General features: G+C 53.9%; 1 protein-coding gene and 1 long non-coding RNA gene across 7 annotated transcripts; both read left to right on the top strand.

Moving 5' to 3' along the window:
• The first annotated feature begins 6,279 nt into the window (after positions 1 to 6,279).
• PCDH1 (protocadherin 1) lies at positions 6,280 to 32,695 on the top strand. Of its 4 annotated transcripts, XM_043465170.1 has the most exons (6): positions 14,848 to 14,867; positions 14,969 to 15,831; positions 18,809 to 21,004; positions 26,343 to 26,562; positions 27,504 to 27,542; positions 28,669 to 28,800. In XM_043465170.1, exons 2-5 carry the CDS (start codon positions 14,995 to 14,997, stop codon positions 27,527 to 27,529), a joined length of 3,279 nt encoding a protein of 1,092 aa, XP_043321105.1. In that variant the 5' UTR covers positions 14,848 to 14,867; positions 14,969 to 14,994; the 3' UTR covers positions 27,530 to 27,542; positions 28,669 to 28,800. The 4 variants fall into 4 exon arrangements, with proteins under 4 accessions (XP_043321103.1, XP_043321102.1, XP_043321106.1 ...); XM_043465168.1 differs by lacking the exons at positions 14,848 to 14,867; positions 27,504 to 27,542 and adding an exon at positions 6,280 to 6,494 and having other exon boundaries at positions 28,669 to 32,695; XM_043465167.1 differs by lacking the exon at positions 27,504 to 27,542 and having other exon boundaries at positions 14,845 to 14,867; positions 28,669 to 32,695.
• Positions 32,696 to 35,989: 3,294 nt separating this feature from the next.
• LOC122439780 lies at positions 35,990 to 51,011 on the top strand. 3 transcript variants are annotated; one of them, XR_006268994.1, is made up of 3 exons: positions 35,990 to 36,136; positions 44,226 to 44,281; positions 49,264 to 51,011. It is a non-coding gene; the product is annotated as an uncharacterized LOC122439780 (long non-coding RNA). The 3 variants fall into 3 exon arrangements; XR_006268993.1 differs by lacking the exon at positions 35,990 to 36,136 and adding an exon at positions 43,430 to 43,762; XR_006268992.1 differs by lacking the exon at positions 35,990 to 36,136 and adding an exon at positions 43,430 to 43,696.
• The last annotated feature ends 18,831 nt before the right edge of the window (positions 51,012 to 69,842 follow it).

Raw genomic sequence — 69,842 nt, forward strand, 5'->3', positions numbered from 1 at the left:
TGTGGGAGAGTAAACTGGGAGTGAACTTAAATTGAAAAGAGGAAAGAAGGCGAATGAAGGGGTACTTAAGGGGAGATAAGCAAGAAAACCAACCTCCTCACTCCTGAATAACTTGATTTCTTTTGCACAGTGCCTGGAAAATATCAGGCATTAGATATACATTTACTAAACTGAAGAACAAAGTTAGGAAGGATGGGGGAGGCAGGGTCACACAGGATGGGGTATGTGCATACTTATAACCACTAATATTTATCAAGTTTTACCATGAGCCAGGCACTCTGCTAAGCATTTGACATGCATTATGGATTTAAATACACAAAGCTCTCTATGAGGCAACTGTTAAAGTATCTCCATTTTATAGATGAAGAAACTGAGGCTCAGACAGTTTAACTCATCCAAGATCACACAGATAGTAAGTGGCAGAGTTAGGACTTGAATCCTGACTTGTCTGACTTCAAAACCAGTATTTCTCACCACCACATTATATGTATGCCTCTTTGAGTCAAAGGTAGGTCCACCACGCCCCACCCCATTGTATAAGTTCAGAGAGCACACACAGGGACATGTTCCCAGACCTGGTCTATCCGAGAGGAGAGGGCTGGCAAAGGAGGATAGGGAAAGCAGCTGGGGCTAGGCCAGGTTCCCTATCTGGGGAGGGACCATATTAAAGCCTCATCTTCAACAACACACAGAAAAACAATTTGAAACTTAATCATCTCCCAGAATTATGATCCCTCCCCGCAGCAGGGAGCACATTAGCAGAGCTGGGAAATGATAATTCAGCAGCCCCCAACCCAGCAGGGAGGGAAAGAGAGGAGGAGGGTGGAGAGAGTTAGGAAAACAGAAACAGAGGCAAGGCAGAGATGGGGGGAAGGGAGGCAGGGCCTGACCTCTCCCAGTTTTTTCTTTAACTCTATCAGAGACCGCATTCCAGGGGAGTGGCCTGGTGGCACTTGACCCTTCAATTCTCCTCAGATAGGGCAGGAGTCAAGTTGCTCCTTGGGTCAGTTCTCAGCACCCATGCATGCCCATGTCCAGAGCAGCACCCATGCTCACCCAGGCTAGGTGTGGTTTGCAGTGTTAGCCTAGGTGGAGGAGAACTCCCAAGCTCCCAGCCAGCTCAGTCTGGCTCTGAGCCCCTTCTGGTGTGATGGCACCTAGGCAAATCGTTGGTCCGTCAGGACCCGAGGTGCTGGACAGCTCCCAGGCCCAGAAATATTTCTCCAGAGAGAGCCAGAGGGTTGGGGCGAGGCTTCTACCCCAAACCGCGGCAATTCCCACCCTTAGGAGAAGCGTGGAGGCTGCCGGGAGCAGTGGGGGAGAGGGCTTGGGGTCATGAAGGGGTCCCTATGGAGATGTGGTGGGGACCTGGAGACTGGAGCCCTGGGGGCAACTTCTCCAGACACATTCCTTCCTTCTGAGTCGAGACCCCCCACTGCCTCCACCACCCCCCGCCAGGGACAATGGTGCCTTCAGCCCCCAGAGATGAATGGGGCCTTTCAGAGCCGCACGCCACGGGGTCAGCAGCGGCCACCGGGTCCCAGGGCTGCCCAGCCTTCAGAGCACAGAGTCACTGGTCTGGAGCGATTGCGTAGCTCTTGGGGGAGGGAAGGTATCCTATGATCCTGGTCTTAGACTAAGACTGGTGCCTCCTGGGAAAGAGAATCATCCCAGATCAGAAAGCTCTTGGTAAAGAAGGGTTTTAGGGGTGTGGGGAAAGAGGAACTCCCCTTCTCTGTGCCAGGTGAGGAGACAGTTGTGTGCCTCCTTGGGAGGCAACAGAGAAAGCTGTGTAGGGACAGAACCTACAAAGATTCTCTCTCCCCTCTCCAAATCAAGGTCCCCCCTCCCTTTGGATGGGGCAGCCTCCTCCTCTCAGTGCCCAGGTCCCTTCTTCTAGGGCTGTCCCTGAGGTCTGGTCCCTCCTTCCTGCTCCTGTCTCCCCTCCCCATCTCACACTGCACAGACTATCTGGTTTCTATGGAAACAGGCCCAGGAAGGCTCTGCCAGGAGGCCAAGGCCACTACTGCTCTTGGTGGGGAGAGGGCTATAGGAATTGAACATAAGGAGCAGAAGGTGAGTTCTAGCTCTCAGAGGGGGACAAAGACCTGTTGGGAGTGAGATTTTCACTTCTGGAGGGGCACGAAGAAGAGAAGCCAGAAATATAATTTTGTGATGTGACTCAGGCAGAGTTGAAGAGCGCCTTCTTGTTGCTCCAGCTCTTAGCGCTCTAGAAATCTAGACAAGCCTCGTCAGAGGTGAAATTAGTGGGTGAAGAAGTGAAACAGGTAGTAGCAAGAGTTTTGCCCCGCCTTTTCCACCTGAGGCTCTACTGTTCTACCCCTCCTGGGGACATGCCCACTTGAGAGAAGGAAGTCCCCAGGAAACTAGAATGCTATTGGGGGGAAATCAGAGTGAGTGTGGGTATTCAGGGCTGTTCAGGAATTTCCCGTAGGCAGCTGGAGCTGGAGGTGGCCAGAGCCTAGGAGTGTCAGCTGCTTTTGTGGCATCTCTCCTCGTATCTCCGTTGAAGAGTTGGGGGTGGTCTGGAGGCTGCAGCTTTCTCCCCTCTATCCAACCTGTCCGGATGCTGGGGCATGAAAAGAAGAGAGTGGAGGTGGGCAAGCAGGGGTTGGGAGGAGAGAAAGTAAAAGAAGCCTGAGGAAGGAGGGAGGGCCAGAAGAGGGCTGGGTGGAGTAGTGCAGACGTGAGGGCAGGGAAGGAGCTTCTTAGAGGTTTGACTCAGCTCCTGGGAAGTGAACCCCAGTCCTCACATCTTCTCAATACCTCTTGGGCAGGGACCATTGGAAATCTCAGAGTCCTGAGAGAATTTGTTGGGGGAGATTCCCTTGGGAAGGGGCCTCCGAGGTTATCAGAAGGTTTGGCAAAGCTTCCCTGGGGAAGAAAAAGGGTCCCTTGGGAGCCTAGAGTTTCCTGGACTTGAGCCATTGGCTCTCCCTCGGCCGGAGCCCCCAGAACAGTCGTTTTGGTGTTTGCTTATTTTGGTTATTTTTTGATCAGATATTTTGGCGCTGTGCAAACTGCCTCCTGTTGCCATGGCAGCCGTGACAGGGGCTGAGGCACCGTGAGAAAAATACCAAAATTAATGAGTGAGCAAAAGTGCAGCCGAGAGAAAAACAAGGTTAAAAAAAGAGTTAAAACAGTAATGAAAACAGGCTTCCCAGCTTCACAGCAAAGCAGCTGCTGAAGCCTCCCAGAGCAGCAGCCCCCGCCTAGCTTTGGGCTCCTGGCATCTCCCAGACCTCAAGGCAGAACTCACTCGCCTTCCCCCACCCAGCCAGCCACAGACGCAACAGCCACTCGGGAGCCGTCCCAAGTACAACAGTAGATCAGCTCCAACAGAAGATCAGCTCCCATCTCAGGTAGCATCCTGCCTTCCAGAACAGCTTCCCAGGGAACAGCTTCTCATCTCCTAGGCAACGGAGTCTGGGCTCCATCCCCCACACAAGAGTGGTCCAGCTATATTACCAGGAAATGGCCTCCCAGCTACATTTGAGCTTCAGAGCTATGGCTGCAGGCATAACAGCATCCCAGCTAGAGTCCTGCACACAGTAATAGACCAGCCACAAGCCTGGGCAACAGCATCTTAGCTATAGCCAATCCCCAGTATGCTGTCATCACAGCTATAGTTTCAGGACCAATAGCATCCCAGCTACAGTCCTATACACAACAGTAGCTCTGCTCTTATCCCAGGTAACAACCTTCCTCTCAGGTACAGGCTCCTAGCAACAGCCTCTCATCTCCTAGGACCTAAGCAATGGATCCAGCTACCGTTCTACCTACGTCATATCAACAGAGAACAGATTCTCAGCTATAGCCAGTCTCAGGTATGCCAGCCTCACATCTTCAGCTTCAAGGCTTACAGCATTTCAGTTACAGCCCTCCTTTCCACATGAACACACACAACAGCCTCTCTGATAATCTGATTGTTCTGGCGATAGCCTAGGCACACCAGCGTCATAGCATCACAACAGTGTCCCAGCTGCTATCAGTGGCAACAATTTTTTTGTGTTACTATACCAGGATCTACACCATCCTAACTTTCTTAGTCACAGTCCATCCCAGGCACATACATATCACAGCAAGAGCCTTAGGCCCCAAGCATCCCAACCACTCCCACACCAAGCATCACCCAGGGTCCAATCCCCAGCCATAGTCTCAGTTGGAATCTCAGGCACCATCAGTTTAGAACTTGACCCCATATCCTACTTGTCAGTCAAGTCCTCCTCCCAGTTTGGTACGGGGCCAGGAACCTGGTTTCTCTCCTCAGATGTAACCTCCCAGTCTCTGCCCTTTGCCTGCCTTCCTTCTTTGGGAAAACAGCCTCCTCCTCATTTCTACACTGTCCCATGCTCAGATCCCCCAGAGTGCCCAGCCTGGCAGCGGGTTAGGAAGGCATAGAGAGCAGGGAGAAGAGTAGACACACCCTGGCCTTGCGCCGGCCCAGTTCTGCTCCCACCACTTGGTGCAGGATTTGGGCTTGATGGTGGTAGAGTAGGGAGGACGGAGGAGAACATCTGGGAGATTAGCATTTCCTGCCCAGCTCTGCGGCTGCCTATCTTGCTCAGCCCTGAGCAAGGGAGGAGAACAGAGGAGCCTTTGAATGGCTCCCAGCAAGCAGACCGGGGAGGGTTTGCTGCAGCGGGCAGCAGGCACATGCTGGGGGCAGGGAGGCTGGGGCAGCTCCTCTGTGGAAGATTTCTTGTCTCTGGGTCACTGATTCCTCCCATGGAGCTGTGCTCAGTGATGGGGAGAGTGTGAGTTTTGCAAGGGACAGAAAGAAATCACCTAAAGGGCAGATTTGCCTACCACTAGCTCACCCCATCTCCCACCCAGAGCCCCCGACCTGGGATTCTAGGGCTGAGGGCCAGAGGTGCAGACTAGAGCAGCGCCCAGGCCAGAAAGGGAGTCCAATGGAGAGGGGGCTGCTCTCGGAGAGAGCTTGGCCAGCCCTTAGCTGGCCTGAGAACCCACCCTTACCCTGAGGAGGGCTCCACCGAGAATCCAGGTGTCAGAAGGGGAGGTGCCAGAGGAAAGAGACAAGGGGTAGAAAGTGATAGGGATGGGAAAATGCGGTGAATAGGGAGGAGGAGTCAGAGGCCAAGGCAAATAGAGACACAGATATTGGTCATCCCGTATTAGACCTTTCCACACCCAATGCCAGGCCTTGCCAGGAACACAGTCTTTCTCACTCTTCTGACCTTCAACCCTCTGCGTTGGCTTATCCATGGCGAGAGGCTGGAGGTCGTATTGGACTGGGGTACTTAAGAGCCTCGAGTACCAAACCCTGGGCGAAGGAAAAGGAATTCCCAGGCCGCTCAGCCACCTCTAGATGGCGCCAGAGAGCCAAAACTGAGTGGGAGAAACTGAGTTATCGAGTGTGTGAGACACTGCGTGTGACACCGTGTGTGAGTCGGTGTGAGTGTAACAGAGAGTGTGGCACTGCGAGGGCGTGTGACACAGGCCGTGACACCGCGCGGCTTCGCGGGGTAGGGGCCCGTGTGACTCAGTGTGAATATGTTTGTCACCGGTAAACGTGTTGGGGCCACAGCTCCACGACGCCCAGAGGACAGGTGATTGGGGGACCCTCTAGCAGCCCGAGCTTAGGCGCGTCACCTCATCCTCACACTTGTATATTTCCCCAGTCCTCATTCTAGCGGAGCCTCCGGGTCCCATTACCCTCCCCCTTCCACGGTCCCCTCCGTAGCCCCACCCCCAAGACTTGCTGCGGCCACCGACGCTGACCGCTCTGCGGCTTCGGCCAGAGGGGGAGGGGTGGACTTCCCCAGAGCGCAGTGGGAAGGGAGGGCCACTCGGGGTGCTCTGGGGGTCTGGGCAGGAAGAAGGTGGATCTGGAGGAGCAGATGCCCAGAGAAGGCATCGGGAGACATTTCCCGTGCCTCACTTCCCAGGGGGGCAGAGTAAAGGACAGGTGTTTGAATGAGGTTGGGAAAGGAATTCGGGAGGGGTTCCAGATGGGGGCACGGGTGGAATAAGTGTAAACTGAAGAGCCTGGGGGGGGGGCACAATCTGCGTATAAGGGCCTCGGGGAGCGAGGGGATAGCAAAAGGGGTCCCGGCTTTGCGGAGCGGTGCTGGGGTCCCCTCCCAGCAGAACCAGAGCGGTCCCGAGCTCCACCTCCCGGCCACGGAGCGGGGGGAGGGGGACAGGGAGGCGGGCGGGAGGCGGGCAGGCGGGCCAGGAGGGAGGGGGAGGGAGGGGGCGGGCCCGGCTGTGCGCTCCGCTCGCTGCTGGCTCCGCCGCCGCCGCCGCCGCCGCCGCCGCCGCCTCACACACTCCGGGAGCGGGAGCGCGGCGCGGACGCGAAGCCGCCGGGGCTGCTGCGCGCAAAGCCAGCCGGAGCCGAGCCTGAACCGCAGCGCCAGCCCGAGCCGTGCCGAGTCGCAGCCCGGGCCGGGGCCGGTGGCGGCTCATGGACTGCAGGGCCCGCGGCCGGCGCTGCCCAGAGTCGGGTAAGGATCGGTGGCGGTGGAGGCGGCGGTGGCTCCCGCCCGTGAGCGGCCATGGCCGGCGGGAGCCGAGGGAGGGGCGCTCGGCCGAGCGAGGCCACGGGGGCCCAGTCGGTGCTCCGCGTGCCGGGGTTGAAGTGGGGGCGTTTGGGAGCTCGTAGTGGGGGTTGCGGCCGGGGCACCCTGGCCTCTAAGGTCCGCCGCAAGAAGCCGAGCGAGGAGAGGGAGTGCTGGACTGGACCCCAGCCTAGGCGCCCTGCACCCCGGTGCGCTTGGAGCTGCGGGGATAAGGGGGCTCCGGGAGCGCGAGAGATGGAGATGGTTTGGGGCAAGTGCGCAGCCCCCAGTTGCGGGGGGCACTCCCCGAGGATGTAGCAAGCAAGGACCCTCATCCACAAGCACACACACACTTGTTGGGCAACCAGCTCGGATCACTTAGGCGCGTCCAGCTCCCCGCGGGCACCCGGAGGGCCAAACCACGGACATATGTACACACATACATACATATGTGCACACAGGCATATCTCCCGCACACCAGCGCCCGCTGGGGCACCGTCACTAGCTGAGAATCCGCTTCAGCGCCTGCACGCTCAGCAGTACGGACACACAACCCGTGGTCCTACAAAGCAACAGAACATAGCCGGGTGTGACATTCGGCGACTTGGACACACAAACGCAATCTCGTGCCCTAAAACAGGAGTGTCACGGCCACAGTTCGCCAGATGAACACTCAAAATCCAGCCTCACACACATATTTCTTTAAGGAACACACCCTAACATAAATTATGTTACACTCCTTGGCCAGAACATAGGTACACAACACGTCTTGCTTGCACCCCTCGATTGCACCCATAAACGCAGAACCTAGTGTTTCCGCACACGCCTTGAAGGCACACACCCTAACACAGCAAGTGGCACCCACAACAGCGCTTCACAGTCACAAACACAGAGTCTATTGCTTCCCGCATCTTAATACTGGATTTCACACACACCTTCCACCAACAATATCACATTACACCTTGCGGGGTATATACACAAACACACGCGCTCTGTCCCTCTCCCTCAGAGGCCAGATACGTCCTGGGAAGCCGCCGTGCCGCCGGGAGGGCCCCTAGCGCCCCTTCCCCTTATCACGATACAGGCAGTGTAAATATCGGCCCGGCGGGAACCCTAGGGGCGGGCTGGCCGGACCTGCTTCCCCGCCGGCGCCTCCCCCACCCCCACTCCCCGGCCGACCGGCCGGGTATTCCCGGAACAAGCTGGACCTGGCAGGCCGCGCCACCCCGCCTCCCCGAAGCTCCGGGGCACTAGGCCCTTTCACAAAGGGTGCCAACCTTGGGCAGTGTTTGCGACCCTCTTCGGACCATTCAGTTGCGTTCTCCGAACCACCTGGATCCCCAGCACACCTGGGTCCCACACACCTGTGTCCCTCACACCTGGGCGTCCCCTCCGCCAGGTCCCGGCTGCAGGCCAGAGTCGGGTGCGCGGGCGAGGCCCTGGGACCAGGAGGGCACGCGCGGCACGCGCAGGAGCAGAATTGGCAGGCGACAAGGACTCGCACTCCTCCCCCCCCACCTACCCTCGGGAGCCCAGACTTCTGGCCTCTGTTTCTCAGCAGTGGCCGGCGACCATTCCTTCTAGCAGGAAATATTCGGGGCGGCTCTGAGGTCTTTCATGATTCAGAGTAGGGTAGAGCCCCCTTTTCTGCCGTCCGCGAGAGGCTCGGTTTTACGAGAATTTCTCCTCCGGGCCGGGCTCGCCGCTTTGTGATTCCGGCGCCGGCTCCCTCCCTGCCCCCTCCCGGCGCCCGCGGCACGGCTCTCGGCGACGCCGGCTTGTAGGGGTCCCTAGGCTGAGACCGGGAGTGCAGAGGAGGAGGGATTCCCCGCGGCGGCCCCTGGGGCAGGGGGCGCCGGGGGCCCGCTGGTGAGGCGCATTCTCCCGGCGCCGCACTCGCGCCTCGCCTCGAGCTCGGGGAGGCCCGGCGCCGCGGGGGTGAGGGTGGGGGTGGGGTGGGGCTGGGCGAGCCGGAGGATGCTGGAGGAACTGCCGCCGTCCCACCCCCGACACTCTCTCCAGTGTCCTCTGGGAGAAGATGCCCCGAGCGCAGGGTGTGTGCCGCGAGCGCCCGCGGACCGCTGCGGTGTAGGTTGGGGTCTGCCCGTCCCGGCCTGTCCGGCTGAGTCCTGGACGTCGTGCCGGAAGATGCCGAGGGCCTTCTATTACCTGCTTTGAGCCAACCCTTGGTAGCTGCCTGGAAAGAGGGCGCCCAGAAGGTGTTTGTGACTGTCAGAGGTCTAGGTGTGTGGGGGCTAGGGGTGGGGCAAGTGTTACTTTCTTGACGTGGGGGTCTCGGAGGATTGAGATCTGTAATTATAACTAGACCCATGGAGTGGATCGAGGAGAGAGGGATGAGAAGGGCCTCCAGAGACTGCCGGGGCAGGGTGGCAGGGGAGCAGGTCTGGTTTCAGTTGTGGCTGCATTTAGTTTCTCCCCTTCCCTCCCACCCAATCCCCACCCCCAAAAGGGATTTCAGCTGGAAAGGGGCGTCTTGCTGGCAGAGGGTCTGCTGCTGTGGCTACTTGGTCAGGGGACCTGGGCTAGGTAGAGATGGTGAGCTAACTGCTGCAGAGTGTGGGTGGAAGGGTCAGGAGAGGGTCTGGGAGGATGGAGGGAGGAGCTGAGCAGGAGTCAGGGCTGGGGAGAGGAGATGGGGAAGGAGGAGATCCTCATATGGGGTGAGGGCTGCCCCTACCATGAGAGAGGATAGTTGGTGCTGCAGAGATTCTTTCAACCATGTATTGAGCTCCTACTGTCTGCCAAGGCCCATGGTGGGTGATGAGGATGCAATACGGTAGTAAGATACACAACTATCCTTGCCTTCATAGGTCTTCCCAGCTGGCAAGGGATTTGTTCACTGATTTATGAAACCAGTGAGCACCGACTGTGTGCCTGATGCTGGACATGAAATGCTCCATTTAGAGAGAAAGATATCTCTCCTTTACAATAGACCTTAATGTATCAGCTCCCATTTAATCCTCCCAAATAATTTCAAGAGGCAGGATTATTTCCATTCCACAATATAGAAATATCTTCAGAGAGGTAAAGTCACTTGGCCAAGGTCACACAGCTAGCAAGTGGCGGAACAAGGGCTTGAACTCGGACAATCTGACTCAAGAATGCAGGTGCCTGGAATCCCCACAGAGGCTAATAGAAGGTTGTGAAAGAGAAGGGAGAGGAGCCGAGGGCTGCGCACTTATTCACTGTGGGAAGCCTCTGAACAGCTCCACCCCACACAGCCCAGCTTGCTTACCCCCCTCTCCCAGATGTTTGCTGTGTCCCTCGGTGATTTGTGCCCTCCGTGGTGGTGGCTGTTTGATACAGTGCAGGGGTGGGGGTCACAGCTGATCTGGCCTCTGGGGCTGTGACATCTGCCCCTGTGTGTTTCCTCTCTGGCCACAGCATTCAGGAGGAAATGGCCCCTGGTCCCCGGGGTGGGCTGGCAGTGAAGGTTCCAGGTGACCCTCACAGCCGTCCTCTTCCAGCCCAGATGTTGACACAGATGGCATTTTCCTTGGCCTTCCTGGGACTCTGTGCGCTCCCACCTCACTGCTCGTGGAGCCTGAGAAGAATGAGTCACTGACCCTCCTGAGGCTCTGACTGCTCAGGGTCCTGGGTGCCCAGTGTCGCTAGGTGGAGGTGGGACACCCCTGCTGGGAAGGCAGCCAGTGCCTGGGCAAGGGCAGATAAGGCACTAATGGCTTCAGAGGCTGCCGTCTGGGACTAATGACTCCCTGTAACCAACCACCAGGACAAAGTTCAGGGATGGGGGGAGCAGGAGTAGGAGGGGCTGCCTCACTGCCACTCCTGGCTGTTCTGTTCTCTCTCCCTGCATCCAGGGAGGCCTGGCTCCTTCCATCCTTGAACCCTAGACCCTCTCTTTCTCTTTCACTCCTTGCCCTGCAGGTTTGGCAGCCCAAGGATTGTGTGTGTGTGTGTACATAGCAACCAGTGATTTCTGTTGATTTCTCTTCCCCCATCCAGCCTTTTCTCAACTCATGTGGGGAAGCATTCTTATTTCTCAAATCCCAACTCTTCAGCTTACTAGAGGCTCCCCTGGTGGCTCAGTTGGTAAAGAGTCTGCCTGCAATGCTGATGACCCAGGTTCAATCCCTGGGTTGGGAAGATCCCCTGGAGGAGGAAAGGGCAACCCACTCTAGTACTCTTGGCTGGAAAATTCCATAGATGGAGGCTACAGTCCATGGGGTCGCAAAGAGTCAGACATGACTGAGTGACTTCACCTTAACTTTTCAGCTTACTATTTCTATGACCTAAGGCAGTTATTCTTTCTGAGCCTTAGTTTTATCATCTGTACTATGGGAAGCCATGTAATAATAAACAGGACCCATTTCAGAGTGTTGGGAGGATTAAATGGGAAATGGATGTAAATGTAGTAGAATCTCTGGGAGTGTTAGAGATAATGGTGGTAAAGGTGATGATGACGGAAATTATACTTCATTCTTAATTCCAAAGACCTAGAGTACCTCAAGGTTGTTCCCACAAGGTTCCAGACCCTTGCTGCCTCCACCTTGCTGCCTGGGGTGTTTCTCCCTCTTCCGGAATCAGAATTCCTAAGGGTGGGGCCAGATAGTACTCATTTTAAAGGGACTCTTCAGGTACTTAAAGAGCCTAACCTTCAGCTCTTGATCCTACTCTGGGCAACCCTCTCCCAACCCCTGGAAACTCCCCCTGCCCCCAACCGTCCTTGCCTTGGATATTCCTTTTTAGTGTTCCTCCCAATCAGAAGTTAGATGCCACAATCCTTCCCTGACTCCTAAGGACTACAGGGGGGCTTCCCTGGTGGCTCACTGGTACAGAATCTGCCTGCCAATGCAGGAGATGAAAGAGACTTGGGTTTGATCCCTGGGTGGGGAAGATTCCCCGGAGAAGGAAATAGCAACTGGCTGCAGTATTCTTGCTTGAAAAATTCCATGGACAGAGGAGCCTGGTGGGCTATAGTCCATGGGGTCACAAAGAGTCGGACACAACTGAGCGACTGAGTAAGGGTGACAGCGTGAGTGAGAGAATGTGTATGAGTATTAGGAGGCAGGCGGGAGGTGGGGAGAATGTGTCACAGACTTGCTATGTTTGTGCTGCCTGGGAGGCCTGAGGGGTCAGAGCCCCTGGTTGTGACCTGAGATGGGGAAGGAAGCCCCCGAGATTGGTGCTTAATCTGTAACTCTTAAGAGCAGCTACAAATCAAAGTCACCCTGATGCTGCCAGACCATGGACCTCTGAAGTTGTAGCCAAAATTTGTGAACATTTGTTTTTCTTGGAAAAATCTGCCATGTAGTTTCATAAAATTCACTAAGGGGGATGTGACCCCAAAAGGTTACAAATTGTTGATCTGGAGAGAGTGAGTGGAGGCAGGCGGTCACTGCTTTATTTCTCCTCTTTGTCAGGTTTAAGCCCCGCCCAGCCAAGACTTATGCACGGAGTTGGTGCTCACAGTGATCCCATATTGTGTGTGTGCTGTGCAAGGGAGGGCAGAATAAGGTGCCCAGAAGGGAGTGAGGTTCTTTGGAGATAGGCGGATTTGGGTTGGGGCTTGATGGTAAGATGAGCCCAGTGCCAGGTCCATGCGGAGAGGGGAAATGGCTGAAGGATGGATCCAAATAGAGCATCAGACAAATTCCTCTCTCCTTTAAAGAGATTAAGATTGCAGCTGGGAACAAACACACACTACCCATCTGATAACAGCCTCACATGTGTTGAGCCTATTAGTGGGAGAAATGACCAGGGAGGGGCTGTGCTTGTGTAAGGAGTCTGCATTCAATGACCATTTGCTGAGATCTAACCTACACAAGAAGGGTTAGATCAGAGCCCAGGGAGTTCTCAGTGAAGTAGAGAAACTGGGTGAGGACAAGCAGTGAACACACACAAAATTCCAGGATAGGTTAGCTAAAATAATCACAGTCATTCATGAGCTGTACTGAGTCCCTACTGTACTGTGCAGGGGCTTCCCTGGTGGCTCAGTGGTAAAGAGTCCACCTGCCAACGCAGGAGACCCAGGCTTAATCCCTGGGTCGGGAAGATCCCCTGAAGAAGGAAATGGCAACCCACTCCGATATTCTTGCTTGGGAAATGCCAAGGACAGGGGAGCCCCGAGGGCTACAGTCCATGGGGATGCAAAAGAGTTGGACTAAACAACAGCAGCAGCAACTGTGTGCAGGGTCCAGGGCGAGGCCCTCAGGATGGATATACGAGTGAACAAAGCAGCAGCTCTCTTAGTTTCTGCTCACAGAAAGACAAACAATTCACAAGTTATTCCCCAAACGGCTACCTAACTACAACTGTAAGTGCTTTGAGGGAGCATTTGTTGAGTGCCCATGTACTAGGCATTCAGCCCACATGATCACAAACTCCCTAGGAAAGAGGTAGTGTTATTCCCATTTTACTGACAAGGAAACTGAGTCTCTAAATCAACTGCTCCAGCTCACAGGGTCAGGAAGTGGGCAGCTGGGGTTTGCCTCAGACTGCCTGATGTCACAGTCCCTGCTCTTCTCCATCCTACTGCCCTACACCTGTCAAATGGGTACAACCCAACAAAAGTGACAAAGAGTCATGAGTTAGAACTGTCAGCTCCACAACGACAGATTGCATCTGTCTTATTCACTGCTGTGTTCCACTGCCCAGGATAAAGCCTGGAACATTTTAAGTACCCAATAAATGTTCCCTGAAAGCATGAATGAGCACTGTAGTGAGCCCAGCTCTGGGAAGGGGCGCAGGTGGGGGCTGGGGGATGAGTGCAGGGAGCCCTGTCCCTTCCTCAGGATGCTTGGGGAGGTGGAGAACACAGGACTAGGTGCACAATATGGGGACTGAATAACACGGGCGGGCGGTGTCCCCTGCTGCACGGTGATTCATTGCCGAGGGATTGGTACGCACAATAAGTGGCTGTGAGTTGGAGGAAGGAGAGGTCACTGTGGGCTGAAGAGGCCTGGGAAGGCTTCCTGGGCGACCAGCTGCCTTCAGTGGGGTGGGTGTGGCCTGTGACAGGGCCTGGGTAGGATTTCCAGGTGCAGGGCACCTATTTCCAGGGCAGTCAAGGACCTGGGGACAGGAGATCCAGCCTGAGCCTCTGTTGAAGATGCCGGGCCAAAGACTTTGGATTTGCATAGTGGGGCTGGTTGTGGTGTGGTGGTGCTGCAGAAGAGGAGGTAGTCAAGACTGGTACTGAGCTGGAGTCTGCTGACACACAGCTCAAAGCTGAGGAGACCAGCAGAAGCAGCAAGCTGCTGTCGTGACTGCGGTGCAGCTTGTGGTTGGCTGGGGCATACGGGCCTCTCACGGGAAGGATTTGGGGGTGGGCAGGGAGAGGCAGGTGTGAGATGGGGCTGGACCGGTTAAGGCCGGGACGGCCAGGTATGAGGTAGGGGCCAGATGCACACTAGGAGACTGAACAGACATGTGGGAAGTGGTCTGGGCAAGGCTGCTCGTGTCATCAGCAGCCCTATCCCAGTTAGACCTGCTGGACTCCTAGTTTCTAAGGACAGGCCGGGGCAGCTCCCAATGCCAGTTCCAGGGCTAGTCAGCTCTGACCACTGCCCTGACCCCAGTATTGACGTCTGCTATCTTCCACGTACCTGCCCATGTTTCTCCTCCCCAACCCTCTGTGGAGAGCGAGGGTGGAGGAACTGTGTGTGTACACACAGGTGTCCATGCTCAGGGGCATGTGTGTTTGCAAGGAGGTCAGGGAGGGAGAACTCCTATTCCTCAACCTTGTTTTCAAGCCTTGGTTGGTGCCCTGTTCAAGCTGGCCCTTTGTAGGGGTGGGCACCCTGGTTAGCAGGGTGATTAGTGTCAGAAGAAGGGGGTTTGAGATGTCCTATCTCACATGCGCACACCGACTTGGCATCTCAGAAGGGATAGGAACGTGACGTCATCCCTTCTGCCTGCAGCCAACTTGAGCGGCCCTCAGCGTGGGCGGTGCTGATGATCAGGGTCTGGGGAATGTGAGGGTTCCTGCGTCTCTCTCCTACTGTGTTCATGGCAGGGGGTGGGGGGCTCCAGGTCTCGCCCTTGCACTTGCTGTCTCTCCCTATCTCAGTATCAGGGTAATTAGCATGGGTGACTAAGGCAGGATGCTGGTGAGAAGGAGGTGTTGGGCAGAGCAGAGAGCAGGGAGGGAGGGAGTGTCAGGTGGGTCCGGGCGTTCCAGGGGCGGGAACTGCTCTAGACCTGTTCCGGCGCCTACCGGCTCCTCCAGCTGGAGCAGACACTGCTGCTACACTGGGCTGTGGGTGAGACTCCGGGTTCTGGGTCCTGGAATCGGTACTGTGTACCGGGGCAGAGCTCTCTCCTGGAGATCAGTGTGTAGGTGGGAGAGAGGGGGAGTTGGGGGCAGCTCTGGGCAGCCCTCAGGGCCTGGGCTCTCCTCCCAGCTGACCACTTTGTTCTGTCTCTCCCCTTTACAGCTCTTCTGATTCTGGAGCCTGCCCCAATGGGGCCCCTGAGGCACAGCCCAGGCCCCGGGGAGCGACGTCTGCTGCTGCCCACCCTGCTGCTAGCACTGCTGCTGCTGCTGGCTCCGTCCCCAGGCCATGCCACTCGGGTGGTGTACAAGGTGGCTGAGGAACAGCCGCCCAATACCCTCATCGGGAGCCTCGCTGCCGACTACGGTTTTCCCGACGTGGGCCACCTGTACAAACTAGAGGTAGGCGCCCCGTACTTGCGGGTGGATGGCAAGACGGGTGACATCTTTACCACCGAGACCTCTATCGACCGTGAGGGGCTCCGTGAATGCCAGAACCAGCTCCCTGGTGAGCCCTGCATCCTGGAGTTTGAGGTGTCTATCACGGACCTTGTGCAGAATGGCAGCCCTCGGCTGCTGGAGGGCCAGATAGAGGTTCAGGACATCAATGACAACACGCCCAACTTCGCCTCGCCAGTCATCACACTGCCCATCCCCGAGAACACCAACATTGGCTCACTCTTCTCCATCCCGGTGGCTTCGGACCGAGATGCTGGCCCCAACGGCGTGGCGTCATATGAGCTGCAGGTGGGGCCCGAGGCCCAGGAGCTATTTGGGCTGCAGGTGGCAGAGGACCAGGAGGGGAAGCAGCCGCAGCTCATCGTGATGGGCAACCTGGATCGGGAACGCCTGGACTCTTACGACCTCACCATCAAGGTGCAGGATGGTGGCAACCCCCCACGCGCCAGCAGCGCCCTGCTTCGGGTCACTGTGCTCGACACCAATGACAACGCTCCCAAGTTCGAGCGGCCATCCTACGAGGCTGAGCTGTCTGAGAACAGCCCCATAGGCCACTCAGTCATCCAGGTGAGAGGCCCCTCCATCTTAACTGTCAGGGTGACCCACTCTACCCTGGGTCTGCTCTACCCTACGTCTTCCCTGCTTTACCCCGTGGGTGACTTCCATATAGAAACGGAAGCCCACCCCAACCTCTTGAGAATTCCCTTCACTTAAGGGCAAAACAGTCAAAATACTGCAGTGAGATCTCTTTTCCCAGCCCCTGCTTGGTGAGACTTTCCTACCACACCCCAGCAGGGGAGTGACTTTCCTCTGTCAAGCTATTTACGTGACAGTGACACAGCATAAGAACAGTGATCCCCCATCCCTGAGGCAGAGTCAAGCTGGAGAAACCTCCGCAAAGTGAAACCCCCATCCAAGTCAAATGACATTCTCCTCCCCAGCAAAGCGAGCTGAACACATGAATCGCCTTTTGTCCAAGTAGATTCTCTCCAGAGATGAGCATATCTTCCCAACCAGGGGCCCGTTAGCCAGATGAGAGTTTCCCGACTTTGCCCATCCCTGACAGTCAAATGAAATCATTTTAGCCAGGTGAGTCCTCAGAATTCTAGAAAACTTAAAAAAAAAAAAAAAAAATTCTAGAAAACTGTGCTCAGATGTCTATACATCCGTCTCCTCCCCTAAGCACCGGGCACCCGTGGGTATGGGGTGCTGGGCACAGTGGGGGGGTTGGTGGCCTCTGTTGCAGTTCTCAGCACCCCTTTCTGTGGGAACTGCCCCAGGGGCTGGCCAGCTTGGTGGGGCCAGGGCCCGGGAGGGAGCCGAGAAAGCGTCCCTGCAGACAGGTGGGTGTATCTCGTGCTGTCATCTCAGCCCTGGCCTCCTGCCAGCCCCAGAGCCTTTCTCCTTCCCCATGGGCTGAAGTTGTCTGTCTTTGATGTGAGGGAGCTGAGGAGGGCTCAGACTGCCCTGCACACCGTTAGCTGTCCTGGGAAACCATTCCTTCTACATCCCCAAACTGAAGCAGGACACAGGGGGAGTTTGGACCTTTATTTAGTGGCTGGTGGACTGGAACCTGTAGAAGACAGACTGAGAGAGAGAAGGGAGACAAACAGCCGGGGATGGTGACTAATAATAGCCTAAGTGCTGGGCACTGTTCTGAATGCATTCTGTGTATTATATAATTTAATCCCCACAGTACAAAGTAAGCATTATCCCATTTTACAGATGGGAAACTGAGCCCACAGAGATTAGGACATTTTCCTCATATCACCCATCTGATGTGTTCAGATCCCACCTCGGCCACATCCAATAGTTTGACTTCAGAGCCCATGGGTTTAAGAGTCGAGAAGTGGGATGAAGCAGGAGAATGGGGCAGAGACGAGGCTACAGGTAGATAGAGCAGAAAAGAGAGGATAGGAGAGAACCAGCAGTGGGAAAGAGGCAGAAGAACTGAGAAAGATGGGAGGGAGAGACAGAAGTCGAGTCAGAGAGAGAGGTAAGCTGGCAAGGAAAGCGGATAAGGAGGTGGGTGACCAAGCTAGAGACAGGGAGACAGACAGTGGGAATCATAATGAAAAGTCAGTGACAGACTAAGGGGATGGAGGGGCGAAGAGAAACTGTTAAGAGGAGTGAGCAGAGATCAAGTAGCTGGGAATCCTGACCCGCATGTCTTTACTGTCAGAAAAAAATCCTGATGGGAAGGAAAGACACTAGCAGTGGCCCATAGAGTGTCAGCACTGAGTTTCAGAGGTGAATGGATGGATGGCTGAATGGATGAACAAAAAGAGAGATGCATGGTATTTAGGGAGCACTTGGCACATGCCAGGCAGTGTTAGACATTTTTACAGATACCATCCCATTTAATCCTCATCACAACCTTGTGAAATAGGTTCTATTATTATCCTCATTTTATACTTTTGTAAACTGAGCCTTGAGGATGTTAAATCATTGACCCAAGGTCACATTATTGGGAAGTAGTGGAGCTGGGATTTGAACATAAGACTCTGTTGCTCTGTTCCCCAGACACTCTGCCTAGTTGCACCTATCTGGTCTCCCTGCTCATCTCCCTACACATACTGCCATCACATTCGGTTGGGCTGTGACCTAACTCCAGATCGCATGTTTCTACCTGACCAGTGCTCCCTCATGGCCATTCCCACCTGGCTCCTGTTGCCCCGTCACCACCCGTGTTTGTGTAGACTTGGGCCGAGTGTGCCTCGGCGTGGGAGGGCGTGCCCACTGCAGAGGGACAGACAGTTCATTGTCTGATGCTCGGAGCCCAGCCTGCTGCCAGCAGGCTCTGTGGCCTGCACCAGTCCCTCCTTCTTGGCTGCAGGCTCGGCCGGATTCCTCAAGTTGGTGCCTAGCCAGCACCAGACCTGGGAGGGGAAGAGACTTGAAACAGGTTTCCCCGGTTTGACAAGAGCAGTGGCCTGGTTTGGCGGGCTCCCTCTGACCCACATCCCTATCTGGCTGTTTTCAAAAAAAGCAGTCCCCTCACCTGTGGCCTCCAGGTGGGCATGTGGGTCTCCATTCATGTACAAACACACACGTACACAAACACACATACCTTCTCACATAGTCACAACACGTGTATGTTCATGCATGCCTATTATACACATATGCCATACATGCACACCATCTCTACTAATCACACATTCCCAGCTCTTCAGAAGGGTTGCAGGCCAGTTAAATTGGGTGGAAGGGCTACCCTGGTTGCTAGTTGGATCCTCATCCCCATGTTTGGGTGGACTAGTATAGAAATGATAAGTAGAGTTCAGTTCTGCCCTGTCTCATCTCTAGTAGTAAGCCTGCAGCACCATCGAGGATTTGTGGGCTGTTATCTGTGCTCTTCAGTAATATCAGCTACAGTGTCAGGAACTGGGAAAGGGCAGGGCTCACACGTGCTGCTTTTGGAAAGGCTGCCTTATTAGATTAGTCACGTCTGCTGTGCTCCCTGGAAAGGCAGCCCTGGTGTCCCTTAATTTGTTATCCCCGAGCTAACCCAGCCCTGTTTCCCTCGTTTGTCACCCCTGCCCTGTAGGTGAAGGCCAACGACTCAGACCAAGGTGCCAACGCAGAGATCGACTACACTTTCCACCAGGCGCCTGAAGTCGTGAGACGTCTTCTGCGACTGGACAGGAACACCGGACTTATCACTGTGCAGGGCCCCGTGGACCGTGAGGACCTGAGCACTCTCCGTTTCTCGGTGCTTGCCAAGGACCGTGGCACCAACCCCAAGAGTGCCCGGGCCCAGGTGGTGGTGACTGTGAAGGACATGAACGACAATGCGCCCACCATCGAGATCCGTGGCATAGGGCTGGTGACACACCAGGACGGGATGGCTAACATCTCGGAGGATGTGGCGGAAGAGACAGCTGTGGCCCTGGTGCAGGTATCTGACAGAGATGAGGGAGAGAATGCGGCTGTCACCTGCGTGGTAGCAGGCGATGTGCCCTTCCAACTCCGCCAGGCCAGTGAGACGGGAAGCGACAGCAAGAAGAAGTACTTCCTGCAAACTACCACCCCACTCGACTACGAGAAGGTCAAAGACTACACCATCGAGATTGTGGCCGTGGACTCTGGCAACCCGCCACTCTCCAGCACCAATTCCCTCAAGGTGCAGGTGGTGGATGTCAATGACAACGCGCCTGTCTTCACCCAGAGTGTCACCGAGGTCGCTTTCCCAGAAAACAACAAGCCGGGTGAAGTGGTCGCTGAGGTCACTGCCAGTGACGCCGACTCGGGCTCCAATGCTGAGCTGGTTTACTCTCTGGAGCCTGAGCCAGCTGCCAAGGGCCTCTTCACCATCTCACCTGAAACTGGAGAGATCCGGGTGAAGACATCCCTCGATAGGGAACAGAGGGAAAGCTATGAGTTAAAGGTGGTGGCAGCCGACCGGGGCAGCCCTAGCCTCCAGGGCACAGCCACTGTCCTCGTCAACGTGCTGGACTGCAATGACAATGACCCCAAGTTTATGCTCAGTGGCTACAACTTCTCGGTGATGGAGAACATGCCGGCACTGAGTCCGGTGGGCATGGTGACTGTCATTGATGGGGACAAGGGGGAGAACGCACGGGTACAGCTCACAGTGGAGCAGGACAATGGTGACTTTGTTATCCAGAACGGCACGGGCACCATACTCTCCAGCCTGAGCTTCGATCGGGAGCAGCAAAGCACCTATACCTTCCAACTGAAAGCTGTGGACGGTGGTGTCCCACCTCGCTCGGCTTACGTTGGTGTCACCATCAACGTGCTGGATGAGAATGACAACGCACCTTTTATCACTGCCCCTTCCAACACCTCCCACCGGCTGCTGACCCCCCAGACCCGTCTGGGTGAGACAGTCAGCCAGGTGACAGCTGAGGACATTGACTCTGGTGTCAATGCTGAGCTGACCTACAGCATCGCTGGTGGCAACCCTTATGGACTTTTCCAGATTGGGTCACATTCTGGTGCCATCACCCTGGAGAAGGAGATTGAGCGCCGCCACCATGGGCTGCACCGCTTAGTCGTGAAGGTCAGTGACCGAGGCAAGCCCCCACGCTACGGCACAGCCCTGGTCCACCTGTATGTCAACGAGACCCTGGCCAACCGCACGCTGCTGGAGACCCTACTGGGTCACAGCCTGGACACACCGCTGGACATCGACATCGCCGGGGACCCAGAATACGAGCGCTCCAAGCAGCGCGGCAACATCCTCTTTGGTGTGGTGGCTGGTGTCGTGGCCGTGGCCTTGCTCATTGCCTTGGCTGTGCTAGTGCGCTACTGCCGGCAACGGGAGGCCAAGAGTGGCTACCAGGCCGGCAAGAAGGAGACCAAGGACCTGTACGCCCCCAAGCCCAGCAGCAAAGTTTCCAAGGGCAACAAAAGCAAGGGCAAGAAGAGCAAGTCTCCCAAGCCTGTGAAACCGGTGGAGGATGAGGATGAGACCGGCCTGCAGAAGTCTCTCAAGTTCAACCTGATGAGTGACGCCCCCGGGGACAGTCCGCGCATCCACCTGCCCCTCAACTACCCACCAGGCAGCCCTGACCTGGGTCGCCACTATCGCTCTAATTCCCCACTGCCTTCCATCCAGTTGCAGCCCCAGTCGCCCTCCGCCTCCAAGAAGCACCAGGTGGTGCAGGAACTGCCGCCTGCAAACACATTCGTGGGCACCGGGGACACGACGTCCACGGGCTCTGAGCAGTACTCCGACTACAGCTACCGCACCAACCCCCCCAAATACCCCAGCAAGCAGGTAGGCCAGCCCTTGAGGCTCAGCACGCCCCAGCCCCCACCCCACCCCTACCACGGGGCCATCTGGACCGAGGTGTGGGAGTGACGGAGCTGGTGTCTCGGACCTGCTCTGCTCACCAGCCCTAGGCAGTGGTGGGAGGTGGAACCAAAGGTCAGGGAATACTGGGACCAGCAATGACCCTGCTGCCTCACCCAGGCTTGGAGGGCTGGGCCCAGTGAAAACAGAGGGTTCGCTCTGTGTTCCCCCACCCACTGCCCCTCCCCACTGGGAGAGGCCTGTGATTTGTTACATCCTGGGACAGGACCAGATGCTGGGTCCTGCAGGTGGGGGCTGATGGGCAGGGGAGCAGAAGGGTTTGGAGGCAGACACGCAGAGGCAAATGGAGAATAAGTCTCCTTCAAACCTGGGTCTCTGTCTGAGACCAGCCATGGGTGCTTCTCTAAAGGGGAAACAGGGAGACCTGGGGTCCTGGTGGGTAACCAGGTGGGGATTCTGTCAGGGAGGGGGGCCTCCCCTTTTGTGCCTTCTCTGTGTACTGTGTGTCACCCTCTTCCCCACCCCAGACTCCTGGGCTGGGCCCCCCATTCCTCTTCCCCAGTCCCAAACACTTCCCCCTCCTGATAATAAAGTTCTCTATTTTTGGAGTTTTGGTTTCTTATTTTCCTGGAAGTGAGAGAAGAAGTGAGAGAGACTGGAAACAATCCTTTGTCTGGAGGTCCTGCCTCAATGTCCCCATCCCTGCTCTTTGTCCCTCCCCATGTCCCAGACCTGTACCTCTCTGCCAACCCTATCTTAATTGATCACCTTCCCCCCCACCCATGACAATGACCGAGTCCATGTCTGAGTGAAGCACCCTTCAAATGGAGCTGTCCAGCAGTGTATCCCTCTCCTCATGGTTGTTTTTTTTTTAAAAAAACAATATTTATTTGTTTAGGCTGGGCCAGGTCTTAGTTGTAGCATGTGGGATCTAGTTCCCTGACCAGGAGTCGAATCCGGGGCCCCTTGCATTGAGAGCACAGAGTCTTGCCCACTGTACTACTAGGGAAGTCCCCCTCCCCTCAGGTTTGTGAGGCCTCCTTGGGAATGATGCCCTTCATTAAGAAAGCGGGTGGAGAGGCACCCAAGTCCTGACCTTTCTCCACTGGCTAAGACTTGACCTTTCCCCTCTGTGCACAGAGGGGAGTTGAGCAGTTCCCAATAGAGCTCAGACCAGAGCAGCTGGTAGGGGTAGGTGGAGTGCAGTCTGGCTGCCTCAGGTGAAGGCATAGAACCTCTTAATTATACTAGGCACCTTCCCTAGAGGCAAGATCTTCCCAAGTCCCTTTCCCAGCCTCTTCATCCCAAAACCGCTCAACACCCAGCAATTAGCCTGCTTTGCCCTGTCTTCCCACCAGGGTCACCAGCCCGGGCTGCCGGGAGGGAGGGCCCAGGGAGAGGGGAGGGAATCCTCCAGTTCAGCGGACCAACCTGCTCTACGCCCCCACTGCTGACCCAGGCTGAGGCACCCGATATGGCCCTCTCCCTTCCCTTCCTTCAGCTCCTTGCTCTGGCCACCCTTAGCTGCTAGCTCTCATTCACTCTCTCTCTCTCCGTCTCTCACTTCTTGCTCTCCTGGGTCTGCCCTGTCGCTGGCTGTGCCCAAAGAGGAGGCTAAAGTCAGAGTGAGGGGACTCAGGTCCTGGGGGAGTCTCTGAGGCCAGAGGCAACCTGTGTCCATGGTGACTGAAGAGGCTTGAGACACTCCCAGGAGGTCCAAGGCGCCAGCTCTCTATTCTGACTCTGTCCACAAACTCCCCAACGCCCTTGGGCACCCCCAAAGTAAAAATCCTGGGGGTTTTGGAGGAGTGGGGCATGGGGAAGTGAAATCTGGTTTCATCTCATTTCTCCTGGACAAATAAGCATCTCTAGGGTGACCTCCAGCAGCTCCTGACTAATCGTCCTTTCTCTTGTTCCTCTCCTTGCTGCCACTGCCTCTCCCTCTTTCTTCTGTTCCTTTAGCTCCTTCATCTCTTTTTCTTTCCCGAAGTCTGAGGGATTATCCTTTACTCGGCTCCAGACCAACCCGGGGATGGAGCCACATCGCACATTCGAACATAACCAAGTCAGGACACCGCTGTTATCATCAAAACACATAGGCTGAATCCCTACTGTGCTCAGCACTGTGCTAGACCCTGAGGAAAAAATGGTCATATTTCTACAAGACATACAAGTGACAAGATGAGGCAGTTGAGAATCTTGGTGTTGATTCTCACCAGTGAGAATGCCACGTAGAAAAGCTTTTCCCAACTTGTTCTGCCACTACTCGCTTTCGTTTTTTTTTTTTTTTTTAGTCCTTACCAGGTGCAACGTACCATGCTAAGGATTTTATGTGAATTAGCTCATTCAACGCTCATAACTCTTTGTGAGTAGGTCATTTTACAGAAATGAAAACTAAGTAGCGATGGAGTCAAATTCAAATCATCAGGAGATCTGGTTGCCAGAGTCTGCTATTTTCCATTATGCACTTTTTGACTAAGTTCAGATTAACCTAATAAAGGCTCTGCAAAGTTCTGCAAGAAGGGAGAAACTGTTAAGCTTTGTATGACTCTGGGTTTTCCAAATTTATTTGACCATGGTGTCCCCTCCCTTTCTTTGAGGCATGTAGTATGAGAAGACATGGGAGTGGGCTCCTGAGAGGGGAATGTGCACCTTGAACCAGCTCTTCCTGAAGTGAGGAGCAGGAGATGGACGGGAGGCTGAGCCGGTCCCTGGGGCAGGCGTGAGTGTCACCGCTGGAGGCAGGGAGAGGGCAGAAAGGGGATTCTGAACGGAATGGAGGATGGAATGGGGAGCTAAGACAGGAGATTGGAGGACTGCAGGCTATAGAGGACATAGATGCCTTGTCAGAAGTTCCTTAAGAGGAAATGGGAACCCCCGGAAGCTCTTGAATTTTGGATGAACTGAGTTTTAGAAAGTTCACTGGAGTGTATGGTGGATTTAAGTTGGTGGAGGTGAAGGTACAGGACGGAACTTCTAAGGTCTAGGCAAGGATGATGGCGAAGGGAATGATGGATGGATGGATCAGGCTGACATTCTGGAGAAAAGACCCATAGAACTCAAGGAATAATTGGATATGGGGTAGGGGTGGGGAGTGAAGGGAGAGCTACCAAGACTTCCAGATAGATACCATCCTTCTGAGTCTGGATAAGGGGGATAATGGTAAGATCATTGCCCATGCAGAAGCTGACGGAAGAAAAAGAATTTGGTTTCAGGCATGTTGAATCTGAAGGGTCCATGGGGACACCAACTAGAAATATATAGCAAGTGTCTAGAACTTCTGGACTAGGGTGTTTGAGACAGATTTTGGACATAGGCTTTTAAGACTTATTTATTTATTGGCCAAACTGCACGGCATGTGGGATCTTAGTTCCTCAACCAGGGACTGAACCCTACTGCCTCCTGAAGTAGAAGTGTGGAATCTTAACCAATGGACTGCTGGGAAGTCCCTAGACTTTTTAAGATTTGATGATAGTCATAGAACTATAGAGAATATTTAGTATTGAGTGTGACCCAATCCTCCATTTTAAAGAAAAGCATCATAGAAAAAGACCAAGTAATGTGTGTCCCAGGAAGCAGGATCGCAGCCTTGGATTACCAGGCACAGGTTCTGCAGGGAGGGAGGGCTGCTGGCTAATGTCTAAAAAGAAAACTGTGAAGAAAAAAACACTTGATAGCCAGGCTACTCTGTGCCTCCCAGAGCTCATAGAACCTATCATCAGGTCAGTTTGGGAGATCTTGTCTGTTACCACCCAGACCTTTCAGTGTTTTGGATCCCAACATGGATCTCGAGAAGGGTTGTCTGTGCCTGAAGATGGAGTGGGAGGCAAGGTAGGAAGGCAGCTCCCCGTGCTGACACCCTCCCCCACCCCAGCTGCCTTGAATGGGACACAAATTGTGTGGGGTATCAGGAGGGTGGGTCTGCAAACCTGGGCCACCCTCCATCTCGATAACCTCCTATTGAGAGTTTTAAGAACAAAGCAGCACAAAGTCAGAGGATCAGAGGGAACCTGGAGACTCATCAGCAGGGCCCTGGGCATGGGCTGCTCCCACCCCTGGCCTCCAGGGGCCCTTGGTCTTCGCTCTCCACAACTCCTAATTTCTGGTTGGCAGGAGAACCAGTGGCAGTCCCAGGTGGGTGTTTGGGTGATTGGTTGGTTATGCCAAGTGCCAGGCTGAGGTTGCCAGGTTCCTGGGATGATCATTAACCCATGGCAAGCAGACAGAGCTGCTGGCTGGGAGCAGCCTGTCACTGTTGCACTTCCCCGACCCCAGCTTCCAGTCTAAATCCTGACTCCACCAAGCTAGCAGCCCCTCCCAGAAGCTCCTTCCTGTTTCCTAGAAGGAGTCTCCATCTGAAGCCAGCCTTCTGAATCCCTGATGGATGCCGGCCCCTCCCCTATGCCCGGGTCTCCTCCTGGGCCCTGCCCTCTCCAGTTAATCCTGTTTCCTGATGTGGAGGGCTGGGGAGTTTCCATTGTTCTGCCACCCCACCCCCAAGGTGCCCTGGTTTGTTATCAGGCTCCTTTTCCTTCTTCCTTCCCACCTTTTTCCACTCCCAGGCCTCTCAAGGGGAACAAGTGGGGACAGGGGCTGAGGGGGAGAGGACTCAGCAGGGAGTCCTGCCTATGGCACTACAGACCAGGGGGCATTGCAGACCAGGGGTGAGGAACAGAAGCTCAGAAAGCGATTAGCAACCCCACTGGATGGAGGCAGTAGGAAGTTACGGAACAATGAGACAGGTGAGGAGCTGGAGTCTGGAGGCTGCTATTTGGAAGTTTAGGGAACTGTTCCGGTATTGGTGAGCTGTTTTGGAATGAGGAGTGTGTCCTGCTTTCAGGGAACTGTTCTAGAAACTGGAGGCTTGCTGGTGTTCAGAGGCTATGCTGGAATTAGGGGAGTTGGCTGGTATTGTGCTATTTTGGTGTTGGCTGTCTGGAATGAAAGTGAGGCTGTGCCAATACTGGGAAGCTGTGCTCTAACAAGTGGTTTTACTGGATTAGGCTTATCGTTGCTGGCCTGGGGGCTATCATAACACTGGGGCCTGTGCTGTGTTGGGACTTCCCGTGTGTGGTCCTGGCTGTCCTGGGAGCTGTCTTAGAATGAAGGGCAGCCCTCTATGAAGGTGTCTGCTTTCTGGGGGGCTGTGCTGTGCTGGGGGTCTGGGCCTCTTCTTGGTTGCTGCTGAGGCCTAAAGTACTAGAAGCTCTGGGGGTAGGCTTGGCTGGGGCTGCAGCCTGGTGTGGTGGTGGGCCCGTGGGGCAGGCTGGCCAGCCAGCAGTGACGTTTCCTCTCCCCGCAGTTACCTCACCGCCGCGTCACCTTCTCTGCCACCAGCCAGGCCCAGGAGTTGCAGGACCCATCCCAGCATAGTTACTACGATAGTGGCCTGGAGGAGTCCGAGACGCCATCCAGCAAGTCATCGTCAGGGCCCCGACTGGGTCCCCTGGCTCTGCCTGAGGATCACTATGAGCGCACCACCCCTGATGGCAGCATAGGCGAGATGGAGCACCCCGAGAACGGTGAGGGGCATTGGCATGGTCGGGCACCCCAGGAATCAGTAGAAGCCTGAAAACAGTGACAAGACCTTACGAAACAGCCTCCATCTCTTGAGCTCTTCTGTGGTCAGCAGTAATCACTGGGCAGAGTGCTTTCTTGCATATATTCATTGAATCTGCATAACCACTCTGATCTGAGAACTTTATTGTGCCCACTTTACAGTGGAGAAAACTGAGGCTCAGAGAGGTTGAGTCACTTACCCAAAGTCATATATAGGAAGTGACAAAGCTGGGAAGGATTCAAACCTAGGCTTCTCTCATTCCAAAGACTTTGCATTTAGCACTACTCTATATTGCTTCCTGGGAACAGGGACCCCAAGAATGGGGGCTAGAGGGCTCAGGTAGTGGTGAGGGAACCTTGAGGCAATCTTTTGACGTAATGAGGGTCAGAGGGCCTTGAGGAAAGGTAAGGGACCCTGGATGCTCTAAGGAGCCCAGAGAAGGGTGTGATGGTCCCCTGGGGGAGCAGGAGATGGTTTGGCGGATGAGAGGGGTGGTGGGGTTGGGGAGGGGAAAGTCTTGTCTGGGAGAGGCTTGGAGGGTGATGACGGAAGTGAGGTCTGGGCGGGAGCAGCGTGGGGACAGATGGGGGATGTGTTGTCAGAATGTATGGATGCAGTGCGTGTGTGTGTGAAGGCATCTGTGGTGGCCCGTGGTGGGGAGCCTAAATCAGCTTGCCCTTGGGATAGACAGACTCTCCAGCTTGGAGCTGTCCTCAGGTCTCGCCCCCTCCCTCAGGCCGAAGTCCCGAAGCCCCCCAAAAGATGAAAGGTTCCACACCTCACCCCGCGGGCACAAGGTTCTTGTCTGACTCCCAGGCCCCAGGTCTCAGAGTGTCCTCTCTCCCCACCCTGCCCGTCCATGCGCGATCTCACGCCCGTCTCGTCCTTTTTGTGCCCGCGCAGAGCCGGCTGGCAGGAGCAGGCCCTGAGGCGGACTGCCAGGTATGTGGGAGCTGCTCTGGGGTCTGGGGTCTGTGGGACTCAGCCCAGCACCCAGCCCCGCCCACCCAGTGCCCGTGCTCTGCTCCGTGCCATGCTGGGTCCCCCACTCTGCCCTGAGCTGAAGAGCCTGGGTGCTCTGAGGGTTAATGACGGAGCTGTCCCCTTCTCACCTGGCACTGGCAGGAGGCCAAGCCAGGGTGGGTGGTGCCAGGGGAGCCCCCACCCCAGGTGGTGCTGCTCAGTCACGTCCCTGGCGGGGGGTGGGGGGGCGGTCACCGCCTGGTGCTGTCCCCAAGAGAGGGCGGGACGGGGGCAACTGTGACAGGAAGTGCTCCAGGCCCAGCCGTTCCCATAGAGACCCCGGGTGCCCAGCAACCACACCGGCTACTGCTGATGTCAGGCGGCCAACTCCTGTTCCCGTGGGTATTCTGGGCAGGGAGCCGGGACAAGGCCAGGGGTGGTGGTTGCTGTAGGGGCCAGAGTGAGGTGGGGTGGGGCTGCATGAGCGTGCTTGTGGCTATGTGAGTGTGTGCTTCTACGGGAACCCCTGGCTTTGTAGTGGGGCCTTGCTGTGCTGGGGTGGGGTTCCAGGACAGCTGGGGGCATGATGAGGCTTGAGGGGGCTCAGAAGGAAGATATGTGCCCACCTCTGTCTGTGGATAGAGATGCCTGGTGTAGATTTGTGCATCCATGCCTACCTGGGGGGAAGGCTATGGGTGTGTGTGGGGAAGGGGGTGACAAGGGAGAAAGAGATTGTGTTTGTAATGAGGATGGGGGTTTCCTCATCCCTATCTGAGGGTAGATGTGCATGTGTCAGCCTGCCTGGAGGTAGATGACAGAGTGCATAGATGGGTTGTGTGTTTGTGCACCTGTCTGAGGGCAGATACAGTGGGTGTGTGAGAAGAGCTGGAGGATGGAAGAAGGAATGTGTCTATTTAAGGATAGCCTGTGTGTGTGAGAGTGCACGTGCCATGGATGGTGGGAGGGTGTGTGTGCCTGTGAGCTTGGTGGGCAGGAAGGGGTGTGCACTCTTGTTCCAAGGCAGAGTGGAGGTGCTGTTGGGAGGCCATGGAGAGAGCCCTGGGAGGCTGCCCAACCTGAGGACCCTCCCCTTTCTTCCCTGCAGACCTGCGCCCTCTGCCTGACGTCGCCATGACGGGCACCTGTACCCGCGAGTGCAGCGAGTTTGGCCACTCCGACACGTGCTGGATGCCAGGCCAGTCATCTCCCAGCCGCCGGACCAAGAGCAGCGCCCTCAAACTCTCCACCTTCGTGCCTTACCAGGACCGAGGAGGGCAGGAGCCTGCGGGCGCCGGCAGCCCCAGCCCCCCGGAAGACCGGAACACCAAAACGGCCCCCGTGCGCCTCCTGCCCCCCTACAGTGCCTTCTCCCACAGTAGCCATGATTCCTGCAAGGACTCGGCCACCTTGGAGGAAATCCCCCTGACCCAGACCTCGGACTTCCCACCCGCGGCCACACCGGCATCTGCCCAGACGGCCAAGCGTGAGATCTACCTGTGAGCCCCCTTCTGGCCGGCCGGCCACCCCTTCCCCAGTCGCCGGCCAGCTCCCAGGTGGGCCCATTCCAGGGTCCCCGCTCCTGACTCCTCCAGCGTGGACTTCCTGGCCAGGGCCCTGAGTGGGGGGTGGGGTACTGGCCTCATGACCACGCTGGCCCTTCCCCCATGCAGGGTCCAGGTCCTCTCCCCTCACTTCATCCCTCAGACCCTAGGGAGCCCCCTCTTCCTCTTTATGGGGCTCCTCCCAGCTGATGCCCAAGAGGGCTCCTCTCTGATGACTAGGCTTCCTTCCCTCGACTTCCAGGGAGCACCCCCTTACTTTGGGCAGATGGTAGAGTCAAGGGCGCGGGTAGCACACTTTTAATTCATTGTTTCCCGGATGGCCGACCAGGGCGGGGATAGGATGCCCCCATTCCAGCCCTGCAGCAGGGCTGAACTGGGGAGCCCCCCTCCCTGGGAACTCCCAGAGGAAATTCAACCGCCAGGGGCTCCCCGAAGGGCTGTTGTTACCAAAGGTGGGGTGGGGATGGGGGTGAGAGTGGGGCGGAGGCCTTGTCTTCCTGTACTGCTCCTGGGCCGGCCACCTGCCTGCCACATGCCCATGCCTGGTCCCATCTGGGGGCCCCCCCTTCCCCACTGGTCATGCAGTGTCTGTATATAAGGACCTTGGAATGATGTCCCCATTTCTGCCTGATTTGCAACTTTTCTTGTTGATGTTGTGTTGTCTTGGGGGACCCTTCTGGGGGGGACCTGCCCTACGCCCCCTCCTCCCTGCCGCAGTGCCCCCCACCCCAGGCCTCTATTGTTCCATGTTGTAAATACCCCTGGGGCCATGGTGGGATGGGGGTGCAGGCCAGGGAAACAAAGGGTGGGTGGGGGTAAGGGTAACATTCGCCTATCAGCAGAGCTGGGCTTTTATTTAATTTTTTTTAAGAATACAAATCTCTATTTTTTTGGAACTGTTACGCTGTGCCCTGGTGGGGGGAATCCCCGCTCTGGCTGGCCCCCACATCCAGATGAGCATCACAGAGGGGCCCTGAGGCTGTGGGGGGCAGCTGGACAGGGGTGGGATGACTGTGCCTCTGGCCTGGTTGGGTGAGTTGGGAGCAGGAAGGTTTGCTCAGGGGGTGGCTGGTTGCTGCCCCCAATAGGGGGTACCTGCACCCTGCCCCCTCTCTGCCCCCCACCCCCAGCCCCTGCCATGACTGACCCGTCAGCCTGTAAAACCACCATTGCCTTGATCTCAGGGGGTGGGAAGGGCGCCTCAGGGCACCCTGGGCTCCAGGCCCCCTTCTTCCAGTTGGGCTTCCCTTTGCCAGGGTCAGGGGTCCCATGGGGGTGGGGAGATTGGGGGGCAGAGAAGCCCAGTCAGCCATGATGAGGTGGGATTCTTTTCTTCACCTCAGGGGGCCAGGGTGTGAGGGGCATCCTGCAGAGCCTCCGTCTCCCACTGTGGCCATCTCAAAGCCTCAGTCCCCCTTCCCTCCAGAAACCCCCACTGCCTTGGCCCATACCTCTCCAGCTCCCCAGGGGCCCAGGCTGGGAGGCTGGAGACTCAGGGTATGGCCCTTGCTTGACTTCGTCTAAGCTTGGGGGGGTCGGCCCAAGGGTGGGAGGGGTGGGTAGAGGCTGCTGGGTTGTCTGGTGCCTTTGGGAGCTGTGTTGCTGGGGTCTTGACTCCTGTATCCCCAGAGACCCCACCTCCACCCCTGAAAGCCAAGGGGCTGAAGAATCACCTAATTCTCTGCTCCTTGCCCCTAACTTGGCTTGGGGTAACAGTGCTGGGAAGGAGAACATTGTTAGGCTGGTGGCCCCAGCATCCACAGCCCTTCTATCGAGGGCAGGGGGTAGAGTGGGCTGGGATGGCAGCAACCAGGTCCAGGGATTGGCCAAAGGCTCCTTTCCCTCGGAGAGGCCCAGGAGGTGGGCTGGGGCTAGTTAAAGAGACAGCCCCTTCCCCCTGCACAAACGGGGCAGGTGCAATAGTGGTGGAGTTGGTAACATGAGTTGCCCAGCTGGTGGGTCAGTGGCTTTGAGGGCTGTCCTGGGTCCTGGAGTTCAAGATTCTGGCAAGATTGTATGCGGCCCATTTGCTTGGTGGAGAGGGTGGTCCAGACAGGAGGCATTCCTGGGGTCAGCAGACTCGCCTTGGAAGCCCCTGGTGGCCTGGGCACCCTGCCCTGGTCTTGGAGGCCCCTGAGCACTAAGTGGAAGGGCAGAGGAGCACTTTGCACAATGGAGAAGCCAGAAGGAAGAAAGTGGCCCAGGTGGCCAGGAGGGCTGAGAAGCACAGAGGAGCCCTTCCCATAGGCGAAGGCAGAGCCCCTAGCCCCCTGGCTGGGGTCAGGGCTCTGAGTCTGTCACCACCTGGGCACTGGAGAGGTGAAACCAAAGGTGGGCAGGGGGTGGGTGACAGCACCGGGGACCACTCCCATTGGTCCTAGGTCTGTGAAGCCCCTCCCCAATGCCTTGTGTCGCGTACAGTTTTATGTACAAATAGGCGACATTTGGCCAGAGGAGACCCCGCTCAAACCCAGCCTGACCCAGTCAGTGTCTTCCTAGAGGGGACCTAGTCCGTCCTCACCCCCTACTTCAGAGCATGTCTCTTGGTAGGGGGAGGGTATACGGGGACATACTTCTCTCCTAGGGTCCCTGAAGCGTGTCTCACATCCCCAGGGGAGAGTCTCTGGGGCATCCCTCACCTCTGGGGGCTCCCTAGGCCCTATCTCTCCCCTTAGGAGTCTCTGGGGGGATATGTATTCCCTCTGGGGACCATGGGAGCATGTCTCCCCCCTACCCAGGCTCTCTGGGGAGCCTGTTTTCCTCCCAGGGTTCCTGGGAGTACTTAAGGCATGTCAGTCTTGGGCCATCTCTCTTCCCAGGGAAGGGGGCTATCTCTGAAGCATGTCTGGGAAGAGATGTTTCTGGCCCTCCCGCACCTCTCCTCCGGGGGTGTCTCTGACCTGCAGCACTCGGGATGAGACTGGGCAGCTCTAAGTTGTCTTTTCTCCTAGGGGCGCTGGGATACCTCTCTCTCCTGAGGGCCCAGGCTCTGGAGCCATCTCTTCCCTGGACGGGGGCTGTCTCCTGGTGTTGGGTTGGCTTGTGTTAGCCAAGAGAAAGCCTCTTAGGGGGCGTCTCCACGTGGGACTTCTCTGGGAGGGGGGACTGTGTCTCGCCCATGGGGTTTCCGGGCGGTGTGTCTGCCCGTGGGGAGGGGGAGACTGTGTCTCCTCGGGTATCTGAGTGGGGAGGGGGGCCGTGTCTCTCTCGTGTGTTGGGGGGGTGGGGATCAGGGAGGGGGGTTTTGGGCGCGTCGGGTGCCCACACTGGGGTCGTGTTTCTCTTGGTTCGTGCCACTTCCCACCGCCTCGCTCCTCCCGGGAAGGGCCCCCGCTCCGCCCCCACTCCACCCCTGTCCCTGGCGCTGCGAGCACAATCCCGTTGATTTGTAATGATTTCTGTCTCTCTGTCTTTCTCTTTCTCTGACCGCCCCCCGCCCCCCGCCGCGAGCATGCGCAGGCACCGCCCCTACCCCTCCGGTTCGGTTCGTTTCCGGTTTGTTTGCTGAGCTGTCAATGAAAGACCCGTGTAATTATTCCCGAGCTTTACAATAAAAGTGTGAAAACCGGACCCCACTTGGCTTCTTCCAGCCCCTTGGGTCGGCGTCCCGGGGAAAGTGGAGGCTAAATCTGGGGTAGCGACCTTGGAGGGGGTCGGGGGACGTGAATGGGAGAAGAGGGAGCGAGATCCATAATGGCATTAATCGGCGGCACGCAGGAATGGGGACAAGAGGACGGAAACTGAGGGCAGATCTACTTCGTACTCCAAAGCCATCCACTGGGCTCGATCCGCTTCCGGCAACCCATTCCCACCGGAGTTAAGGTGTAGGCTAGGCATTAGGCTGGAGGGCGCACCGCGCTGCGGAGGGTTACGCTATGCTGCCGTCTTCCGTAGGGCACGTATGCATTCCCGCTACCCCTTATTTAGCAGAGTTTGAATCACAGAACTGGATGGGAGAAGGGGCTGGGGACACCTGTCTGTCGCTCCGTCGCATGCTCAGGAACGAGGGTTGGAAGTCTTATGTATGGGGACCCGATAAGGTCTCAGCCTCTGGCCCCGAATGCGCTCCCCACCCCGCCCCCCGCTTCCGGGCCGAGTGGCCAGGCCTCCTCCGTCCGGCTCCCTGGTAAACACCAGCTTGGAAGAACAGAGACCGGATCAGCTGGTTTCGCGGCCCCGCCTGCCGGGGGCGCCCCTCCCCCCGCGTGCGCTTCCGCACAGTCCGCGTGCACCCTTCCCCCCCCAACCCCCCGCTCTCGCAGCGTGGGCCTGACTCCCGGACCCCGGGGTCGGTTCAGCTGCTGGGATTAGTCGAGCGCAGGGACTAATCCTGGATGAGCCTCCTTGTAAACCCGGATCGACCGCGGGTACGGCGCGGGTTGTGGGGGCTCCTTTATCCATTCCCTTACTCCGGGCTTCGCAGGGCTTGGATCCACCCCACCCCTCCTCGCTACTGTCGCCCCCCTCGCTACAATCGGAGACAAGTGGTTGGATCTGCTGTGCTGAAGATATAGGGGTGGCAGGGAAGAGTGGGAGGGGGCAGAGTGAAGACACCACCAAGATCAGATCTGATCAGTTGGGCTCAAGCAAGCCTGGCAGTGGGGTGGGGGGTGGACACCCTGAAAAGAAGGGCAGAGGTCCCTCTGGCAGCCTCTGAATCCACAAAGGGTGAGATAAGCTCCCTGGTTCAGTGCGCAACCCTGAGCTCCTACCTTCCTCCAGTTACAGAATCTACAGCTCTGGGAGGGGGGACTGTGTCTCCCCCATGGGGTTTCCGGGCGGTGTGTCTGCCTCTACCAGTTAGGCTAGGGAGACCTGCGCCTAACCTTGAGGCCTCACTTCCTGATCAGAGGAGGCACTGAGTCAGCAAGAGGGCCCCACGTCATCTCCACCTCTGAGTTGGCCAGACAGTAAGGGGTGAGGAGCTCCTTCTGTTGAGGCCAAGCCCTGGAAATGACGTCGGGGTTAAGGGACTTGGGTACTAGAATCCTGTCCCTGGTTGGTTCATTCATGCTACAGACATTTCAAGGTCTCTTTGGGAGAGGCAGATAGGTCAACAATGACCATATCATATGTTCAGCCTTGCCCTGAGCGGTGAACTCAGGCTGGAGAGCCAAAGGAGGTGCCTTTTCCAGAACCTTGCAGCAGACTTCCTGGAAGAGGTTGGGTCAGAGCTGAGTTTTGAAGGGCAGATGGGGAAGAGCCCACTGAGGAAGGGGTCTGCCTCCCAGGCTATGGAGTGGTGTGTGCAAGGGCCTGAAGGTACAGCAGAAGAAGTGGTCCAGGAGGGCCAGAGAGATTGGAGGAGACAGGGGCCAGAGCTAGCAGGGCCTGCTGGTCAACCTAAGGAGGGCAAGGGAGTCACTCAGGGATTCTAAACCTCTAAAAGAAGAGATGAGATTTGTGTTCTTTACAGATTCTAACTGTCCTTCTGCCTTCTCTGCCCAGGTTTCTGGAGATGCCTGGGGTAGAGGTAGAGGCATATACCCACAGATAGTGGGGAAGAGGAACCACAGCACAGTGTATGTTAGGAAATTCAGTCCCCATGTCCTTCCATCATGCCTGGAATCAGAGAGATCTACATTAGAAATCTATCTGTAGGTGCCTTCCAATATAGGGGGTATGGGTTCGATCCCTGGTCAGGGAGCTAAGACCTCACATGCCATGTAGCTGAAAAACCAAAACCTAAACAGAAGCAACATTGTAACAAATTTAATAAAAACTTAAAAAAAAAAAAGAAATCTATCTGTAGAACTTCCTGTGGTATGAGCTTGGGCACAAGACTGAGCCTTGGCTTCTTCATCTGTAAAATGGAGCTAATAATGCTTACCATCACAAAGGATTATTTGGGGACTTCAGTGAAATCATGTGTCCACTCTTTTATTTAACACATATTTAACACCTACTGTGGGGCAGGCTCTGTGCCACCTGCACTCATTTAGACAGGCCTGGTCCCTACTGTCTCTTAGAACTTCCATTCCAGTGGAGAAGACAGACAATAAACAAACAAATGAGATAATTATAGACTGTGTTAAAGTGCTGTGAAGGAAACAAACAGTGGGACATGAAGGAGGATAACTGGAGGTAGGGGAGAGGAGGGGGCTGCCTTACTCAGTGTGGTCCAGGAAGCTTCTCTAAGGGAACCTTAAGTTTCAGAGCTCAAAACAGAGTATTCCAGTACAGAAAATTGCAGCTGCCAACACCCCAAGATGGGAGATGATAAGGAAGTTAGCCTGATTCATCTAAGATGCTAAGCTTTCTGTGGGCAGGAACCGAGGTCTCTCACTTCTTAGAACCTTCTGGATAAACGTGGGGTGAAGTAAATGGAAATGGAGGGGAATTTCTAGCTTGCTGGGCCAACCTCCCCACCCCTATCCCCTAGAGTGTGTTGGGGTGGGGTGTTTTTGGCCTCTTAGCAGCCTGTCCATCTGCACAGCTTAATCTTCCTTCCAGCTTTTCTATACAAGAAAGGTCTCTGCCTACTCCTGTTCCTTTCCTGGGGTTCCCAGTTCTCTCCTTGGACAGGAGGGGCAGCTTGGGGCCCCTCCAGAATCTTTTGTTCAAAGGCCTGGATTGAACATCATTTTGTGTCTGACCTGCAGAGGTTGAAGGTCACTGGGGCCCTCTTGAGTCTCCCCCTCAGCCAGGGTCTCACTTCAGGGAGGTCTTGAGGAAAGCTTCCTCGCACATGGATATGTATCACACACAGCCACCCGTGCTGCGGAGTGCACACAGCTCCTCTCACCCGCTTACCATCCAGCTGCACATTGTGTCTCCATGGCAACCAGTAGGCCTGGTCCATGGATGTTAGAAATAAGTGCCAGAGGAAGAGGAAAGAGAGAGAGAGAGGAGCAACATTATAAATAAAGAGACTCAGGAAGATAGCCTTCCAAGGAGGCCCCTCTTTCTCCTTGCACCTCCTACCAGGAAGACTTGAATGGACTCTCTGCCTGAGAATGGAGGGCCTCAAGGTGGGCACGAAGCAATGGGCTGGCAGCTGTCTGGACACAGGTAAGTGGGGCCCAGTGGCCAGTGAGGGAGGAGCAGGATCAGGAGAACCTGAGCAAGTCAGGAGTCTGGGGCACAGAATACTTGGTCTGAATAAAAGGCAGATGAGGGGGGAGGGACGGGAGACTTGGGGAGCTTCTTTCCCTGCTTCCCAGCCTAATTGGCTGTTCAGGCTGAAACCACCTCTTAGTCACTTAGGCTAATTAGAATTGTTCAGAAGAAGACAGTGGGGGAGGGGAATGAGAAGCTGGGGTGTGAAGGGGGAAGGGTGGGAGGAGAGGGAGCCTCGTGGGGGTGGGGAGTGGAGTGGGAGTTCCTTCTATCACCTTCCATCCATTCTGTCACCATCCAGTGGATGTGCTGGGCTATAACTGTCCAAGCTGTGGGTCACTCTAATCCCCCCACCCAGCTGTCACTCATGTTCCCTCACACACACCTGCTTTCTGCTTAGTGTCTGTCTCTTCCTCTAGTTCTTCCTCCTCCTCTGTCTCCTCACCTTCATTTTCCCCCTTCCTCTGGGTCTCCCAATCTCTGGCCAACAACGTTTGCCATTAGGAGTGCTGACTGGGGCAGATCCACTTTGGAGTGGAGGAGGGGCAAGGGAATGGGATTATATTGAGAGCAGCCTCATCTTTTGGGAATAAGAGGGAAGAGAGCAGACACTATCCCAGTATGACTCCCCACACACAGACACACACAGACACACACACACACAGACACACACACACACACATGCAACTCTATTCCCACTTCCCACCCCTAACCAAGTCTCATCACCTTTCTGGGGTATGTGGAGCTTGACCTCTGAAGTTGAACTGTCTGAATTGCCTTGGACAACTAACTTAACCTCTCTGAGCATCAGTTTCTCTAGCTGTTGAGATGGGGATAATAGATCCTAACTTTATAGTGTAGATTTAAAAGGATAATGCATGTGAGCTGCTTAGAACAGTAAGTTGTAAGAGCTCAATGAATGCAGTTTTTATCATCATCAGTCCCCAACTCTTTTCCTTTCCTGGGGCCCTTCAGGAACCATGACATATGCATTTTCCTTTTCTTGTTCTTCTTCCCTCTTATTGTGGCCCCCAAATTACCTCTCAGCTCCTAGACCCAACCCTACTGCCTTGCTCTCAAGGCTTCTATCTGTGGGTGGCTGTCCCTGTTATGGGGTGGGGGGGGGATAGGGAATAGAAGGTTAGGCTTGATTCCTGCCCCCGCCCACAGGGCTGGGATGGGAGGTTCAGGACATACCCTCCTCCAGTCTGGAGACTAGTTTTCCCTCCTCTGCAGGCCTCCAAGAAGAGGAAAAGGGACAGCCATAAATGATGTAGGGGAAGTGCACTTGCTGAGGGGGACAAGAAGGGATAAGCTGAGTCCAGAAGCCTAAATATTTCATGGGGCTGCAGCACTGGGAAGGGCAAAGTCCCTGAGCTGTGTTTGTGAACGTGCTCTGGACTCCACGTGGCTTGGAGCCGTTCCATATGCTCAGTGCCCTCCGTACCCCACGGGAAACTGCCCACAGTGAACCCTTTCCTGGCCAGGAAAGTGTCTCAGTATGTGCATATTTTATTTCTTACAGCTGTGGTAGTTTGTTCAGGCTTGAGGCTGAACAAACTATTTTGACAAGGTCACGTTTTTCTTACCCATATATTCAGTTTACCCCTCTAGATGCCCCAGGACTGATGCCCTTGCCATCAGGAGAGCCACTGTTGGCAAAGGTGGTGGGGCGGGGGCAGGGACAGGGCTAGCAGGGAGGAGGTCTCTCTGATTTCCTTTCTCTGTCCATCATGGTTGACTGAAGAGCAGGATATCTATGAGAGCAGGTGGGGAGTGCGTGGAGAGCAGCAGGATCTAGTAGCTCCCCTGTCTACTGCTTAAAGAGGAGCTGAGGGACAGCCTCTGCCAAATCTCTGCCTCCAGGTGGCCCCTGTCGGCTGCTCTCCATGATCCTTTTCCTGACTCCATATCTAAGAGGGGGATTAGAAGGTGCCCTTGTGATCTCTGTCACAGGTTCTCCTTTATCCTTTTCCTTGACCTTGCCCAATCTGTCATTATTTCATTTCTATGTTTACTTGTTCAATTTCTGTCTCTTTTCACTAGAATAAAAGCTTGCTTGCAGGAGGCAAAAATCTTGTTTAACTTATTTGTCAGCCCTCAAAAATGTTTGCTGAAAGAACGAAGGAATGAATGAATGGGAGGAAATCTGCTTGGGGTTTCTGCATCCTGAGCAAGAAAAGGGAGGCAGAGGGAGGATGGTGACAGGTGAACAGGGATATAGGTGAGAGGGTTGTGGTGGAGAGGGGGAAGGAGGTATGCAAGGTAGGTGGGATGGGGATGAGAGGGAGACTGGGGAAGAGGGCTGTGAGGAGGGGGCTAGGGTGGAGGTAGATGGAGCTGGCGCCATGAGGCATGGGCTTTGGGGGAAGGGATCCAGGCCTCCAGAGGGGCTAGAGGCAGGTACTGGGCAGAAAGAGATCAAGTCTGGAATAGAAAGCTAACGACAGGCTCTACCCTCAGCAAGGCTACACTTGGAATTCGGGTTTGGGGTCTGAGTAGGTGGAACACAGAAATCTACCAGGAATAGCTGAGCCATGGGAGTTTCCCAGGGCCTGCTGGTACCATCAGTGTCCCTCCAACTCACCCTCATCTGAAATCTGGGCCAGATGCCCAGCCTGAGGGCCCCTCCCTTTGCCCTTCTAAGCCCATAAACAGGAAATGCCCCAGGCTTGGCTGACCAGTGCCACCCTCAGAGGAAGAGCCCGGAATCATCCCAGGGCAGGAGAGAGGGAGGTACACAAAATCAGTAGGGGGTCCTGACTCTGATTACTCAAGCTTCAGAAGCTTCCATCTGCCCAAATCAAAGGTGACAGCAATATTAACTTTTAGCACTAAGCCCCTAGAGGAACCTGGGCTTGAAAGAGGAATCCTTTCCCAGGGCTCTTCCTTATCCCTGGACCCCCTCCTGAGCCCTGTGGCTTCCTGAGAAGGCAGGAAAGGGACAGGGGTGGTAGCCTGGGGTGGGGATGGGGAGACTCCCATCAGAGAGATGGTGTCTCCCCCAGCATTGGTCAGAGTGGCTGTGGAGGGGGAAGCAGGAAAGATGGGAGGTGCTGTGCACCTGCAGTGGTTGTCATGGCAACCTGACTTGTATCCCAAGAGGGTGGCCTGGAACACAAGGGTGGGAGCGCGCGCACACACACACACACAGACACACACACACACAGACACACAGACACACAGACACACACACACACACACACAGACACACACACACACACACACACACGGCTTTGCAGAACTCTATCCCTGAGAGAGCCCTATCAGCTTTCCCGCTTCTGCTCGCTACTTCCCTGGGTGAGGCTGAGACCAGGGACTGAGCCGGGAGAAAAAGCTGTATGGGGGAGGGGCAGGGACGGGTGTCCACAAGGCGGGGTGTGCTTCCCAAGGGTGTCGGTGTGGGGAGCGTGCGGGGTGTCCCTGAGGGGGTGTCCTTGGTATGTGTAGAGGATGTGTCTACTCAGCTCACCCACTGCCAGTCTTGCAGTCAGACCACACAGGAGAGGGATTTGGGAGGGAGATGATTATTAACAAAGACAACAGCAATCACAGTTAACCTTAATTGAGAGCTTATTAAATCCCAGTCCTGTGATTGTGGTGAACATTTTACAGGCAGTCTCATTTGATCCTCACAACAACTGTACAAGGTAGGAATTATTAGCCCCATTTACAGATGTGAAAACTGAGATTCTAAGAGGTGAAGTAACTTGCTATAGGTCTAGGAACTGGAAAGAGACAGGGCAAGACTCTGCAGGAGGGGAGAAGGCAAAGGACAGGGTGCCAACCTCAAAGGCCACTTGTCCTATCCCCAGGCCCCACATGACACTTCTGCCTGGGTGCCCCCATGCACCTTGGCAGAGCTAGTCTGGTACTGTGCCAACAGGCAGGGCCTGAGAACCTCAGATTGCTGGACTGGGGCAGCTGAGGGTACCTGTGAGGGTGTGGGGACATTGAGCAGCGGGCACTGTGATTGGCATGAACCAGGGGAGCGGCTGGCAGCCTTGCTCCTGGTAAACATGAGGAGAGGTTACTTCACAAGGAAACAGTAATTAACTTTAATTAGCACCTTGCATCTCGGAATATTATTAACATCTCAATTTCTCTAATCAAGGCAGCAGGAGAGGGGCGGCATCTGCCTTGCCGTCTCCTTCCTGGCCGTGCTCCCTGGCTTGGCGTGGTTTCTGCCCAGCCCCTTCCCCCTGGATGGCACTCAGGAGCACCTCCTCAGAGCCGGGCTGCCAAGGGGAGCCAGGGAGTGAGGGGAGCCTAGACTGACAGGGCAGAGACAGCAGGTCCAGGGCACGGACACAGGAGCCAGCAATATGGCAAGAGTACTGGGGCCTGCATCCTTTGTGTGGCCACCTTATGTTTCCAAGTATACTATGAGCACCAAAGGAAGGCTAGGCTGCGTCCCCCATCAGAGAACAACACGGTTTCCTCCTTGTCCCCGCTCCCTTCCTCCCTCTCTCCTCCCTTCTCCCCTCTCCTTTCTCCTTTCTGCTCCCTCTCAGGTCTTTCCCTTCTTTCCAACTCCCCTTCTCCTCCTCACTCTAATTTTCCATTTCAACACGGATTTATTAAGCATCCTTCACAGGCCAGGGGCTGCCCTCCCTCACTGGGAATGTAGCAATGGACACCACTGGATAAATCCTGCCCTGGGGAGTTTAGAATCCCACAGAGGAGATAAGGCTTGGGCATAAAGAACTGTAATTGGGCTCCATCCTGATAGGCATCATAATAGAGGTGTAGATAGAAGGCTGGGGTGGGGGCGATTCTAGGAGGGAGGAGGAATGGGAGAGGCAGGGACCCTAATGGCAGGGGACCAAGACAGAGACCATGTTGGAAGCCACCATGAAGGCAGGGGAATCCTGAGGAGGGAGGGCACTTGGCGCTGTTCAGCCCTCTTCAGAAGGCCAAAAAGGGAGGGGAGGCCTTGAGGGCGTAAAAGGTGCCTCTCTCTCATCGTTACAGCCACCCTCAATGGCTGTTAACCCTGCCACGTGTCTGATATTAATAACTGACCATCCTCCTTGGTCTAATTACAGTGGCTTGCTGCTTGCACAATTGGTTCCTTATTTGGCAGTGCCCTCATAGCTATCTCCTCATTCCACCCAATTTGTATATATTGGGTGCCTACTATGTCTTTTTTTCTAAGGAGACATATTTGTTTTACCTTTTATTTATTTGCCTTTTAGTTGTGGCTGTGGGCTCTTTATTGCATCATGTGGGATCTTTTGTTGTGGCGCAGGGACTCTCCAGTTGTGATGTGCAGGCTCAGTAGTTTCACATACAAGCTTAGCTGCTTGAGGCACATGGGATCTTAGTTCCTCGACCAGGGATCAAACCGGTGGCCCCTGCATTGCAAGGGGGATTCTTAACCACTGGACCACCAGGTAAGTCCCTGAGGACCTTCTAAGTCTTGAGGGCTGGGTGTGCCTGGAGTAGGTTCCAAGGGCCAGGGCGCCTCACAACAGGGTCAGGAGGGGTCACGGTTGGGAGAACTGCCTACAGGTCTGACATCTCAGCAGAAGAAAGGCAGTATGCGCTGGGAGTTCCCGCAGGGAAGAGGCTGGTTCCACACTGGCCTCAGCAGTACTTTGGTCTGCACAGGTACACTTCCCTTCCATCTCTGTTCTAACAGAGGACAGTGCCAGAAGGTTAAGGTTCAACTGCAAATCTTGTCCAACATTAACCCAGAGGGCAGGGTAAATGTTTAGTGGAGACCGTGTGTCACGTTGCCAGGTACAGAATGAGGCTGGTTTTGTCAGACCACCCTACTGTGGCCCACGGAGCAGGGATGGGCATTTGCTTTTATTTTGCTCTCACTCTGCTTGCCAGTTATGATCATCCTTGGGTGAGGCCTACAGCATCTCATTTAATTCTCACAGGAATGTGAAGAAGCAGGGATTACCATGCTCATTTAACACTGAGGGAAAAGACTATGAGGTGACTGGCCCCTCGCTGGTCAGAAAGTGAAAGCAGAGCATCAAGCCCCACTGTGGCTGACTCAGGATCACCTTCTTTATCTCCAGTCTCCCCACTTGATTGTGAGCCTGGCCTCAGCCTGGAGCTGGGGCGCTGGGGCACTGGGAGAGGCCTGAGCAAGGCCCCTGCCCTCAAGGACAATGCGGGAGCAGCCCCTTGCCTTTTAGCAAACCCTAGCTCTCTCCCCTCCTCCTCCCCTCCCCCCTCACCCCTACTCCTCCCCACCCCCGCCCCAGCTCCCCAGGGCCAGGGGGCTGTGCCTCTGTAATTGCAGAGTAGCCTGCATAGGGCGGGGAAGAATCTGACGTTTCCAAAGGCCTTTTTGATGTTGGTGATTATGGCGATGATGAGGCTGTCCATCTCCCACCAAGACTGGGGCCTTTCTTTGTTTCTCTCTCAATCGGGGTCTTTCTGCCTCTCTCTGCCCTGAGGACTGGTGGGGATCAGCACTTGCTCCTCTTTGGGGGAGGAAGGAGAAGGACTGGCCGAAGTGAAACCTGGGGAATCAGCCCACCCTTCACCTTCACTGAGCTCTAGGGTTTTCGGACGTGATCATTAGCATGATATTTGCATAAGGAACAATTGAGGAGATTGGAGTCTTGCCTCAGAGGAAACACCTGCCAGGAACTGTGAATGAAAGCCTTTCCCGCCTCCCACCCTGAGATCCCTCCCACCCCCACCACAGGATGGGGGAAGTGGCAGGAACCCGGCGTGCCTAAAGATGATGATGATGATGACAATGTGGTCACAGATCACAGATATCATTCCCAGAGTGCCTACTAAGCTCCAAGCACTAGAGTGTGTCTTCTGTTTTCTCTTAGTCCTCACAGCCACTCAAGGTGGCACATTTTATTATTCCATAGTACAGCTGACCAGAGGAGGAAACTGAGGCTCAGCTGCCCCGAAGTCATCTAGATGGTGACAGTGGCAGAGCTGAGTTTTGGAATAGGGCGTATGCCCTCATGCCCTCAACCACTTACAGCGGATTAGGGTGCTCTGAGCTCACCTCGGGCGCCTAAGATCCAGTCTCTGTGGGTCCAGGGAATCCCAGGAGGATTAGAATAAGGGCTCCAAGACTGGCTCCTACACACAGACACACACACACGCTCACACACTCATGCACAGCCGCTCTGCCCTACCCCCACCTGTGCTTCTGGAGGCAGAGGAGCTGGGCTGACTTGGCTCATAACCAGGTTAGCCAAGATCCAATTAGCTAGTTAGCGCAGGCAGAGCTGGGGGCAGGCAGAGCACGCAGGAGGGCCGGGACGGATGGGTCGGGTAATACGCAGAGACAGCCAGAGACAGCGGCTCCGCGCTAACCTGATAAGCAGCTCCCAACATCAATGAGGCCCAGCCTGGCAAGCGGAGGGGGCCCCAATCCTGGGCGGCTGGCGAGGGTGCAGGGACAGCCTCTGACCCTCGTTCCCCAGCCCTGGCCGCCACACAGCCCTGCACAGTGCCCTCATCCTCTGGCCTCCCGTCAGCAGCACCCACTCCTGCTCTGCCTCCTCTGAGGCTTTTGCAGTAGGCAGCTTCTGCAAGATACGTTTTCATCAAACGAGTTTGGGAATGTCTGTGTCAGGAAGGAAGGTATGGGTGAGACCATCACCTCCTGCAGGTGGGAGGGCAGGGCTGAAGCAGCTGGAGGAATTGTTGGGGACCGGTGCTGAAATAATAACAGCTATTATTTGTGGAATTTGCTATGCACCAGGCACTGGGGAAACCATTTATATGTAGTCTCTCTTTTATACCTACAACAACCCTTTACTGTAGGTACTGTTAGAATCCCCATTTTGCAGATGAGGAAACGGAAGCTTACAGAGGTTTAGAAACTTGCCCAAAGTCACACGACTATCAAGACTCCTCAGCCTCAAAACCACCATACTTTGTACTACCCCTGAACTGGGTGCAGGATTAACAATGATGAAACTGATGGTCATACTTCTTGATTTTTTTTTTTTTGTATATAATTCTTTTGCTTTAGAATTTACAAAGGCTTTTTGGATTTATCCTGACAAGTCCATAAGGTAGATGTTTTATTTCTAATTTGCAGAGAAAAGAAATCAAGGTTTGGAGGGGCAAGGTGACCTGCCTGAAGCTTCATAGTTGGTGAGTAACAGTCAGAACTTGAACCCAGGCCAGGTCCTTCTTCTCCTAGTCTAGTGCTCTTGAGGAGACAATGGAAAGAGAAAGAGACATCCTATCCCTAAATCAAGGGTGGCTGGTTCATCTATTTACTCATCGGTCACAAGGCTGTTTGAAAGATTGCACAAGGCACTGTGCTTGGCATGCTTATTTAGGGGTGGAGAAAGCAAACGTTTTTCCTGTCCCCATGGAGCAGGTGGAGAAGAAAGCCTTGCAGTTCAGTGTCCAGGGATGCGGAGCTGCGTTGGTCAGGGGACACCAGGGAATGAAGGCCCAGAGAAGGGTGGGCCCCTTATGACAGCAGGTCATCTCTGGTCTGATTTCCTCATTTTGCACAGGCTACAGCTGAAGCCCAGAGAGTTAAATAACTCCCCAAGGTCACATATGGGCAAGTGAACCAGGACTCCTGACGCTAAGACGAGCTTCCCCTCAGCCCGGGGCCTCCCCATCACCACAGCATGTGCTCAGTCACTCAGCTGTGTCCAACTCTTTTCAACCCCATGGACTACAGCCTACCAGGCTCCTCTCTCCATGGGGTTTTTCGGGCAAGAATACCAGAGTGGGTTGCCATTTCCTACTCTATGGGATCTTCTTGATCCATGTCTCCTTCACTGGCAGGCAGATTCTTTACTACCGAGCCACCTGGGAAGCCTTTACAGCAGAATGGGGACTTCTTTACCTTCTGAGCTCGAAGTTCTGTCTGACATCCCCTAACACCCACCAGTGAAGGAAAAGACACTGTGCCAACAATCCCTAGGGGGATGCGCCCCCATATCCCTCTGTCTGGGCTCAGGGAGAAGACAATTAGCTGAATTCTTGCCACTTCAGGCCATCTGGGGCATTGAGGTTGGGAGTCCAGAGATGCAGAGATGCATATTAAGCAAGACATCATGAGGAAGGCAGGCACAAAACAGTGTGTGGGCCACATCTGTGTTCCTCTCTGCTTTCCCTGATGCTGGCACCAGAAGGGTTAAGACGTCCCCAGCCCAGGAGACTGAGGAGCTGTCTGTGCAGGAAGCTGCTCTCCTAGTCCCCAAGGCCTCAGGGAGTGGGGAGGGGAGCCGCTGGCTCAGTCTCTTTCCCAGGCTCCTCAGCCTCCCTGGGGATCCAGCTACATGCCGGAGAGGTGACCCTTGACCCTTCCCCCTCCACCCTCCCACCCTCCCCAGCCTAAATGGGTAAAGACTCTGATCCCTGCTCAGGGTGCTGGGATTGTGGGATTCCCCCCCTACTTCCTCACCTCTGTTTTCCCACCATCTCACTTATTCCCCTTCACGCCTCCCTTCACTCTTGTTTCAGAGTCATCATATTCATATTCAGACCCCTGAGTTTCTCCCCTTCACCCCAGTTCTGGGGCCCCAAGCCTCTCCTCCCAGCCCCCTGCATTTGTAATTTTCTAAAAATAAAAGCCTGTGTTTCAAGTAGGCAGCTCCGGAAATATACAATCCAGGCCAGGCATCCGCCGGGTGGGGACAAGGAAGGACCGTGTCCAGAGAAATACCCAGACACAGCAGCCCCCACCCTCCCAGGTAAACACAGGAACACAGTGTGTTCCTGATGAGAAAGAAGGTAGGAGTAGGGGATGGATGTGGGGGCGGGGGGTTAAGAACACTCCTCTGGGTGGGGCTCTTGAGCTAAGGTCCTTGACAGAAAGGGTCGGGTCTCCCTGTGGCGGCTCCTGTCTGTCTTCACAAGTGATTGCTCCACTCCTACTTCCTCAGCAATTACTTGGTGAGGTGGGGGGCTGCCTTCCCCTATGGAATCATCTGGAGTCAGGACTGTGGGTGGCAGAGAGACTGGGACAAAGTCATACCAGACTTGGCTAAGACCCACTCCCTCACTGGCCCTCATGGAACTCCTGGCTGGAATTTGTGTAACTGTCCAATTTGAGGCAGTCACAAGCAGTAAAAATAAACATCTGAGGACATCACAAGCCATAATAATAATAAACTGGAAGAATAATAGCTCACATTTTTTTTAAGCACTTACTATGTGTCCAACCTGGGCTAAATATTCATGTGTCATGTGTGCATGCTCAATCGTGTCTGTTTGTGACCCCATGGACTGTAGCCCACCAGGCTGCTCTGTCTATGGAATTCTCCAGGCAAGAATACTGGAGTGGGTAGCCATTCCCTTCTCCAGGGGATCTTCCCGACCACACAGGGATCGAACCCACTACTCCTACATTGGCAGGCAGATTCTTACCACTGTGCCACCTGGGAAGCCCTGGGCCAAATAATTAATACTACACATGCTACATTCTTACTTAATCCTGTCAGGAGTCAATTTTTATCATCCCTAATTTACCGGCAAGGAAACTGAGGCACAGATTGCTCAAGAGCTGACCCAGCCCCAGGTCATGCTAGTAAATGGCATCCTGACAGCGACTGACCCTTTTTAACCCCAGCCAGTCTGACTCCTGCAGCAGCCTCATAGGCGGGGGCCCCACTGGCCTGACTGCTTCCTCCAGAGGGAGGCTGGGCAGGGCCGCAGCCTCAACAGGGCTCACCCACAGCACAACAGAGAAGGGGACGAAGACTGGAGAAGCTGGCCCTCTCTCTGCTGAGCATCCTGGGGCCCTTTCCCAGCCTCCTGCCTGGCCGTGGTGCTTTTCCTCGTACCTCAGTTTTGCCCCTAAATAGAAGGAGCCCCTCTTCTCAGGCCCAAAGGAGCTGTCCAGTTCTTCCTCTACCACACACAATCGAAACCAGAGAGCAAGCATTTTTGAATTGCAGCCTTTATGGGTTTAGACATAATATATCCGTCACATGGGAATTCGATGGTGTGCTGGTGCCTGAGAGAATCCCACGATTAAAGTCAGTAATACAGGTAAACACTTAGGCCAGCACCCAGCATATATATGCAGTAAGTGGATTAGGGGGTCCCTCGTGGGGCCCCTGAGATGCATCACCCATGGTAACACTATTGCTAGCGTTACCAGCTTATCAGCTTATTATCAATAACAAACCTGATACTGTGCTGAGCACTTTAAGACATTTAGTACTTTCCATGACCTGTAAGTTAGATGCTACTCATCCTCATCTTACAGATGAGAAAACCGAGGTGAAAGTCTCATAGTACGAATGAGCTGGGATTTGAACCCAGGCCTATAGATAAGTGGCTTTCTTGTAGTCACTCGTCTCCTGAATGACTGGCCCTTGTGCCTGTCGCACAAGTACACAGACCCCTCTGGTAAACTTGGCAGCATTTCCTGAAATTCCAAAACTGCTCCAAGCAATTCTGATGGGAGTGTCCTGCAACTTGGGTCAGGCTTTGCTTTAACCCTCCAGTTGGCTGCTGGCCAGCACTCACCTTCCTGTATCAAACTCTTCTGATCAATAACTAGGGGATGCTTTTATGATCATAAAGCACCCACTAAAATACCATCTCATTATTATAATTCTTGATAGTCCTTCCCACCAAAGAATCCCCTTTCCCTTTTCCTGTTTGTCAGCAGAGCTACTAATTTATATGTCCCCTTTGTCCTTTACTTTTAGGTTCTACCTGATCCTCCCTCCTACTTGACCTTGGGGGTCCAGGATAAATTCCATTTAAACTCCACCCTCCCCACTCCCACCCATATGGCCTTGAGATAGAAATTTAACTCTAGCCCCTCTGTCTGCTCATCCTGTTATCTCTTTCTTAATATTCCTCTGGACGTCACTCCTGCTTCTCCTCTGACTGCCTCCCCTGAGCCAATGCCACAGAACCACCCAACATGTGTAAGTGTGACTGCCTGGAAAATGTAACTTTCAAAGAGACTGAAGTTGAGTGACAGTAAACAGAACCTTGGAGACCCAGACATCATCTCGGGTATACGTGGACTCAACAGCAGGAACTTAGACATAAGGCAAGATGGGAGAGAGAGAGGGATGGGATGATCAAAAGAATGAGCTGGAGGGAGAAATGGGAAATGGGGGAGATGCTATCGATTCAACCAGGCCAAAAGAATCCTTGACTGTCAGTGTTGGAATAGCCCTTAGAGATCAGCCAGTCCAGGAGTGGCAAAGGAGTTTCAAGTTAATGCTAAATGATGAATAGCAGCTGCCTGGAGTGTGTCCTGAGAAGAGAGTGTCGTTATTGATTAGCAATGTCTGCCATGTGCACTGGATTAGAAATTGTAGCATGGGTGCCAGAATTTACATCCCTGATCTAGTTTCAATCTCTTCATTCTGGAGCAACCCAAAGGTGAAGAGACCTGTTCAAGGGTTGTACATTGGAGCAGATCTCAGGGTCCTTGTTGTCTCCTAAAATCCAAGTGAAAGTTCTACAATACATCCTAGACAAAGACAAGGGACCCAGGGAAAGTGGATCCTTAGTATGGGATAACCAGGAAAGGATCAGCCAACTTGAAGCTGTGGAGAAGACCATGGAGGCATCCCACACTGGACACTGAATGAGTGCTCAGTTCTTACTGGGTGATCAGTTGACTGGATGTGCCCAGTCCCCAGTTATATCACCTCTGACCTCTGGCCCTGTCCATCTTAGTCCACCCAGGGAGGACAGAAGGCTCCCTGGAGCAGAGACCCTGGCTCTCTCTAGACAAAGAGTGGAGAACACAGTCAGAGGGAGGCAAAGGAGGGGGAAATGGTATTGGGGCAGGGATGGGCCCCACAGGAGCAAGGCACTGACTGTGTTGTGGAGAGGGCCTTGGAGGAGATGGCAGTTAGGAGACCATCACAGAGGCACCTGTGCAGGTTTGGTGTGTGGGCCAGAGGAGAAGAAAGAACCTCCAGGTGACAAGAGTTGCAGAATGGGGATAATGATACCCTGACAAAGTAGCGGGGCTTGGAGCTTAGCCCGGCCAGGGTGCTGGCACTGCTAAGCCATGATGCACCACTTCCAGACTGGGGGGTGTGGGTGGTGGGGGGCAGGGAGGTGGTCCAAGGTGCCCAGCATCAGCAGAGCCTTAGAGATTTGCTATTGAACTTCTGCCTCCCTCCCAGTCTCTGTCTCTGTTGCTTTTCCCTTGTCTTCCTTTCCCAGTGTGTCTCTTCCTTTCTCTTTTTCCCCTCCCTGTTCTGCTCTCTACCACAGTCTCCACCAGGAGCAGAAATGGGGAAGCGAGTGGTGACACCAAAAGATCTGGGAGCTGCTTTCCTGCAGATCACCTGCCCGAGGCTCTGAAAAGAACCCAGGCTGTGGAAATGTCCAGGCGCAGGGGATCCGATGTGGACACCACACCCAATTTACCACACAAGAAAACTAAGAGAAGACCAGAGGAGTGAAGACCCCGCCCAAGTCAGTGTCACACTGATTTGCATACTACTTTCCATCTCCCTTCTGCTGCTGAGCACTCCTAGATTTTTCCTAGGAACCACCGCTTCCCTACCTCTGTCCATGAGATCTTAGGGTGGCCTATGACTGGAGCTGGCCCATCTGTGCCATCCATCCCTGGGTCACAAGTCTTGGTAACAGCTGATCCAGTAAGATCAGCACTGGGTTTTTTTGTGGAACCACTGGAAAAGGAGTGCTTTCTTTCCATTGGATTTGTCCATGTTGGTAAATTTAAGCCTAGAGCTGCTTGAAACGCTTGGGGAGTGACTACTAAAGAGTAAAGCCAACACAAAGGAGAGGAGAGCCAAGAGCTGAAGAGAGACAGATGCCAGATGACATTGTCTAAGTGCCTGGATCCAGCTATACCTGAAGTCTAACTTTAGACTTTTCAGTTATGTGAATAAAACTTAAGCCAGACTGTGTTAGATTTACATCAAAGAGACTAAGGCAGCTTAGAGAAACAGGAGGACAGAATGACCACCAGAGACAGAGACAGTTGTAGGAATGAGGACCAAGTCCGACAGGAGAGCAAAGGAAAGTGAAGCAGTGCGAAGGCTGGTCCATTAGGATCACTGAATTGACGTTCAGCCGTGAAACAGGAATACCAGAGTTTACTGGAAAGAAAGCACAGATGAAGACGATTCTACAGGTGGGTTAATCTGAGGTGGCATGAGAGCTTTTTTCCTGCAACATAGGCTGTCTATCTGTGCACTAACAGAAGTCCACCTGAGCCCCCAGCTTGCACAGGGTATGGGTCAACAGAGGGTAGGGAGGAAGACAAGGGCAGTTGGTGTTTATTTTGACAGTCAGCAGCCAGTTGCAACGGACATCCCTATTAAGAGCTCTTAAGACTTTTAACAAGCTTCATTCCAAGACAGATCTTTAAAGACAAATAAAAACATTCAACCAATCCCTGCTTATCATGTGTGTTCAGCATTGGCCCTCCCCGGCCCATTCCTTATCAGACATCCTCAGATTTCATCTGATTTACAGGATACTAAGTGATAAACAAGAGAGACAGAAAGAGGAACTAAGTCACAAGCTTGACTCATCCATGGTCCAGGTTGCCTGGCTCTGTCCGACATGTGCCAGATGCAGCCCAGGGTGGGTGATCACAGCTTTCCTTGCTGTTACTGCATGATATGCTGAAACCCCATCGATTATAACCTAATGGGATGACCTCCTGGGGACCACCAACCTCGAGTCTTGCCTGTGCTGCTTGGAGGAGGTGCCAGGTGCAGATGGGCATGGTGGGAGGAAATCATGCCCTGTGCTGATAAGAAACTCCCTTCCCTTGTCCCAGACACACCGATGTCTGCCTCTCAGGGGTGAGAGGGAGGACATGGCCCTAAAGAAAGACAAAGAGGGTGGAGGGTCTGTTGCCTGGTGCCTGGGAGTTACTTCTCTTACTCTTCTCCATTTCTCCCACTTCCCCTCATTGGGAAATGATTGATGACTTTTAAAAAAATGACCTAAAACTACATTTATGTAGTATATGTGTACATACAAAATTCAATATATAAAAATACATACAATATTCAAGCAGTTGTCATTCTCCCTGTTAACTCTGTTCTAGAGAAATTTCCATGCTTTCCAGTTAAGATCTGCTTCATCCTTTCCTACAGCAGCATGGTAATTCTGTTTATTTATCCATTCCCTTACTGATGGACACTGAGGTTGTATCTGACTTTTTCACTGTTGCAAACAAGAACATCTCACATGTTTTGTGCGGTGAACACCTAATACACCTTGTGCACACGTATAAGTGTTTCTTGAGGATTCATTCCTAGGAGAGAGATTGCTGGCTCAAAGTGTATATGAATTTTTCATTTTGAAAGGTACTGCCAAGTTGAAGTGGAGACCGTTTTCCTGTGAAGGGGCTGAACCAGGAATGAAAGGCACCTGGGGTAGAAAGAGCATGAGCTTTTGAGTCAGATGTGTTCAGGTTCAAATCCTGGCTCTCCCGTCTTCTTCCTGTGTGACTCTGGATAAGTCACTTAACCTACTTGAGCTTCAGTTTCCATAACTCCAAAGTGGGGACCATTAAGCGCTGCCTTACAGGCTGTTGCACGGATCAACTGGCTTCCCGTAGGTCAAGCTACTGCATGAGCCTGGTCCATAGTAGGCTCTTGGCCGAGGTAGCGCCCTTTCCCTGTCTGGACCCCTTCTGCATTCACTGTGGGAGGACAGCTCTGGGGAGAGGCTGGAGAAGCGACTTATGAAGAGTGTTAGGACAGAGTCAGGACTCCAGTGATTCCTTCTACAGGTCACCCAGGCAATTCTGGGAATTAGGGACCATTTCAAATAAAGCAAAAGGATCTGCTTTGGAGAACACAGCCTGGGGGCCATCCCCTGGAGGACCATTCACTAAGTGATCCTTTCACCCCTGCCCTCATGTTCTCATGGAAGAAAAAGAGTCGGGTGGATGGATTTTATTTTAGGGTGTGACTGGACTGCTCTCAGCGCAGACACAGAACAGAACAAGAACATGCACAGCAGACAGGACTCCAGGTGGGTGGCAAGGTGAGGTCTCTGTCCTGGAGAGCCAACATGCGTGGCTGAGGAAAATGTCAGGGCTGCCTGCTGGAGATCCCGGCTCAGGAGCCAGCCCCTCTGCCTCCATTCAGTGACAGGGTGGCCCTGTGAAGGGGTCTGAAAGTTGGCAGGCATGGCCATCCTTTGAGGTAATGGCCAGATTGTGTCCAGAGACCCAGTGGGATCTCTGGCTATGCTCAGAGCCCCTCAGCTTCAGGTGCACCCTCCCTCGACCTTCAGGGCTATGGTTTCTTCCTCCTGGAGATGGCATGGGACATGAGAATCCACGACTGGGCTGCCCTTCTGGAAGAGGATGAGGATGTGAGTCCAGAGGCTGCTGTGATGGGGCCCAGGGGGGTGACTGTGCCAAAAGAGGCAAAGCTGGGACTTCCCCAGCAGTCTAGTGGTTGAGAATTTGCCTCACAATGCAGGGGACGTGCGTTCCATCTCTGGTCAGGGGACTAAGATCCTACATGCCATGTGCCCCCCAAAAAAGAGGCTGATCTGAGCAGAGTGGTGACAGACATGGTGATGAGGGCCCCACAGGTGCAGTTGGGATGAACGATGGCTTGGTCAGGGAGACTGGGGGGGCCTGGTAAGGCCGTACTCCGTAATTGGAGTCTGAACACTTGGTTTTCAGTCTCAGATTCATCTATTACAAGCTGTGTGGTCGGGGGGAAATAGGTTACCCTTTCTGACCTCAATTTCTTCATCAGTAAAATGGAGTCATTAATACCACCAGTCCTATTTCCCTCAATGTCTTGATCAGCAGGTGTCTTTATACCAAAGGGCTGGAGCAAATTCAAGTGGAGCTACTTCGCTAAAAAAACAGCCTGGAAGGGGAGAAGATGACTGAGCAGAACTGGTCACATTATCCTCAGAATGATTTCTTGTGTCCCCTGGAGACTCCTGTTACCGTGACTTTATTTCCTGGTTCCCAGTTCCTGGACTCCGGGGTAGCTGAGATCTCTGGCTCTTGCCTCCCTTAGGATGATCTGGCTTCCTGCCCAGGCCCCACTCACTGGTGCTGGTGTGCTGGTGCTGACCCTGTAGGCCTCTGGCTCCCTCTGCCCAGCCAGGAGACAGGGCTGCAGCATGCTGGAAGGAACTAACAGGAGGCTTGCCTGAGAGCCAAATGCTGTGCAAACAGGAGCTGATTATAGGGGCTGAGGGCTGGGCCCAAGTAGTCTCACTCTAGGGGTTGGGAGAGTTTCGGCTTCAAGCATGATTCTGTGTTGAATGGCCAGGGCGGGGTGGGGCTTAGGTAGGGAAATGCATCCCCCAAATGGTCAAATGGTCCCTTCGCCCATTGTGGATGTGGGTCCTAGAGCGAGAGGCTTTCCTGTTGTGCCCATGCCCTTATTCGTGCTCTATAGAGATGGGCATAGGACCAAGAGTTCACACAGGAAAATCAGCTCTCCTCACTGAGAAGGGAGGATGAAGACCACTCAGTCCCCATCACTGCAAAAAGGGTGACAGAGAGGAGTAGGACTGTCAATAAATGGGAGGGGCCAGAGCCTGGGCGAGGACCCGGGTTGGGGAGGGATGGGAAGGGAACTGTTCTTCCCATAATTTTGTTCATCCTCACAACCCCCTTGAGAGGTAGGTACGATATCTGTGGCTCTATTTCACAGAGGAGGAAACTGAGTGTCTGAAGGTTAAGTCATGCTGCAAGGAAGAGGCTGACATGGGACCTAAACCCAGGACTGCCTGTCTGACTCTTAAATTGGTGCTCTGTGTTCCTTGCCTACTGCCCAGGGCCCGAGCCCTCACGCCTACGTACCCACCTCTCCCAGGCCTGGCCTCCATGCCCGCAACCTCCTCCTAGTGCAGTCTCCTGAGAGCTCCTTGAATCTCTTCACTCACTCCTCACTCTGCTTCCTCTTTGGAAACCAGCCACAGGCTTTTTTCTTCCATCCGAGGGAGAGAAAATGGTCTCATTCCCCACCCCCAGGTCTTTCCATCCTCTCATCCATCCAAACCTTAGCATCTTTCTCTCCTCCCCATCCCCCTCCCTTCTGGTTTTTTTTTTTTTCTTTCTGTTTATCCATCACTAGAATCTACCCCCCTTCCCTCTTGCCTGTAGGTTCTGTGGCTATAATCAAATCATAACTTTTATTAAATTTAAGATTACTTTTTAATGGAATCAATTTCTTGTGTGGTGCTTCTCTGCCTGCCCGCGGGCTCTGCCGGCTCTGGGCTCAGCATCTCCACCCGCACAATTGTCTCTGCCACTGGCATTTCTGGCTAAGCTGCCTGAGAAGGAGGGGCAGGCCTGCCATCTCTAAACACACACACACACACACACACACCAAGACATACCTTCTTGCAAAGCCTCAGATACACAACCCCCAAGCCCCAGGCACCCACGCTGAGTGGTGGGGGTGGGGGAGCCAGATTGAAGTGGCCGGGGCAGGAGGAGGGAGCTGCAGAAAGACTGAGGGTGCAAAACAAACACAAGCCCAGCAGACATTTCTCAGCCTGTTAATTTCCTACAGTTCTGTTTTCCAGCCTCAGAAACAAGCTGGTTTCTGCCAGTCCACCCCCTTCCCCTGCCTGCACTGTACAGCTGGTGAGCAGGGAGAAGTTGCAGGGAGGAGGGGGTCCAGAGGAGCCGGCAGGGGACCGGGTCCTCATTTGATTTATAGAAGGACAGGCAAGATGCAGAGATGTCTCAGAAGCTGTGACTCCCCAAAGAGAAGCCCAACTGGAAGATTTGCAGGCTGGACCGGTATAACCAGACAAAGCTGGGTCTACAGGAGGAGGCAAGTGGGGCGGGGGCTGCTGCAGGGAACATTCTGGAGGTAGGAGGAGAAACAACTTAATGGACAGGGGCTGGGGAGAGGTACTGGGGGGAGTTCTCATGGTGAGGGCCTGTAGAGGTGGTTTGCTGATTCAGCAGAAACTGGAGCTATCCAGGCAGCGCTGGGCTCTGTTCCAGCTTTCCTGGGAGGCTCCCTGGACAGTCTCAGGTGGACATGATCATGGGTGGACAGGTGGATCTGAGGCCACAGAGTGGTCACCCTTTGGCTTTTCACACTGTCCTCAGTACACCTTGGTTACTCAGGGCCAGGAGGGTTACCTCATGTCCATCCCGGCAGGTGGTGCATAGCTTTGTGGGTCAGGGCACACTTTGGCATCAGGAACTCTGTGAATCTAGACTCCGATGCTTTCTGAGTGACTTTGAGCAAGTGACCTAACCTCTCTGAGTTTGTTTTCTCATCTGTAAATGAGGATTCAGGGAGATGACGCATGTGGAACATCTAGCATAAAGCCTAACACATAGCCAGAGCTCAATAGATGAATTGTTAGTATTTGTATTTTGTCTTCTAATCCCAATCAAATGCAGTCATACCCATGTCCCAAAGGCCAGTGAGACAAGGGGTAGGCTGGAGGGCAGTCCCCACCAAGCAGGCCTGGTTCCTGGAGGCAAATCATGCCAGGACCAGAGTCCATGATGTGAGTGACGATGCAAGGACTGGAACCCGGGACATGGCAGGTCTCTTCTCCCTCCTGCAGGAGGATAAGTGGCTGACGGTGGGGAGAGGGAGGGACTGGCAAAGGCTCCTAGACACAGAAGGTCAAGTTCACTCCCCCAGCCCTCACTGTCAGGGACCAATGAGCCCGAAGTGGGGGCTCCCTCTGGGGCAGGAATGAGGGAGAACTTCCTGTGGCTGATTCTCCCCTGCAGTATCTGAGCCACCTGTTGGTTCTGAAGACTTAGAGGGCTCTGACCTTCTGAGAGCAAGCCCAGCAAGAGGAGTCTGTGAAGAATTCTTAGGCACTGTGCATGAGTGACTTTTGTTTTCTATTTCTGTCCTCCAGCTCTAGGGGGAGGAAGAGACTGGTGAGGAATATGAACAAGGGGCAGAACTGGGAAGGGCTGCTTCTGTCCATCACAGGATAACTGAAATCTGCAGCACAGCCCCCTTCAGGGCTGTGCTTTGGGGTCTGGAAGCTGCTTTGGAGCAAGGGGCAGGTTGGAGCCCCGTCCCATAGGCTAGAGCTGACCGCTCACCTTTCCCTTCCCTCTGAAAGGAGTCTGGTCCAACCTGTCCGGCGTCTGCCTCTGTCTGACCTCAGGGACAGGCATGTCTGCTGAGTGTGCACCTGGACCTGCATACCTGTAGGGTCTTGTCTGGGCCTGGATGTTCCCATGAATGGGTCACATAGAAAGTTTCACTGCTCCAGGGGACTTCTGAGGTCTGACTATTATTCACTCCAATTCCTCTTTCACTTTCAATGCAAGCAAGGCCTAGACAGGGAGAGTCACAGGGAGTGAGTGGTAGAGCCTGACCAAGGTCTCTAGAATATTCCACAGCTGCCTGCTGTGCTCTGCTTCCCTGACTGTGGATACAGCTGTAACCCCCTCTGCCCTTTCACCACACATGCTTACACAGTGTTTACCGTGAGCTGACATTTTACATGCAGTTTCAGCAACCCTCTAAGACAGGCACTATTAATATTACGATCCTCATTTGACAGATGAGGAAGCTGAGACTCAGGGAGGTTGAATAACTAATCCAAGCTATAAGTGTAAGTGATTGTGTTATAAATGTTAGTTGGAATCTAAAACCAGAATGTCTGCTCCTGGGATCTGGCTCCTCACCCCTCCCCTGTGTTGCTATTCCTCACCTGGAGCTTCATAACGTACCCTCACTTTCCCTTTCACCTGTTCTCTATGTTCACCATCTCTGTTCATCATCACCTGTTCTCTATGTTCAGCCATTACTGCCAGCTTCCCAATTCTCATTTTCTCATTTCTTATTTCAGCCTAAACCAGATAATCCCCGGAGATACAGGGCCAGCTCCATGTTGTTACTGCACTCCCCCTTCCTCTATACTCCCTGTCATCTTTGCCAACATCATCTTCAGCATTATCATATTAGCATCAGCACCACCTTCACCAGGTATAAATCCATAATTGCAAAGGACTGTGTCCCTGGGGACCAATGCAAACCGAACTCCTGCCATGAGATGAGACAGGATGAGAGAAGAGAGCTTACAGTCTCCTCCAGCCATGTACACGCCCTCAACTAGAGATACAAAACCAGAATGCAGAAAGGCAGTCTCCCTCTTAGAGACTTTTCTGGAAATAAAAGGTGGGAGAGAGAAGTTGCAAACAGCCAGAGTGTCTGTTGAGGGAAATTAATCAATGGCCAAGGAGATTGCTTGTCATCTTTCAATATCTATAGAAATAACAAGCCTCCAGGGATGGGGGGTCAGAGCTCCAAGGGAACAGAAGATCAGAAAATATTCTGCTCAACCCATGCCTCTAATGAGCTACAAGGGAAAGATGGAAGCACAGGCAGCTTCCACCCACTTTGGGTGTTGGCCAGTATCCCATCTTCCCAGTCACAGTAGCTCTTACAGTCCCTGGATGCCAGCAGCAAGCAACACTGCCCAGGAGTTTTAAAAATTGATTATTCCTTTGGGTCCAAATTCCACCTACCTCTCAGCCCAAAGAGTCTGCTGGTTGGCTCTCTCTGGGTGTTAGCTGCCAGGGGTGCCATCATCCTACCCAGGATCAAGGGAAGGGAGGGGACTGACTTCCCGGACCAGAGCCTCCACCCAGAATTCCAGCCAAAGCCCCAGAGCTCCTAGGACCTAGAGGAGATTTTCCCCTTGGTTGTGTTTGGAATTGGCTGGTTTTCTGGGCACCAGGCCCAGCTCAGTTTAATTTTTGTTTATTTTTATGTACAGATTCTCTTCTGTTTGGGGAAGAGCTTTGTGTAAATTATTATTATTTATATGATAAAGAATAAATCACACCAAATAAAAAAACCCACAATCTCTTTTTCTCAATAGAATTACTAAATTAGGGGCTGAAAGGAACAGCCGATATGCTGGGGTTTGGTTTCAGGAAGCCTTTGGACATGGATTCTCACAAAATCTCTTAGTAAATGGGCTCTGTTATCCTGGATTTGATGCTACTCACAGCCAGCAAAGGCATACAGGGCCTCCCAGGAGGACCACAGTGGTTTGAGCCTAAGGGTGCTGGCTTCCTGGTCTTCCACACATCCCATCCCTTGGGAGATGAGTTGGGCATTTTAAAGTGATTTGCTAACTCAGAATGGGAAAAGGGGAAATAGAGGAGTGGGGGATTCTTGCCAGAAACATGATCAAATGCCCTGAATTGAGGTGGGGGTAGGGTACATAGGAGTTACTTGAATAGTGGCATTATTACATCAGGGGAAAATGAGCCTATCATTTCTTTGCCTATTCATTACATTTGCATGCTACGAGTCTATTGGTTGGAACGAAATGAGTCAGGAGGCAGGGATGCAGATGGGCAGAGGACCAGCTTGGCCCAGAGAGTGTCCCCAAGTGGCCCCCATCCCTAGCCAGAGTAGGGAGATCAATTCACCAGAAGTACTGTCCCCCAGTCTCTGGGTCCACTCTTGCATAAAATTCTGTTTGGGGACTAGAGAAAAGCACACCTTAGGATAGGAATCCATTTCAGGGCTAGTTTGCTAAAGGCCAGGGAGAGGAAAAAGTCAGAATAGCTATTTTTTCTATCTCCTAGGATCTTAGGCTACCAGAGATTTAAATAAATAGACAAATCTGGCAGCACTGTAGACCAGCTTTTGTTCAAGCTGCATCCTCTTCCTAGAATGGACTTCTATCTGCCCACCCATGTCCTACCTTTGCTTTAGGCATAGCTAAGCCCACCATTATGGCTCAGAGCAGGAGCTGTGGACCCTCTTCCTGAGCTTGAAAATCCACCCAGCCATTAACAGCTGTTCAAAAGTTGGATAACCCTGAGCCTTAGTCTCTCCATCTGTAAATGGGATAATAATAGCAATCAAGTGCACGTGCAAACACACACACACACAGAGGGGCTTACAGTGAAGAATAAGTGGGAAAATCCATGTAAAAAGAGCCTAATATGTAGCAAGCACTCTATGAGGTCATTATTTTAAGTAATACTCCAATAAGCTATTCCAGAACTCCCCAACCAGGAATTAATTGTGCCTGCCCCTCTAACCCCACCCCCAGCCCATGAGTACTCTGGGAGCCCAGAACTTCGAATCCTAAGGTTTCCACCTAAGTAGTTTTTCACAATCTGCCCTGAATCAGCTTTATGGATGCATGTGGCAGTCCCTAGCCATACTGTGCACTTAGTGGATACTCAGTAAGTCAGTAAATGCTTGTTTAAAAAGTTGTCCAATGAGTCCAATTCCCAAATCATGTAAATCTCACTAAATTCTAAGTCTTCTGTTAGGACCACAAAACACCTGGTTCAGACTCGCCCACACACACCTCATCCCCCACCCCCTCACCTCCACCCCTAGCCCCCTGCCAGTAGAACAGCACACACGGAACAATGGAGGTGGGCTGGGACCCCAGGAGGAGGTGAGGTGGGGTGGGAAGAGATGGAGCCGGTGAGGAGCTCTACCACTTCCAAGCCACATGGATCAATCTCTTTCCAGGCCCTTCCATAGGGTACTTAAAATTCCACCCTCATCTTTGATTAACTAGCTGATCTGAGACATGTGTGCTTGTACATGTTGTCATCCAGTCAGAGGGGTGGGTACTGATCAGCTGAAACAGAACAATGAACTGTTCAGGCCATGACTCTGGATTGTCTAAGAGGCCCCTTGAGAGGTGGTTCACGCAAGTCCATATGCACTTGCTCATAAATACCTATACATTTACATATATATGTCTCTGTGGATAAACAATGGGCTTCCCTGGTGGCTCAGGGGTAAAGAATCTGCCTGTAATGCAGCAGACACAAGAGACGGGGTGGGGGGGTGGGCGTGGGGTTTGATCCCTGAGTCAGGAAAATCCCCTGGAGGAGGGCATGGCAATCCACTCTAGTAATTTTGTCTGAGAATCCCATGGACAGAGGAGCCTGGCAGGTTCCAGTCCGTAGGGTCACAAAGAGTCGGACATGACTGAAGCAACTTAGCGAACACACATGCAGGTAAACACTGGTCCTTTTATCTTGAAATACATTCAGTAATTCATTTACTTGTTCACTGCTTATCTACTGAGGGCTTACTATGTGCTAGCAGGGTCAGAGGCTATAATGCAGCAATGACAAGACAGACAGAATTCCTGCCCATACAGAGTTTACTTTCTAGAGAAGGAGGAGAGCAAGAGGAAACATGGAAGGAGATAATTTAATTTCAGATTGTGAAAGTGCTATAAAAAAATAAGACAAGGGATAGAGAATGATAGGGCATGTGGTGGGGGCTCCTTTAGGCTGGGTGGGTTGGGCAAGTTCTTAAGCCTCAGAAAAATCTGGAAAAAGAGCATAAGTGCAAAAGCACAGAAGAACTGCTTTGGGAGCAGCCACTCTAAGTATTTATGTCTTTTTGAGGCAAATTTCAATCAGCCCTTATTACATGTACACATATCTTTCCAATGCTCTCAGAATCAAATTCAACTCCTCAATGAGGCCTATACCCCCTCCCCGCCACACACACCTCCTATCCCCACCCCCAATAGGTCTCCAATCCCACTGGCTTCTTCAGTTCCTTGAATAAGACAAGCTTCTTGCCACAGGTCCTTTGCACAATCTGTGCCCACCACTTTGAATGCTCTTCCTTACCCTCTTTCTCTAGTTAAAGCCTATTTCCTTTGGATGCCAGGAAGCCTATGGTGGTCCACCCTTGCACAATTAATCAGGTTCCTTTTTTAGATGTTTTCACATTATCAAGTTCCTTTAGTCAGATCCCTTATCTTACTTAGTAATTATGCATTAATTCTTGTGCTTATCTGATGTTAGTATCTGAGTTCCCCACCACTACTACGAACCTCAGGAGAGTTGGGATCTTGTCTGTCTCCCAGCTGTTAGCACAGTGCTTGGTACCTGGAAGGCACTTACTAAATACTTGTTGAATAAATACTTATGGTTTCTGGGGTCAGCTCTGGGCCCCACCAGTATAAGTCCTCAGTGACACATAGACGAGGGGAAAAGGATGAGCACAGACAAGAGGGGAATCTGATGGGGGAAGGACTAAAAACCATGGGCTAATGGGGCGTGGGGGAAAAGTGCTCAGGAGAAAGAAAACTTTAGGGGGCTGCAATGGCAGCTTTCAAATCCTAGGAGTCCTGTCACACACCAGAGGAAGACCACATTAATATGGGAGCCAGGACATGGAGGACTGGGCTGTTACCAGGAGGTAAGTGAAGCTCCCTCTAAGGAAGGTCTTATAATAATGAGAAATTTCAGGAGTGAAACAGGTGTCTTATACGCTAGTGAGCTCCCTGTCCTTGGAGGTTTGTTGTAAGCAGACAGGAGAAGAGAGAGGGGGGCCCTGAAGTCTCCCCTGAAGACAAAGTACTCTGATTGGGGTCTACCAGGGAACCAGGTCCCTCAATCGCACTGCTAATCAGTCCTTTCAGCTGTAAAATGGGGGCCCCAGGCGCTCAGGAATACTGTGGGGGCTGGGTCATTTCCAGCTTCCTTCTCGGTGGCTGTTCTTCCCATCCTCCCGGCCTGGCTCTGAAAGGGCTGGGGAAGGGGGTGGGAGTAGGGGAGGCTCTTCCGAACGTCTTTTTTTTTTTTTCTTCCGAACGTCTTAAGTGGATCCCCAGCTGGAGCAACGGTGCATATTTTAAGTGGAGTTTACAGACAATAGATCTCTCTGGGGCTTGGAGGGGAAGGAAGCTGAAATTCAGGACCATTCTGTGAATTCCCAAGTTCTTTGTATCCATTGTATGGGGAACAATGCTGTTTGTTCAGCATATTCACTCAAGGTGGGAGGTGCGGGGGGGATGGTTAAGCCCCAGTGTTTGGAGGTTTTAAGAGGGGCGGGCTGCTCGGGAGTGGGGGACCCTTTCAGGGAAGGATGGAAGCTAGAGGAGCTAGGGGTGGGTGGAATGCAGGGAAGCTGCAAATCTGGCTGGGTGTCTTGGAGTTCCAAGGTAGTACTCCAAGGAGAAAGAATTGCTCGCTTCCACTCCTCCTGACCCTTCCCAAGAGACCCTAAGCCTCCGAGGTTACTGACCTTGACCTTAATGTGTTGACCAAAGGTGACAAAGGATTGAGGCGGGGAAGTTTGTTGTTATTTAGCTGCTAAGTCCTGTCTGACTCTTTTGCAACAGCCCGTGGACTGTAGCCCACCAAGCTCCTCTATCCATGGGATTTCCCAGGCAAGAACACTGGAGTAGGTTGCCATTTCCTTCTCTAGTGCATCTTTCCAACCCAGGGATCAAACCCACATCTCCTGCATTGGCAGGCAGATTCTTTACCACTGAGCCAGCAGGGAAGCCCCGAGGAGGGAGGTAGAGCTATCCATTTACCAGGTGACCTTGGACAAGTCACTCCCTCCTTGAGATTTCACATGCTTGCTGTTTTCTCGGTTGAGGGGTTGACCTAGAGATGGTCTCACAGTTCTGCCAGTTCAGACATTCCTTGGACCAGAGCTAGTCTCCCTTCCTATATCCATCTCATCCCCAACCTCCCAAGCTTAGGCTCCTCCATGACCCGCCCCCACCCCCACACCTGCCCCGCTCCCGCCTGAGACTCTTCCAGCAGTATGCCATTTTGGTTGCTGGAGAAGGTTGTGCAGCCTCAGAGTAATGGAAGCAAGAGGCACAGCCCCATTTTCAGTCACAGACTCTTACAAATAAGACTCCCTAAAAAAAAAAGACTCCGTATTTATTGCATACATTATCTCATGCTGCCTGGATATAAAGCCCTGCTCTCCTGCCAGCTGATTCACCTTAACCTCCCTGAGCCTCAGTTTCTCCTCTGTAAAGGACACATAACAATAACAATATCTATATCACTGGGCTTTTATGAGAATTAAATGAGATAATGCACCTAAAGTACGGTGTCTGAAAGGGATGTAGAGTTCATAGATGTTAGCCTTGTACAGACAACCTTCCCTACCATGGGTTTTATATCCATGGATATGGAAAGCTGGCTGTATTCACTGTAACATGCCATTTTATATAAGGGACTTGAGCATCCTCAGATTTTGGTATTTGCAGGGGCTCCTGGAACCAATCTTCCATGGATACCGAGGGATGACTGCGCCTGTATGTAATTACTATCTCTTTTTTAGATAAGGAAATCAAGGCTCAGAAAAGGTAAGTATCACACAGTGAATAAATAAGGGCATTATAATTCAAACCCAGGCTGGCTGATTCTGAGGCTGAGTTGCTGACCATGCTCAAGGCCTCCTGCAGGGATGGGACTGATGCCTGCTCTGAGCTGGCCTGGCCTGACTTTCCAGTAGCACCTGCCAACACTCAGAAACCAAAGAGTCACATTGTTTAACCAGGGCTGGGGTCTGAGGCTCCCATCTAGCCCTTCCTCTAATCCCGCTGTAAACTGGAATCCCTCCACCCCTCCACAGTCCTGCTAGCAATGTCTTACACAGAAAGAGGCGCCAGGTCAGGAGCAGCCTTGGTGCTCCTGGGCTGAGTTCCAGGGCTGAGCCATTGCATCTGGCCTCTGAGCTACAGTTTGGTTGGTCCTGGAGAGAAAACCTGAGCCTAGAGGCTGAGACCTGGCCCTGTGTTGCTCTGGGGCCATCACGCAGCCTGTCTGGGCCTTGGATCCCCTGGATCGTCACAGAGCCAGAATTGAGATAGACATAGGTCCGTGAACTGAGACAGAGCTGGGAACAGGAAGAGCCAAGGCCCAAGCCTTGGAGGCCCAAAGGCTCAGGGTGGAGGCTGAGCCACGGCTCCTTCCCATTCCTATCCTACCCTTCCACCCATACTAGTCCAGCCTCGCTCCCACCCCAACTCCCACTCATTCAGTTGTTCCTCTCCCTGGCTCATGGATCTCGGCTGAATGAGAGGAGAGAGAGGAGTGGGGGAGACAGGGGCGTCCACTCTGCTGATGTTAAGCCATTCTCACTATGTGAATGAAGGTGATGTGGGTTCAGGGTGGAGGGAGGTGGGTGGAGAGAAACACTGGGTAGGGCAGCCTGAGATGGGGTTGCCATGGCAACAGCAGCCTGTCAGAAGCCCTGCCTTCAAAGCTGAGGTGCCAGTGTTGCAGGTTCCTGGGGGAGGAGGATGGCGGATACATGTCTGGGGTAGGGGAGTAGTTCTGATGTGAGCCCCCTGGGACTCCAGCTCCTGGATTCCAGATCAAAACCCTAACCTGAGAGGGAATCGGCATCAAGCGATGCTTCCTGGCAGACACCTCTCTGCCTCAAACCCTCTCTTGCTGAGTGTAAGGCAGGCACGGGGGTGGAATCTACACTGTGGGAGAGGCTGAGATGGAAGTCCTCTGCCAATACTACCCCCTTTGCTTCAAATGGGGCAGGAAGGAGAGGGGCTCTTTCTCTGTGGGGAATGGGGCTTCGCTTTGTCCTACATGCTGGAGTCAGGGGTCAGGTTCCACAAGCATATGGTCATCTGAGGCCTCTGTCTCACCCCAAGGGTGACCTTGGAGCCTGGGAATGGGGCTCAGAGAGAAGCCTGGACTGTGCGTAAGCACTCGGACTGCACACTCACTCCCACCACCTGCCACCATGGCCCTCTGGCCACTAGGGGGGGCCATGGTGCAGCATCCCTAGGAATTGCGGGACGGGTCAGTTCTGAGACCTCAGGCAGTCCAGTGAAGCAGCGTGGCTGGGATGTGGCCCCAGAACACTTGCCTTGCATGGGGTTGACCCAGTGAATTCAGGCCACAGCAAGACCTGAGGGCCTTCAGGAGGCACCCAGCACCCTGCCACAGCCAGTTCCAACAGCCTCCTCGGGCTTGATGCCCAGCTGCCTACTCAGACCTTTCCAGAGACCGCCAACCAATCCAAACAGCTCTCAAGCACCCACCACTCACCAGCCCTGTGCTGGGCATCGCAAGTGAGTCCAAATGTAACAGGGGAGATGGACGCTTGCACAGCCTCCAGCGGCAGGTGCTGCCAGCCCTGGAGTTGTGAATACCTGGGTTTGAGTCCTCACTGTGCTTCTACTAATTGGGTGACCTTAGGCAAGTTATTTTACTTAAGCCTCAGTTTCCTCGTCTGTAAAATGGTGATGTTAATAGTAGCCAGCCCATGGAGCTGTGGGGAGAACATGTGTTTAATCCTTTAGTGCAGCGTCTGGCACACAGGAAACCTTCCACAAAGGTAACTATTGTTATTAGGATGAACCATGTGAGCAGTTCTGTGGAGATAGAAGCAATGTGGTAAGGAGTGTCAGAGAAAAGAAAAATTAATCTGCTGAGAGAATCAGGGAGGGCTTCCTGGATGTGGTACCAATTATGAGCCTGAAGGAAGGATAGGATTCCTGGCTGGTGAAGGACAGGGAGGGTGCACCCAGCAGAAGGAACTTCAACAAGGAAAGACATTTAGAGCTCTTACTTTATTTATTTTTTAATCCCTGTAATGTAAATTGGCAGCCTGAGGCGAGGTGGCACTCTCTCTGACATCCCCATTTCCCCAAGGCTCTCCCACCCACCAGGAACCCTGCCCCAGGCTCCTTCCTCCTCTTCCTTTCTCTCATCCCCACTATTTTCCTCTTCCTCCTCCTTCCTGCTTTCCCTCTGGGAAGTAAGCTCAGAGGGAGCAAGTTGCACAAATGATGACTACTACCCTGTGAGGGCTTAAGCCAGTGATTCTTAACCAAGGGCGATTATGTACCCCCCCCGCCCCCCGCCCCAACCAAGAGACACTGGGCAGCATCTGGAGGCATTTTCGGTTGTTAGGATTGGATGGTGAGGGGAAGCTACTCACTTCTAGTGGGCAGAAGCCAAGGATACAGCTAAATATCCTAGAATGCTCAGAACCGCGTCCCCCACAATAAAGATGTACATGGTCCCAAATGTCAGTTCCGCCGAGGCTGAGAAACTGGGCTGAGACCAAGACTGCAGCTGGGGAGAAACTCAGCCTCTGCCCCAGGCCTCTGAGGTTCCTCCTCCAGACCCCTACCCAGGAGGCTCCAATCCCCTCCCCATCTCTCCTCTTCTAATCGGGCCTTCAGCATCCTCTGGCATCATACTCCCACCACTCCTCAGCCTATGCCTCTTCCCCCAGGGTTGTGCCCCCCTTTTTTCCTTCTCTCCCTCTGCTGGGGCTGCGAGGGCCTGTCAGGCAGGAGTCAGCCTGCAGGCTGCACGAGGCTTCCGAGACCAAGCTGCCTGCTGCACTTGGTGCTGCTGGCCCTCTGATTGGCCGAGGCTGCTGTTTCCATGGTGATCCCCAGCAAAGCCTAAGGCCCCCCTTGCCAGCTCCCCCCCCCCTCCTCATAGGCCCTATTCAGTGGCGAGAGCAGCGACAGGCAGGTTAATAAAACAGGAGCCGCGTGAGGAGCCGGGCTGTGGGCCGAGGTCCCAGCATGGTGGCCCGCCCAGAAGAGAGAGGGAAGGGTGGGGGTGGGGAGTGAGGACATGGCTTGCTGCCCTGTCAGTGCCCTTCCCACTCCAGCCGATTGAGGGGACTCGACCCACAGCACGTTCTAGAGCTGTCCTAGCCCTGGGGAAACTGGGGGTTCAGCCCCTGGAGTGCATCTTTCTGCAGTGGCCTCTGGAGGCAGTGTCTCCTCCCCCATCAGGACCACGGACCCTGAACAAGGAGTCCTGGGGCTGGGGCTGGGAAAGGAGAGAGATGGCAGTGAAAGACTAGAATGGGAATCAGGAAGGAGATTGGGGTGAGATGAAGATGAGATGGGAGGGGAGTTGAGGTTGTGGATGGAGGAAAAGATGAAGAAGAGGATGAGGAAGTAGCTGGGAATGAGGTTAAGGGGAAGAAGGAATGAGCTGAAGGGAGGAAATGGAGGGTGGAGGATGGCAGATATTGGGGACAGAGGTGAGGCCAGGATAGAGGGAGAGTTAGAGGGTGCCAGGTAGAAAGGGGATGGGGCTGAAGGTAGCAGGTAGCGATGAAAGATTGGAGTGGTAGCTGGGATTGAGTGAGATGGAAAAGAATGAAGTGCGAGGAGATGGAACAGGCAATGAAGGGTGAGATGGGGAATGTTTGGGTCTAGGCATAGTTTCTGGCTTGTTCACCACTTATCCCTGGCACACAGCCTGACCAGAGTAGGTGCTAAGTGAGTATATGCTTGTTACATAGTTGGTGCTCAAAACATGTTTGTGGTCTGAATGAATGAAGTGGAAACTGGTGGGCTTTGGATGCTGGGAGCATGCCTGCACTGAATTAATGACAGTAACACCAATGCTTCTCTTACTACCCATATCAACACTGAGTACTTCTCATTTAGTACTTTTTTTTCTTCTTTTTATGGGGGGCGCCGGGGGCGAGGCCCTCCCACCGGCTGCGGCGCGGCCCTTCCGGGGGAGGTCCTGCTCTGGGGGGCTCAGTCCTTCAGTCCCTCCAGGCCAACGGGGGCTCCTCGGCGCAGGGTGCACAGCTTCTGCCCGGGCCCCACTCAGTGCGGGGTCCGAGTCCCAGCTCCCCTCCCCCACCCCGCCCCGCCTCTCCCCAGTGCCCCCGGCCCTTTAACTGGCCCCTTCCCGATGCCCACTGGCCAGGGGTCCAGGGCCAGGCCTAGGACCCCCTACCGTTTCCGGGGTTCAAGCCCCGCCCACCACCGGTTCCGGGGAGGCGGGGAGGCCTGTAACCTCCCCCCCTCCCCGGCCCGCTCCTGGTCTGCGGCCCCCTGCGCTACTGCTATGAGGCGAGCAGAGCGGGGTGAAGGAAGCTGCTGGACCCCGACCCCCCAGCCTGTGCGGCACCGCCCCCCCCCCCCCCGCCCTCTCCCCCTCCTCCCTGCGCGCGACCCTCGGGAGGTAAGATTTAAATAAAATTTGAATAAATCCCCTTCCTCAAGCTGGAGGGTGGATGGAAAGGATGGAAGGGGACAGGAAAAGGGGGATGGGGCAATAGGCGTGCCTCAGCCACCCTGGTCCCCCGGCCCCGCGCTGCTTCGGCTAGGGGCCCTGGCGGCCTCCCTCATCCCTCCTGAGCTCCTTCCTCCTCTCGTCCCCCTCCTCTCCCCTCCCTCCTCCTTCCCTCTTCCTCCTCCTCTTTACTCCCCTCATTTAGTACTTTCAATAATCCAGGTGCTATTGCCATTTGAGAGGTTCAGAGAAGCTGACTAACTTGCCCAAGGTCACACAGCTCTGATCCCAGCCTCAGATGTGGTGGACACAAGGTCAGTTTCTGTGTCTGGACATGGGTACCTCTGACCAGAGGCCCAATCCACACAGTTTGGTAGCAGGGAAAGACAGGGAGTCTGTGTCACAGGGGCTCAAGGAGGGAGTCCAGCTGTGATGCTGAGTTGGGCATCAAGCTCCTGGGTTGCCAATCCTGCCTCAGTCACTCACTGGCTCCATGAGTCACTTTTCCTGAGGGCTATGCTGTTGCTTGGGGCATCACTACAGTCACAACTCTCTCCCTGTGACAGACCCTATAGCAGTTCTTGCAGTGCTGTCCTGAGTTCTCCCATTTTCAGATGAGAGGGGAGCTCAGTACTGACATTCCAGGTCTAGAGTGGAAATGGCTTTGCAATAAAATAGAATATGTGACGTGGCCTTGGACTGATGACTTCACTCCCCCAAACCTCAGTTTTCCCATCTATAAAAAGGAGAAATGACACCTCTGAGGGTGATGAGAGGCAGACACAGAAATGACTGGCATAGAGGGAGTAAACACGCTTCCCTGCTCCTGGGGCCAGGTTACCTCTGCAGGTGCCTGTTTCTCCTGGTGATCATGTGATCCCTTCCTCCAGGTTCCAAAGGGGTGAAGGCGGGAAGGGACTTCCTGCATCTCTAGTGTCTGTATCATCACCACTTTCAGAGGACTCCATGTGAGAGGTGGAAATTGAATGTCACAGGCCTAGAAAAAGAGGATGGATGGGGGAAGTCTCACGTGATGAGGACATGTTTTTGTCTCCCCAGAAGAAGTAAGTGGATCCAGGATGAAGACACAAGGGGAATTCCTCCCCATCATGTCTTCCTGACTTTAAAGCCCTGATCCCACCCCTAGCTGAGCCCAGAAGGCCTCAGAGAAGCCTGGGCACAAGAGCACAGAGCCTTGGCGGCCTTGCACTGATGGGCTGTGGCCCCTCCAGCCTGCCCGCAGCCAGCTGGGCTCCGGGGGGCACAGTTGCGTGGCCAGGCCAGTGGCTAGGAGCCCGGGCCTGGGAGGGCAGAGGAGGCTGCAGCAACCTGAGCACTCGATAAACCATTAATTCTTAATAAACGACAGGCTGTGCATTATTTAACAATAATGATACTTTCTGTTCCATTATAGATTAAAACACCGGCCTCTTCTTATTAATCCTGCATTTCAAAAGCTTGTAAATCCTGCGCAGCCGGAGGAGATAAAAGCCAGCTCATCCCCGTCCCGGGGCTGACATGCTTGCCCTGACATGGTGGCTCTGTGGCCTGGCCTGTGTGCGCACATGCGTGTTCCCCAGGCCCACCCCCAACCCCACTCTGCTTCACGTCATGGACCAGAGATGTGAGCACAGCTTCGGGCATGGGGCTGCTTCCACTCTCGGACTTGCCTGTTGCTCTGAATCTTCTCTCTCTCATTTCTGTTCCTCCCTCTCAGTATTTCTCTCTTTTTTCTGTATCTGTTCTTTCCTATCTTCTCCCTCTCTTTGTAGATTTCTGTTTTCTGTCTCTGCTTCTTCCTCTTCTCCCATCCCTCCTTCTCCCTCTCTCCCTCACACACACACACCCCTACATCACCTGCTTCTCCCTCCTTTACCTTCACACCATTCAACCAACAGCCCCACAATATGTACAGACTCTATTCCCATATGGTCTTTGCTTTTCTCAGAGGTTCTCTGCAGGCTGGGGTGGGAAAAGGGAAGAGATCTCCCTAAGAGA

Source organism: Cervus canadensis, chromosome 4 (assembly GCF_019320065.1).
Source record: "Cervus canadensis isolate Bull #8, Minnesota chromosome 4, ASM1932006v1, whole genome shotgun sequence".
Classification (NCBI taxonomy): Eukaryota; Metazoa; Chordata; class Mammalia; order Artiodactyla; family Cervidae; genus Cervus; species Cervus canadensis.

Excerpts from the sequence above, each read along its gene's own strand:
- PCDH1 (XM_043465168.1), top strand. The coding sequence starts at position 6,455 with ATGGACTGCAGGGCCCGCGGCCGGCGCTGCCCAGAGTCGG. Across the intron at positions 21,005-26,342 it reads CCAAATACCCCAGCAAGCAG|TTACCTCACCGCCGCGTCAC; the intron begins GTAGGCCAGCCC and ends CTCTCCCCGCAG. Across the intron at positions 26,563-28,668 it reads GATGGAGCACCCCGAGAACG|ACCTGCGCCCTCTGCCTGAC; the intron begins GTGAGGGGCATT and ends TCTTCCCTGCAG.